The 59,069-nt window shown below is 34.6% G+C and overlaps 4 protein-coding genes across 5 annotated transcripts; 3 read left to right on the forward strand and 1 right to left on the reverse strand.

Moving 5' to 3' along the window:
• Positions 1–2,840: 2,840 nt before the first annotated feature.
• LOC132562683 (ADP-ribosylation factor 6) lies at positions 2,841–14,965 on the forward strand. Of its 2 annotated transcripts, none has more exons than XM_060227438.1 (5): positions 2,841–3,031; positions 4,381–4,475; positions 4,845–4,948; positions 7,651–7,849; positions 8,197–14,965. In XM_060227438.1, exons 2-5 carry the CDS (start codon positions 4,394–4,396, stop codon positions 8,337–8,339), a joined length of 528 nt encoding a protein of 175 aa, XP_060083421.1. In that variant the 5' UTR covers positions 2,841–3,031; positions 4,381–4,393; the 3' UTR covers positions 8,340–14,965. The 2 variants fall into 2 exon arrangements, with proteins under 2 accessions (XP_060083421.1, XP_060083422.1); XM_060227439.1 differs by lacking the exon at positions 4,845–4,948 and adding an exon at positions 5,170–5,273.
• A 7,319-nt stretch (positions 14,966–22,284) lies between these two features.
• Positions 22,285–28,326, forward strand: LOC132562707 (tRNA wybutosine-synthesizing protein 2 homolog). The gene is made up of 6 exons (XM_060227466.1): positions 22,285–22,370; positions 22,545–22,891; positions 23,962–24,118; positions 25,136–25,245; positions 25,936–26,093; positions 27,736–28,326. The coding sequence occupies exons 1-6, from the start codon at positions 22,285–22,287 to the stop codon at positions 28,324–28,326; spliced, it is 1,449 nt and encodes a 482-aa protein (XP_060083449.1).
• Positions 28,327–29,490: 1,164 nt separating this feature from the next.
• Positions 29,491–31,311, reverse strand: LOC132562708 (kelch-like protein 26; the record flags this gene model as incomplete). Its single annotated transcript, XM_060227467.1, has 1 exon — positions 29,491–31,311. A coding segment is annotated over one exon (1,821 nt), but the record flags the coding sequence as incomplete, so codon positions are not given.
• A 12,248-nt stretch (positions 31,312–43,559) lies between these two features.
• Positions 43,560–50,772, forward strand: LOC132562682 (uncharacterized). The gene is made up of 9 exons (XM_060227437.1): positions 43,560–43,611; positions 44,015–44,104; positions 45,482–45,581; positions 46,302–46,423; positions 46,750–46,908; positions 48,974–49,076; positions 49,451–49,575; positions 49,692–49,850; positions 50,132–50,772. Exons 1-9 carry the CDS (start codon positions 43,560–43,562, stop codon positions 50,770–50,772), a joined length of 1,551 nt encoding a protein of 516 aa, XP_060083420.1.
• The last annotated feature ends 8,297 nt before the right edge of the window (positions 50,773–59,069 follow it).

The following is a 59,069-nucleotide window of genomic DNA, read 5'->3' on the forward strand; positions in this document are numbered from 1 at the left end:
ATCAGTTACGTCTTTGACATGTTATGACATGACAAAAGATATCTCACATTTGTGGTCTTGCAAGTGCCTGAAAAAAGTAGTTTCAATATTTTTCATTCATCTGCGACCAGCCTTTTCACAACACCAATTTTAGATAATAGAAAAACAAAACTTAAAAAAGAGCGTAACTTTAGAATTGAAATTTAATAGTTAGATATTTTGAATAGTAGTTTCAATATTTTCACCCGTATGTTAAGTGTTAACAACTTTCAAATAATTTCCAAAATGTGGTCCGCCTTTTCAGTACTCCAAGCTGAAAGAAATCATAAAAAGGTAAAACTTTACAAGAGAGTAAAAAAATCTTCATAATTACAAAAACTGAGAAATTAGGCGGAAACAAGACTTAAGTACTATTTGAAGTTTAAACATAAGGTATTGTCATATTATATGTCAAAAGTATTGGCCAGTAAGTTTTACCTTTATTTAAATACAGGTATACCATTAAACAACAGCAATAATCATCTATTACAAACTAGAACACGATGTAATCATGTTTTGTATTTAATACAGCTTAACTAACAATAATTAATAGATAGTTTTCCGACTTGTATCACTGACATCTCACAACACACTGAAAATGCATGAAATGCCAAGAAAACCACTTTTATTAAATGTTCACATAAACTTACTATCTCAATAGCGTCAGCAGAATAATATTTTCGTCTTCTCTCTTCCACCTACCTATATGAGGACAGTATCTCCTAAGGTGAGGATGTTGCTTTGATGTACAAATTGGAAGTCGTTGAATAAGAAAAGAATGATCTAATTATCTAATTGATAGAAATTAGGTTGGCCGATATTGAAGTAGTCATTTTGCTGACCACTGTAGGGTTTTATTCAAATCATTTTGCATATATTTATACCATTGTTACTTCTAATTCCCCTATCAAGTTCCGTATCTTCCGTAAATGCTTGGGATTGGGATTTTGAAATTTCAGGTAATTTATTAGATAGTCTACAAACAAAATAGAACCGAACACACTTGCTTGGTATATGCTGCTTACTGCTAGATATATATGTGATTCCATAGCCTTCACGCTCCTTTCATTTTCAAAATATTGATGTTATATTCTCATATTCTATCCAGGACCTAGAGACGTGTGTCAGGGAGGACAGACCTTAGAAGACAGAAGTCCACAGTAGATAAGTAAATAAATCATGTCATTAGCTGGTAGTCATTTCTTTACCAGTTTGGCAATCATAGGTGAAAAGCCGTTTTTTGTATTTATCGAAATGTTGTAAATAATTTTTAAGTCCTACATGTCAATGGCGAAAAAAACAGGCATTTAACTTGTATAATCGCATATCAACGGCAAATTCACACGCACTTATCAAGTAAGTAAATTCAACAATACAAGTTCATGTATATAATGTATATAGCATCAATGACAAGAATAACAAAATGACATTTAAATCAAGATTAAAGCATGGTAGTGTTCATACAAAGATGATTGTGGTTTCATTTTCCGTGACCATCCGGGTATTGATTGCATCCGGTCAAGGGTTACCACGTAAGATGAATTATTATGACAGTTGACCAGATTACTCGGAGAAAGCCCAACGAGGTCGGGTAGGCGACCCCTGTGGCAATACAGTTCATATCTATTACATATAAAATGACGACATTTATATATAATAAATGTTAACTTGTACATTTGTCGTTAATATCTTAAATAATTCCATGTGACATTGACTTTACTCCTTAAATACATACATAACATTTGTGGTGGGAAAACAAACTTAAAGCTAATGGTCAACAAAAACCTGTGTGAATGTTCTTTTTCCTTATGTCTAACATGTTGTAAATGGTTGCGTCGCTTAATGGATCTCTCTATCTACTCTGTATTTCTCCATTGATAAGACATTTCTGTAAAGTTCTGTCCTTAGAATTAAATTCCTCCGCTTCCATACATCTACACATTTTATTGTTCGGCTAATATCTATTCATGATAGAGGTGACTTTGGAATTTCCATGATTTTGTTTTATACTGAGCTGTTTGGTCATAAGTGTGATAGTCCCATAAATTACAACGTCGACCTTGACTTTAACTAAATTGGAAATTCACCTAACACATTGTCATATTTACTTTTGTGTAAAGTCTCTGGAATGACGTTCTATAATTAATAACGGCGAATTGACATTAACTAGATTGGAAACTCACCTAACACATTGCTTACTGAGCATCTTCATGATGTTTTATTATGAGATATAAGAATCACCGTGAAATTCAGAACGATAAAACTTTGGCATTCACAAAGAACTTTTTCTAGGACTCAAAGAAACGAGGTCCATCGGAAATACCGGTAGTCGCTAATATGAAATAGTTTATGGGTCCAGCTAGCGATGAACAGTGGAAAAATGCCAGAAGGGAGATTTACTAGTCTGTTTCTAAATGCTCAAAGCCAAATTTGCTTCATTAAAAAGAACTTATTCAGTCATGACTTGCTATTGAAATAATTAAAGTGCGTTTTCTTTGTGTAAAGTTGGATCTGTGTGCATCGCCTCTAGGCTTTAACAAAATATTGCCTCGGGCTAAAAACATTCAAAATAGCCGCTGATTTGTCATCGAAATCTCGCGAGATTGTTATGCAGACCGGTTCAGAATCTGTGTATTCTTCCGCTGCATTTTAGACATCTTAACTTATAAGTAATTTGAATTAATATTCAATATATTGAAGTAATACCTCATTGCTATATCTTGCCTTTATATTTCAAAAGTTATTTAGGAAGTATCAATTCTAACTTGGTGTTCGGTTTATCTGCACTACTTTTGTCCGCCATTTTGCGGAATATCATTGAGGTCATTCACGCCATCGCTGCTAAAATGAGAGATGGACCCAAATAGATATGCACCTGCTGTATATTCATCACTTGTTGTTTAATAAGACGTGTAATAATTGCTCATGAATAATTAGGTCACTGTGTTACCCTATTCTCAAAGTTGAGCCGTCATTAGGCTCGTAGATATCCGCAACTTTACGTGTATACCAGGTAGGTGTGATCACAAAAATAACAAAACGTTCAAATCTCAGCTCGACTTATCTCGTAGCTTCCGCTTTTAGTTTGACTTCTGAAATTTGATATCTTGGTATATGTGAATCTGTATCAATGTCGCTTAAGATAAATATATACCGGTTACAAATGGTATCTATTTATTCTATGATATGCGAATTAGTCCTGTACACTTCTGTAAGTCGACAAATGACACTTCTGGCCTACACCCATTTTCTGTCAAATCAAATGGTCTAGTCAGATTTTCGTCTTCTGTCTAGGTTGAATTGTGTGCAACGTTACATGTTTAACAACATCCTGTCTTTTCTGTCAGACCTTTGCGATGTCGAATGTTACTCTAACTGATAAATTTCATTTGCCTTACCTTTACTAATTATGACATCATCACGCATACAAGGCCCATTTGTTTTGTGTCTTTAGTCTTGCCTTACAAAATATCTCAAGTCTGTCTACATGGTATTAATTCTAAATAATGATTTAAACTGTTATATCAGGTGATATTGGTTAATATATTGACTAATGCTACCACATCAGGTATATAATTAGTGGTTGTACAAATAATGGTCTTGAAGGGATGTACAATTCAAGTCCTCCAAATTTCATTTTCATGGTCTGGTAGTTGTGAAAATTTGCAGTAGAATTCTGGAATTTAAATTCAGGTTAAAGTATAAAGATGATATTGTTTCTTTTCAGCAGACAGTGTACTCATATTTTGACTTGTATACCTTGGGGTCCAGATTTTACATTCTAAATTTGCAAATAAGGATATAATATGAAGGTTTTGTTTCTTCAACTGACGTGAATATACCCAGAAGGCTGAAAATGCAGAGTAAAAGTTGACAGATCTTTGTTTGGAGATATATTTTAATGACGCACATATTTCACCAATATTTTGGGTTGCATGGCAATGAATATGCAAGTCATCTTTCTTCTTCAGAATAATTAACACAACAATGAGACTCATGGATAAACAGAGCTTGTTTAAGTTTGTCCATCATTTAGTCATTCCTGAATCCAACCAGACATTTTAAGACTTTTCCCAGTGTATTCACTGTGTGTGCTACTGACTGAAGCCATATTATCATAGTCTTCAATAGTGTTTCCAGTTTACAATCTATTATTATTTTCACTTTCTTTGAATGTTTAATGTCTTAAGGAATCAGACTATTTATGTATGCTTCAATTTTATGTCTGGTCACAGATGAATGTGGGTACTGCAAACAAGACAATAAAAATTGAATCAAAAGTAGATGGTCAGAACATTTTGTACTTATTTAATGCATGTTATTCAAAATGCATAAAAACGTTATTTTGATTTTTTTTTCCAGATAGAATTTCAAGATGGGAAAGTTAATGTCAAAGGTCTTTGGCAATAAAGAAATGAGGATACTGATGCTTGGTCTAGATGCAGCAGGGAAAACAAGTATCCTTCTAGACTTCCAACATTATGACGATAATATGTTGAACATCAGCTATCAGAATTTAGACTTTTTAGTTTTCTGTATTCCAAAAGGCTCATGTAGAGCCAAAATGTTTTTCTAGTTGTATGTTTGGGCTAAGCTCTTGAAATGTTATGAAAAGTTATTTATTCTATTTTCATTGAATTTGTCTTTTAATTTTGTTTAAAGTAAAACATGTGTGCGATACAGTCTGTTTGATATGAGCTGAAAATAATAATAAAAAACTTGTTACTCTGTCAAACATTTTTATAACAGCAAGAATTCCATAATTGATAACAGTTTTTCCATGTTCATCTGAGTGTGATGTATTGTCATCCTTAACCTGTTTTCAGCTGTTCTATATAAGATAAAATTAGGCCAGAATGTAACGACTATACCAACAGTGGGCTTTAACGTGGAGACAGTCGCCTATAAAAATGTCAAGTTTTCTGTATGGGTATGTGTTTTTGGTTTGCACTAGGGCTTCCATTAATGGATATGGTGTATTGACGGGAAAATAATGCAATACATTGACTAATGATAGATAATCTAGTAATAATGATGAAACATCACACTGTTAGTGTAAATTCCGTGATTGCTAAACTTGATGATTAATATTTTACCAGATCTGTTCATATATCTGAGCGTAATGTATTTCCATCCTTAACATCTTTCCAGCTGTCTTATATAAATTAAAATTAGATTCGAATGTAACAACTATACCAACAGTGGGCTTTAATGTGGAGACAGTAAGGTTTAATAATGTCAAATTCTGTGTATGGGTAAGTATTAATGGCTGTTTTAGGACTGTCAGTGTTTCATCGATAAATTCCTTGTTCATATTTTTAAAAAAAATTATGAAATACATAGAACAAGTATCAGTCATGAGGTTGAAAAACAAGATTAAGGCTGGTGTGATGTTTCATCATTTTACCAGTAAACTGATGTATATGTTGGCCACTTTTTGTGCCAATAGGGCAATTGTCCTCCATTTCTAACTGTGCAGCTCCCTTCACAATATCATCATAGCTTAATTATTACTTCCATTATAAAAAGTGTACAATGTTCAAAAAAAAAATTGAAATGAATGATACACATCACTGATCATGGAAGTGAAAAATTTAATAATGCTGTTCCAGATTAATTAAAGATGAGTCAGTGACAGCCCTAATTAGTAACTCTGAGACTATTATCCTTGAATGTTGTAAACTTGGTATAATACATATGTCTTCCCAAACCAAATTGGAACAACTTGCAGTTTTACTGTTTCCATATTTTTCTTTGTTTCTAAAATATAATTGTATTATTCAGTTATGAAACTTTATCGAAGATTTTATCAATGTTTTGTTTTGCATATTCTTTTATGCCACTTAAAAGTTGACAGTGATGTTCTCTGATGAATCAAAATCTATTTTACTGAAGGAAAAAACAGGACACTGATATTTAGTTACCAAAAATGGTAGATGGAGCTCAGTGTTTTGATTTTGAAAACATTTTGTAATACATGTACACAGTCCTGGTGCTGGAGACATCTTCAGATAAAGAGCTCATGTTTAAAGTCAAATTGAAAATTCCATAATTTGAAGGTCATTACAACTGATGAGGTTATCTCTATGAAATAAGAATTAGGGTTTAAGTTAAGGGTTGTATGTATTGTGTGTACATTATATATTAAGAGGTTGGTTAGATTTTCAAACGTATTGCTACCTGTCATATTGTGTTTTCACCTTTAGATTTTTTTCGTTGAACCAGGATTATTTTATGAAATTTATTTTGAGTACTCTACTATACATGTGTGTTGTGGTGTATACGCTTGTCAAAGTGCCTCTGTCAAAGGTTATTTCATCTTCTTAATCTCACAGTTAACTGACATATATGTTGTAACACAAAAAATTTACATTTTTTTTCTAATAAAACATGAAGTGTATAAAGATCATTTATAGGGAAAAAGTCAATGATACTAAATTGAAGTATTTTTGCAACGCAGACTGCTACAAGTAAGCTTGGTATTCAGTGATTGCTCTTGTTTTAATCTATAAAGATGCCATTTATGAAATACGAAGTGCTAACCTTGAGCTATGTATACATATTGCCTATAAAGCAGAACTGAAATGCTAATTTTGAAGAATCTGTAACTACAATTATCAATCACATAATGCAGATTGACAGGTGAAAATTTGTTCTTCTGCATTAACACTGATCTGAACAGCAACATGGATTATCATTGTATAATTTATCTGTTGTGGATATTTGTGTGAATGTCTGGCATTTAGCTGTTATTAATGGACTGATCTATCAATTGAAATAACTCTGGATACCAATAATGATACAAGCCAATTGAGTCTTAACACGAAATTTCAGGGAGTGACAGTGTCGAGATGTATTTCTATACACATACACAATGAATCAAGTACCGGTGTTTGTACATGATTCAGCTGTTTTAAGTGGTTGACAGTGCATGCTTTGTAAATTTTACAATCTTTTATTATGTGTTAGTCTACGTCATCCACTTAACGCCTCAGATTTGTATATTTTAATTAATCACAAAAAGAATGTCTTATTACATTCCTATTTCCAACATTTTAAACAAAAGCTGTTTTCAGGAAAGCTTATACTTCACAAAACTTCTGGGAGACAGAAGAGTGAAAATTGGTCCTAAGCATAGTCGAGAGAAATACTAATTCTGTCCTCCTTTAAATTGAAGTGTGAAATGCCATACATGAGAATACATGTTGTTACCACTTTTATGCTTAATAGCCAGGTATATAGCACACAATATTTTCCAACTCATTGAAGGTCAGTTGTCAAATACACGTGTATATTGTTGGTAGTCAAATGTTTCCAGGAATGGAAGACTATCAACTTGTGTATAACTTTATTGCATTATAACTGGTAATATTACATTTTCCCCAATCATGATTTTTCTTTAAATAAATGCCTGCTTCATGTTTAGTGTATATGTATATTGGTAACATGAAATAGACTCTGTGGTAGTAAGTGATTGGGCTTAATTAGGGATGCAATTGTTCAGTGCAGTCCTTGAAATTCAAAGGCCAGTCCTATAAAGAATTTATTTGCGAGACCTATATTGACATAAAGAAAACTATTCACTTATTTATAAAGTGTTTCGTAAATTATATTCTCTTATTTTCTTGATAGGATGTAGGTGGTCAGGACAAGATACGGCCATTATGGCGTCACTACTATGCCGGTACCCAGGGGCTCATATTTGTAGTTGACTGTGCTGACCGGGATAGAGTAGATGAGGCACGCCAGGAGCTGCACAAAATCATAAATGACCGGGAGATGAAGGAAGCCATTATATTAGTATTTGCTAATAAACAAGATTTACCTGATGGTTAGTATCATAGTTCAACGTCATGTACCTGTATTCTTCTCAGTTTTGGAGAATTGCTTTAAAAACTGTTTACTACTGTAATTTTCGTTAAGATTTTCTTTTTTTTAATTGTTCTAAAATTTGGTTTTCTGTTTTTATGAAATTGGCTATGATGTACTCTATTTTATTTTAAAGTTACATCTTGTGTAACTATTTCACACTATTTTATTCTATCATTAGACATAGCAGTAAATGATAATTAGAACCCCTCTTGTGAAGTATTTATATAGCAAAAGTTAATGTGACATAAAAAAGTTGTTAAGTTTCAAATGTTTATTGTAAAAATTATATATGGTTGAATTTGTTAGCGATGAAACCCCACGAAATACAAGAAAAGCTTGGACTGACAAGGATGCGAGACAGGAATTGGTATGTTCAACCTTCATGTGCCACCACCGGTGAAGGACTGTATGAAGGGCTTTTGTGGCTCAAATCCAACCACAAGTCGTGACCTAAGAGAACTGATCAGAAGGAGACATTTTTAATACAAAAATGTTTTTACTACGATATTCATGATGAGGAAATATAAGCTGTGTGGAGTCTGCTTTGCCAATAGAATCAGATCAAGTGGTGTATTGTCTTGGCAAGAAAGATTTGGAGATGTATGTATTGGACACATGATGTGACATGGAGGTGTTTAGACCACAAACAAAACTTTGTAAACACCAGAGGAAAAATATAGATACATACAATGCACATTGAGATCGGTGTTAAGAAGAGCTCAAGTTGACCAGAACAAGTAGAAGTTTCCACCATAAATACCTTCTAAAGAAAACTACTGTAACTGCATTGTACTTCATTATATGAACATGTATACATACAAGTCTAGTTTTTTTCCTCTTTTCTGTTTTGAAGAACTGGCACACTTTGATGAATGTGGCTGACTGTTACCTCTAGTAATGATGCTTGTGCATGAGAGAGCATGTGTATATGAGAAGAGAGAGATTGTGTTTTTTAATCAGAATTTTGTTAATGTGGGTATATTTTTATTGTTATTTTAGGAGAATTTCCATATGGGAATACATGTACAAGCTTTTGTTAAGAGAAATCTATATATTAATACCTTCCATCCGTGATACAAGGCAACCTTACAACAAGCAAATGAACACTGTAAGGTGAATATTCGGTCAGCCTCATCCATATCCTCTCATACTAAGTCTACCGGTCTAGTTCCCGTTGATAAGGCAACCGATGTAATGTAGGATTTCTCTATAAACCCATTCAGAGGAGTCTTACACAATGACATCTTCAGATGTTGGTTGCATCAAAAGGAGACCTTGCAAGTTTGTAATATAAGAAAATAAAAGTGGAATTAGATTAACAGGGAAGAAAAGACAAGGAAGGAATTTAGATATGCTTACTTTTACTCCTTTGGTGTGGAATTGTTAATTGCATTCTAGTGCTGATTAAGGAATATACCCCAATTCTTGTTTCCATTATGCCTGTTTGTTAAACATTTCTCCTGTGACATATAGGTTGCTCTTGGTATTAAGGGGATGATTGTGTTCCAGGCTTCGAGATTAAAAAAAATCTTGGTGCTTACTCTGATGTTGTATTTTAAACATTTAGTTATGTCATTTAAAGATCTTCACTCGCGTTGGGTGTAAGACCTCTCTGAAAATAATTGATTATATGATGTACATATATTAACTATTATGGAATATGTTTGGAGCATAAGGATTGTATTGTATGCTTGTAGTCTAAAAAACTTTAGGGAAAAAAGCACTTGTGTGGTGTAACTTTGATATAACATTTTTATAATGTTTAGGTTAGGTCATGTGTAGCATAACCCTTGTGTTTTTCACATAAAGTCTTTCATTTTCATTAACGCTTACTCCAAGACATGTCGGTCAGGCTTTGTGATTGTTAGTTTAATACAATGGTGTCTTCTAAGTTAAACATTTTGAATATGTGTTAGAAAACTAGACTTACCTAAAAATTTAATATGGTTTCATGATGTTGTTTTCTCATTTTGTAACTTTGAGATGAAAATTTTGTTAACTAAATGCTGCTGTTGCCACTTCAAAAAAAAATCATTAAATTTTTTATCTAGAGTAGCCAGGGAGACAAGTGATAAATCATTCATCTAACCTTGTTTTAATCATCAAACTTTGATGTGTTCAAAATCTGAATTACAGTTACTGGTTCACAAACATTACTCTGTGACGAGTATCCAGTAATGAAACAAACTTTATAGAAAAACTCTTAAGGATCTAATTGACGGAACGTAACATAGAAGCATTTTAAAATGAAACAGCTGGTTTTTTGGTTTCCTTTCATTCTTTGGCTAACCTAATGTAATAAAATTCACATACTGTCTGGTTTTATCTTAATATTTTAAAATCTTTCCTTATTTTTAGTCTAAGGGCAGAATTCTTTTTTTAGAAAAGTATTAACGCTTAAATATATATCATCAATGGTAGAGAAATGCTTGCTGCACTGTTAGTAATAATACTAAATCAATTATCATTTGTCTGTTTAAATGATGATGAGAGATGTCCAAAACTTAGAATTTCTTGTTCGATTGTAGTAATCATTAATATTGATTCAATACTAGAAGTACAGTAAAAATGAAATTAAAAAAAATTGGTACCTTGAAAAAAATTGTGCTGCACTTTAAGCTTGGCAATCTAAATACTATTAAGTTAACAATTTTTATAAGTCTGATTGCCTCATATTGACCTACCCCTGTATCTTGGTGTTTGTTTTTGTGTATTCATTTTCTGATGGATTCTAGTGCAATTTTCATTCTTATTGCAAATACTACATTGAATGTTTTCATTGGAAAATGATACTGTGGATTGCTGCCAGTAAACACTTCAGATCACTCTGTAAGCATTCTGGGTATCTTTTCTTCACATTATTTGTGTTATAATCTACCTGAGTAATATAAAACTCCGTTTTTCTGCCTATGTATTTAGGCCCCATCCTGAATTGTGCAAGATGTTTATTTTTCTTCCCAAAATCTTAAAATCCGATATTTTTATGTGTTGACACAAAATACAGCAGTATCTGTTCCCAGTTTTACTCCTACTTTTTGACACACAAACATTCCCAGTTTCCAACAGGTTGCAACTTCAAAAAATATCCAAGGAACATGCTGAATAAACAAATAAACAAGCAGAACATGAAAAAAAAATTCAATAATCATATTCCAGGTAATCAATAGATATTTTTTTATATTAAACACTTTTAGATTTAAACAAATTCTTACAGCTCTAATACACTAACAGTGTATATGATATATGAGATTGGTATGCAATACTGTTTTAAAAGCCGAAAGAAAATTCAAAAAGAAAATCCAAGGACATACATAGAAATAGAATCTCTCCAAGTGTTCCTGAAGTCTTTATGTTTTTGATGAATGAAAACAATTTGTCCTGGATAAGAAGTGTTTATGAGGAATTTCTATCACTTTATGCTACATTTGTCCTAAAGCAGAACATGTTGCAAAAGCAAGGGTAGTAGTTAAAGGTAAACATGATTCTGGATTCTATTTTACAAATAACCCATCTGTCAGATCATTCTTCAGGTACCTGGAAAGTGTAAGTGGAACAGTTCTTGTATTTGTTGTTTACCTCAGAAAATGTGACATTTCAAAGTAGGCAAATTTTTCATTGCTTCACAATTTTAAAGAAATATAAAATAATAAAAATAGCATTAGAGTTAAAGTTTAAATGATTATATCCTGGAATAGAACACTGGAGAAAGGTTTGGAGATGCCCTCTGCTTTGTGCAAATGTTTGCTGGTGTTTTACCATAATGAATGGCTTATTGAAATGGCAGCTTATGTTGATTAATAATTATGATTTAGGTAACTTTTTATATCAATGAAAACATTACGTGTTAATAAAAACTGAACCACTTTACCAGTAATCAAAAACAAAATCTGAAAACAAGTTTGTCTGAATGACAGGAAATCAAGGCAACACATTAACGTTGAAATTTGAGAAATTGAACTCCATTCATAGCACAGTAGTATGAAATATAATTAAAGATTTAGTTAGGTTTCATGAGGAAAATATGTTACTTTGTAATACCAACACTAACTTTAACTCCGATTTAGTAGGAAATTGATTTATATATAATTATAGAACAGCCTACAGTATAAATTTATGATTTTCTGATGGTTCATACAAAGTGCCTTCAGAGTGCAAGAAGGAAAACGAACAGGTTTTATTAATGAGATTTGAAAGGATTTTGTCAACTCAATTGTCAGAAAATCCTAGCTAGCTATAGGCATTTGGAATATTAAGAGTGCTCATGTAATATATTATTTTCTTTATTTAATTTATTTATGTGCATATAACACTGTTTTGGGGAGTTTTTGTGTGTGATTGGGGACTAGTGATCTAGTCATATTTCTGTCAGAGTAAAAGGGGAAGCCTGCAATGAATTTATTTTAGTGATGCACATGCATTACACATGCTTGGACAAGTCTTTAAATGTAAGTTTAAGGTCGTTGCTTTGACTTTCAGATTGTTGAAGGTCCTTGCTTTTCCGTCTTATCAACTGTTATATATGTTCTTATTTTCCATTGTTAATGTACATGAGCCAAGTATGATTTGAAATGCTTATCCTTAATGATATATGTGTATAGTAGTTGAATTTATATAAATCCTACAAAGTTACAATGTTACTTGTTAAAGACATTTAGCATATGTAGCTGTGTTAATATGTCATATGATTAATTTTCTGTATGTAAACATTTTGTAATTAGTTTAGGAGTTGAATGTAATTTCACCTTACAAAGATGCAGGTTTTTTTATGCTGCTTGAATCAATAATTTCAGAACATACAAGTCAAATAATTTTTTTAAAAATAATCGGGGGGAAAAATCACCTACTAAGTAATTTTCACTTCATTACTTTTATGCATGCTTTCAGTGAACATGAGTACAATGTATTTCCTGTGTACAACCCAATTCCTCACCAGTATTCTTATGTAATATCATATATGTTAATATGTTACTCTCTTGTATGAAGTCATAGTGTTGTCTCAAAGTATTCCCCAATTATTGTAATTGATTAATGAAAAATGTGTATAATTTTTCTCTGTTCTGGTGTTAGAAGAATCGTGATTTAAAATTGACCTTTACAGAATTAATAATGTTTTAGCATTGGAACTCTGTTAATCTCAACTTCATTTTTTTATGTGCCATTAACATATTATGAAATATACAGGTATTTAGAAATGTAATCCACAGTCTTAAGTTAATTTTTTTTTCTCCTTTGTTAGAAATATTATGTTGCAATGTATATATATGATATATAAAACTGAAAACATTGCGCCAGTATCAAGTCAATAGGTTACAATTAGCCGATAGAGTACATCACACGCATGAACTCTTTCCCAATTTATAAACATTACTTCATAGAAAAATTTTATTTGTATTTTCTTCACTCGGTTTTATTTTCTCCACCATTTAAGGTAGCAAGTTAATTGTTTGAAAAGCAGTGTTTTCTTTTGTTGTAAAAAATGATAACTGGTATACACTATATATTTAAAGTTTCTATCTATTACCACAGAAAACCATATATTTCTGCACATCACATGGCTATTTTTAGGCTTGTGATTGAATGCTTCAGTCTTCTTACCAGTTATTCCCCCTTTGCAAGGATGGGGTTAGTTTGTTTTTGTTCACAATAAGGCAGTTTTCTTGATTTAGATATCATAAAGTATGCCAAACTGGTTCAATGTATAACAGGGATGGAAAGTTTAATTATACCCTTAAACTTTGGAACATGCATTTCTGCAACGTCAAAATTGAAGTATTTTACGATACTAAACAAGTTTAGAGAAAAATAAATTGAAGAAAGTTAAGTCAATTGGATGGAAGTACCATAATAAATTTACAGTGGTGACAAGTCCCCTGAAAGCTGATTCCTACTGTCCCCTATTTAGTTTCAGAATTAATACAGAAATATTTGTCATGCAGTGCTCTTGTCTGGAGAATGTCACCTGAATTCTCCACATAAGTAATTTGTTCTCTGGTGATTATTCTGCAATATCATACATACAAGATAATGTATACCCTTGCTGGTTGCTAGTAGTTTTATCTCAAATTTGAACATTCATCTAAAATTGGAAACTTCCTTCCTAAGGGTGAATCAATTCAGATAATCTCTTGAATGTATTTAATTGAGGAAGTAGATCAGGTTTGTTTATCGTTGGCAAGAATCTACTGTAGGATACGCCTGTGAAGTTTTGAAATACCTGGCAGGAATGTATGATCCAATTTATTTTATAACATTCAAAGTGAGTATTCATGCTTAAAGGTCCAGATAGAAAATCATCATCAGATGTTAGTAATCTCCTGAAGACCCTGTCATATGTGCTTGGTGGAATAGAAATACATTTGTTTTGTTTGTTGATGTATGTTGATTTTTTTTTCTTTATGTTATTAAGCAAATGAAATGAAACTGTCACTCTATGGAGAACACTGCTAGAAACATAAACCCAATCATTTATACATATAACCATAAACAGAGTATTTTGGTGGAGATCATTATCAGAAATATATACATCTCATACTAGATGTTCATGGGGGATTTATGAATTTAAAAAAAAAGCAGCTTGGGTGAATGTCGATAGGTAATCCTCTTTATGTGGTATTAATGGACTTCACACCTGTATCAGATATCACTCTTTATTAATGAACTTTGTTGAAATGCTTTTCATGCTTCTTAAACCTTGGTATGACCTTTTGTAGTTTACTTTTATTTTTCATTACAAAACATTCCACATTGCTTTCTTCCTACCCTTTCAGGAGTTACTTCCCCCTCATTTGCATGTCAAACAGCCTCTTAACTTATGTTACATAAACAAATGAAAGTCCATTTGCATGGATGGGTGGTTTACTTGCATGCTGTAGGATGGTTTTCACTACAACTAGTGTGGAATTCTAATTAACTACTAAAGGTGAATCTGCCTACGTGGATCATAATGGTTAAGTGCACATGAGAAATGGTACTGTAAATAGCCTCACAATTATTATGCAAATACAGAATACTTGATACAGATAAAGGAAACATGTAAGAATATGTTCAATGAATAAAAACATACATTTTATTACAAAAAGAAATGTTTTCTGTTTTTCATAATTATGCAAATGGTGCATGGTGTATGGTTAGATATGTATCCTTGATGTAAAAAGGCAACCACATCTCATTCAATTACAGTGTTGGCCTACATATCCTTAGACAAGGATACTAGGTGAATAGTTTGATGTACCCTTCCTGTGTGGTAGTATTTGTTTTGAAGGTGCTTAGAAATGGACTATTTTGTGCTTTCAATGTCTTGACTTTAGTCGAGATGTTTTCCCCTTATTGCTGTGGATGACATGCGAAAGGCTCCTCTCATTTTGATTGAGGTACGTACCAGGTGCAATTGAGGATTTAAGTCAGAAGCAAAGGTATATACTGGATTACTGATTATTGGAATGCACCGTCATTCTGTCAGGATCGTATGCTATCAAGGATTCCATGATGGATAATCATAAAAATTCTATCACAGCTTAAGCAGTCTTGGGGAAAGCAGACTAAACTTCGAATGAATAATGTGCTTTAAGGGGAGAAGGGTATATTTTGGAACTTGTAGATGATTGCTACAATCAGCAAAATCAAAATTTTCATATTGTTTATTTAGCTCACATGTTATGAAGTGAGCTACGGTATAGTGACATATTCCTCTGTCTCTTGTCAACTTTACTATGAAGAACTTTCGTAGGTACCTGGGATATTGATGTGCTATGAGGTCTCATGTAAATATCTTTGGCTTTTGTTGAAGCTCACATGGGTCAAATATGTATAATGAATTTTTAAGAGTATCCTAAAGTGGGGGTATATGGTCAGCAGGAACATGAAATAGAGTACAATAAAGTTTAAGTAATTGACCATGACCCTTTGTTAAAGCAACCGGGGTCAAGCATATCAAAGAATTAAAGAATCTAAGAATCTTCTCTGCTTCTGGGCAGGGTCACCCCCTTCGGCTGTCAAGCATACTGCTATTCAATCAGATAGATTGAAATGAAGAGCAGTAACTCTGATAAGTCAGAATGCGGGGGCATTAAAATAGGCTTTCCTTTTTCAGGTTTGACCAGTTGGACCAGGGTTGTTTGTTGATGAAATAAGGGCGGACCTACTCTTACTGACCAGTATTGTCTTTTAGTGTATACCAATTGTGGCTGAACCAGTTTGTCCATTCATATATAGACAAGGCAATTTCCTCGGATAGGATAAAGTGTTAAAAATTTCTTTAATAAAAGACCATGACATTTAGGATAATTTCTTAATCTAAAACTACCACGGCCTTTTAATGTCACAGGAATTACTTCAAACTTACACCATTTTCTAAGAATCATTGTCATGATGAGCTTAATTTTGCCGATCAGTGCTTTCTATCCATATCAGTAATTCTGGCTCTCCTCTTTTTAGCGAAATAGCAAAACGCTGAGAAGACTTTTACCAAAAATTCTCACCTTCATTTTGTAACCTTTATGGATCATTCCATCCAGATGATAAAACCCCATTAGGTGGTCAGTAATTTGTCCAGCCAAGATTTTGAATGTCTCATTTCTGCCAGATTTGGGAAAAATCCTATAAAAAAAAATTAATTTGCCATGTAATTGCCATGTGTAGATCCTTATCCCTATTTTGTATTGAGAAGATTCTTAGGCCTCGTTTGGCAAAACTGTATGATTTAACCCTTTTTGGCATCAACTTGTTGTCCTATCTGTGTGGGATTATTCTCTTGTCAAGTACCCATTGGTTATTTCGATCTCAGCCTTGTGCAACATTATTTCAGCTGAAATACAATTACTTTGCAGCAGTTTACTGGTGGAGAAACTTAATATAGTTACTATAGTTACTTTAGAGAACACACAATCAAAAAAGGTCACCACGATTACTGCAATTAGTGATGACCAACCAGATGACTTCAGCATTAGCTTTTTCCAAGATTAAGCCCAATCCATGCTGCTTATTTCAGGATAATTATAGAAGTACATATTGTTAACATCTTAATGAGTGGGTGTGGCTGTACTATATATTGTAAACATCTAAATGAGTGAGTGTGGCTGTACTACATATTGTAAACATCTAAATGAGTGGGTGTGGCTGTACTACATATTGTAAACATCTAAATGAGTGGGTGTGGCTGTACTACCATTAATATAATTAAGCTCTCAAACAATAGAATACCCTGCTGATGTGACTGTCAAAAGAATTGCATCTAGCTTAAATCCCCTTAAGTAACAGGTGTTTTGGTTAACCAATGGAATACTAATTAGTACACAGATCATCCACTTGTGTGAGATCAGCTTCCACAGTGTACAAAAGTTCTCTTCCAAATTGGTAGACTTTATAGAAGACTGTAAGCTAGATCAGTTGCTAGGGCATTGGACTCCACAACCCAAGGTGAAAATCTGTGCACAGCAAACTGAGAACATGTTAAATCATAAGAGCTTGTTTTTATGTATCAGTAAACCGCAGTAATGCTGGACACAAATACTATTGCTAACTGATAGAAACAAGTTCCTCTGGATGACATGAACTTGTTTTCATGATTGCATCCAATTTATCTTTTGAAGGAGGTACTGTCCTACATTTTTCCATATCTAAAATAGACCTCAATCTTATATACTGGTATTCCCGGTTTTTCTTCAAGCTATAGCTTTATGACCATAGGGTAAAAAAACACCATAAAATTGTGTTAATCGAGTCTAACAATTTGATTCAACCATTTCAAAAGTTAATTTTATCAAGAGGTATCATTTTTCTTTGTCTACTGATCACGTTTGACTTTATGTTTTATCACCGAAACAGGAATTTTTCTTCTGTGGTATTCTGGTCTCAACAATTTCGGTTGAGTTATTGCCCTTTGTTCCTTCCAGCATTTTTTACTTGATCAGATAACCTCAATCACGTTTCGACCAATTTCATTTTAATTTGGTGAACTTAGGTAAAAATGCTTTCTTAGTGGCATCTTGACAAGACCTATTTTCTTATTAATTTTCACATTTGTATTCATTTCATTACAGTGTATCATTATTTTTCTTATTTGGCTGAGGATGAACAGATATTGTGTCAATCAGTGGTCTTGATGCCTATTTGACACTGTGACAAGTTCTGACATTTTGGTCTGACATTTCATATCTACCTATCTTTGATCCTTCAGATTTCAGGGAAAATGTGATTAGATTTCTAATATTGCCCCAGTATGTTGACAACTGAGAGATCTTTATTATTAACATGTTACAAGTGCGGACTTCATCATCATCATCATCACAATTTTGACCCTGACTTGCTTTCTGTGTGCATTACCAGGGCTGTTTCTGTTTATCAGTCAGAGTGGTTTGACCTGTTGGACCAGAGTTGTTTATGAAATAAGGACAGACTTTCTGGAAATACAAAAACTGTCATGTCCTGTATTAACATCTGCATATCCATCAGGATCTATCCTCAAAACCAAAATTCAGCTGAACTAGGTAGTTAGTGGACAAAGGAAGACAGGCTTTGAATATACATTCCAGAGCTGACTAGTGCAGTTTAACAAAATCATTTCAAAGACTAAATGAACAATAATCTTTTTTCCCGTTTTATTTTATTATTGTACTAAAACAAATACATTATCCACAGTAAAACATATAAGTTAAATATGATGCAGTATGCACAACAAAACATATGTACTTCAGCTTAGAAAGCAAATGAATGGACACTACACAAATACATCAGACAGAGGTATTTTGCTGTAAATTCTTCTCAATTTTGATGTTAAAATACTTTTCATTACATTCCATTTGCTATAAAAGGATAACATGAGACAGACATTACTTGAATACAGATCTGAACGGTGGTCATTAACCTAATTTCATTATCACTTGTTCTCTACTTTAATACAGTTTTGTCTTCTTTGGACCCATTCAATTTTGAAAAAAATAGCTGAAACAGGCACACACACATTATAAAAGGATGAAAACTACAAGGATAGAGTTTCATATGAATTGCATCCCTATTACCCCGAAACATTATTTTTAACTCCCAAATATAAGATTTAAATCCCATGATACAAGAGAGATGTCTATGATATTCGAAGAAAAATTTGATTCAACAAGTACTGTACAACTGTTGATTTATAGATTTGATAATATATTTTGGTTCCTTGTTTGGTTCCTGGATTTAATATAATGGATATGCCCTGTACATGTGCAACAGTGAATTTCCAGTTTAGAAAGACAGAAATTCTGTCTAAATTATCTCTCCTTAATCAAATGTTAGAGTTCGACAATTTAAAGCTTCACTCTGATTCAACGTTGTTGTAGAAATAAATGTCTAGTTGGTTCAGCAAAATGTGTCTCAGTGGTCATGGTTTGATACATATCATTGTAGATATGTCCATGAACACAGGAGGATACAGTAGCATTATACTTGTACATCTAATTTCAATGCAGCAGTTTCTTCAATTGTCAGCTTACCAGAATAAATAGAAAAGAAAATATATATGTTCTATAGATACAGAGATTTCTTCATAAAAACAGACATCAGTCAAAATTTGAATGAAAGTGAAATTTGAGTATCATACTATCATGTGTAAATGACAACAAAAAATGCTTTGTTTAATTTTAGCAGATCAATCTAAGGCATAAAGAACTAGTGAAAAAATCTCATTATGAAACACTTAGCAAGAGAGGGAGAATCTTAGCAAAACATGTTACAATGTATTTAATATGCAGATTATCATAAATCTAAAATACAAAGAAATACGAAATTTATAATTAGAATAAATGATTTAAAAAAGACATAAGAGTCTCATAGTAAAAGTGTTGCAAGACCATCTCAACTGACTCGCATACAGTCCAACATAAGACAGTTATTTGTAGTCAAATGGTAAAATGTTGTGAGATGAACAAAAGTCTTCTTTAAAAAAATGTTTTAACACAAATTGTTGCACGATGCCCAAATTTTCTTCAACAGCTGCAGATTGTTTCATTTCCTGGATTTTTAGAGGTCTGAACACTAATGGATGATCAGCAATACTGGTATATCTATAAAAATCAAAACAACATATAGTTAATTTCAAATCTAAAATTATTTATAACAAGTAACACAATATCACAGCATATTTTAACTTCATTAAAATAACCTTTTTTGAACAAACATAGAACATCTGTTACAATAGTTAAGTTATTGACATCAAGTTATTATATAAAGTATCAAATCATTTTAATACTTCTAACACTTCTGCAATCCATCCAAAATGACTTTTTATATTAATATATAAATGTTAAATTTCTGGATATCAAAATTCTACTGATGCTTTCAATACCTTTTTTATAGTTCCCAACTTCAAATTATAAATATATATCATATGTTGAAAATGTGTAAAGTAGGAAAGCTTGTAGCAATATCATAAACAAATGTATTTGTATTTATCCTGCAATGAATCAAGTATGTTTGAACTGGAATTTGAACTTTAGTGATTTGTTAATCATTAGAACAGTAATATAAATGGATAGGTTTATAACCATACCTGGGGTTACTACTAGATAAAGACACCTGTATGAAACAGCTTATCATTTTAAAATTAAGGTTGGCTGTCCTGGTGTACATGCACACATGCTAACATAATGTAAGGTAATGATGTTGGTAGATTTTGAAAGACAGTCAGAAACCTAGAATAGATTACGAACCCATATCTGGAACTGAAGTTAATGTTCCAACCCTACCTAAATCAGACTATGATGCAACTTTTCTGGTCTCTGAATGGATTCACAGACTGTATCACTCCGTTCACCAAGCCATCTTCAGGGGCATGTTGGTTAGTGTAGTTCATTATTCTGGAATAAAAAAACATAAAAATAATACCAATCGTGACCATCAGCTGACATTCTATTTGCTATATATATATATATATATATATTTACACTTGCAAAGTTTCATCACTATACCACATTACTAAATAAATGTTTACCATACTAACATGGAAACATTGTCCTTTGAACTTGTGCATGAAAATGTTACAGTAACTGCCAAGCACATGGATACATAATTACATTTTGTTTATTATATTAATCAGACAAGACACAGAATAAATTTGCAATCAGATAAAATATGATAATCTGTGAAAAGGTTTCTGTTTAATTTTTCTTTCATAGGGAAATTTGTATTGCTGCAGAGGAAAATTTTCTATTTGTTGTGAAGAGTCATCAATGGCTGTTCCACTCATTAAGCCCCCTTCCTTCTGTTTTTCTTTAATTTTGTATATAAGACTTCTATGTAAGCGATTCTTGCCACATAACAGCATAAAATGGTAGAATACAACATAAAGCAGCCTATGTCAAAGACCGCAGTAGTTTTGTTCAAATGTTTTTACCAAAGCTTTATCTTGTGTTTGGATTGTCTTGTTTTATTTTTTTTATTAATTTTCTTTTAATTAAAATATAAATTGTATTCATCTTTCATCTGTAGATTAAGGTTTTGTATATTTTCAAACTGGATATTCATGACAATACATTATTTAAACAGAAAGGAATTTTTCTAATAAATATTTTATGACACCAAAGACTTGCTCATATAGTTGGTTCTCAAAATCTGGTTGAGTTCAACAGCTGGAAAAGCAGTAGTGTAGTCTCAGATTTAAATATCCAAGTCCCAAAAATCACTATCTAGCTTTTGTGTTCTTTTTCGGAGTTTCATGTACAAGTGGAAATCAAGCAAAAAAAATATAGAAGTTTATACTTAGTTCCAATGTAATTCATTACAAAGCATGACATTTTCATAAGTGTGCCTCCTAATTAAACGGGGATAATTGTATAGAAAAGCAGGGCAATGATTATTTTCCATGTATTTTCAGATCGCTTGTAAGAAAATATATAACTTATATGACCACGCCCCTTCTATATATGCATGCCATGCAACTTGATCCGTTGAACAAAGACCGTATGAATCATAATGATATGAATGACATGTCTTCCCCAAAAGATGCCAACTTACAATCAAGACACCGTTTACGACTATAGATAAAGATTACTTTCATCGGATTTTAACTGTAGCATACAAAAGAGTGCCCCGATTCAAATACCAACCCTTTAATGATACTATATACAAGCATAATAATCAAATTAGAATCGATTACATATCGTTTCCTGATATTTTCGACCAAACGGTTTCACTTACTCTTCGATTGCTTGTGAAACTGGAATTCGTTGCACATTAGCCTCAAGACGAAGCTGTCCCAGTTGTTTTTGCAAGCTTTGGATCTGACTGGACATTTTGAGATGATCGAATATTTAGGGAATAGTGATCTTTTACGGTAGAAATATCTCGGACGCAAAACAAAATGTCTTCGGTTTCTTCTCGTTTAAATCCCAAATACAGCGAGAATACTCGAGATTCAAAATGGCCGCGGCCAGTGTGGAAGAGATCAAACCGGGGAGGAGTAATAATGTTCTCATATCGAATGCCAGTGATGCACAGAGAGTAAGGTGGGAAACAGAATAAGTCAACAACAGTTTATTTATTCTATTCTTATATGGACAGTCATGTAATCAAAATCCATCACAAAGCACATACATTTTTTCAAAATATTTATGTATTCTTTGATATTTAATATAGTACTATTAGCCAATACAAACATCATGTGAATATATTTATTTCAGAGAAATTTTAGAAGAGAACAAAATATTTGACAGCCGCCGAAGATTAAAGAAAATTTCAAAAGGAAGGATTGCGATACCATTTAAAGACTTGGGGAACTTTGAATCAGTTGCTGACGCTCTTTGTAAAACTGGTATTAACATTGAAAAGGGTTGTTTGGAGTTACCCTTGTCAAAATGTGCTCTTGCACAAATACCATATGATTGTATGGTTGCATCGATCCATGACTTATTGGGAAAAGATGATGTAAATTTCCAAAATTTGGTAAAGGATATACCAACCCATTGGGAAAGACATGGTGATCTGATAGTGTTTCCAGCAAACTCTTTCACACTTAATACATGGCAAGGTAAACTATGTAAACCATTTCTTTAAAAAGATGTAACTTTTCGCAGATTTTGCTTACTGAGATGTTAACTCTAATTTTTCATTCAGTTGATAATCCTGATAGGGAATGTTTGGCTGTTGGTTTTATTTAAACACTTTCAACAGGCTTTAATGTATTCCTCAGTAACACAGGATATGTGTTTGTCTCAGTTGTGAGCCATGTAGTTCCAGATGAATATGGTAACACAGCTTGAAGTAATAATTTTCTCTCACCTGAAGGGGATGTTATCTAACAATCACAGTATTTAACACAGTGTCTATAATGTCATAAATGAGTTAAAATTTCATGGTTGTAGGGTGAAGTTTACATTTACTGTTTTGTTGAAAATCCTTGTCAGCACTCTATTAGCTTCAGATTCATTCTTTGCGGATTAAGATAAAACTTCATGCAATCAACCATCTGTTATTGCACATGAGTCAGTTAGAATTGTGAAGGGATTGGTATTGTTTGTGATGTCTTGTTTGACATTTGCAACAAGAAGAAACACTCCTAAAAAGTTACCTCAGTTACATCAATATCCTCAGTCTCTCATGAATTTCAGCACTGTGTGTTGGATTTATTATACAGTCTTTACAACCCATATATATATACAGGTATAGAATTAAGACAAAATAATTATATTCTAGAAGACTTAAGTAACTTTCGAGGTTGGGAAACATATGATATATGTCTTTTAACATCTACATGATGCTGAGTCAGGTTTGACCACGATATACAGTGCCCTGGGTTTGACAGTGCTGTAGTCCTCTGCTCTACTTTTAGCTTAAAACACATTAAAGTAGAACTCAGTTATACATATAAGACATGCACCATTAATTACATAAATAAAAAAAAATCAATTCTTTCAGAAATGAATCAATGCCACTTGGTAGATAAACAATTTTCAAAATCCCTGATTTAGAAGTCTGAGATAAATATACAATATTGTAGACTTTGGACCATTTAGAGCTGGTGTATTTACGATATGCTACATGTACCTCTTAATTCTCACATGAAAACTGAAAAATGTTTTGATATTTACTTAATGAAAGATTTAGGACCTGGACTGTGGAAGGTTGTAGCTACAAGTCTTGGATGCTCCAGACTAGCAAAAAAGGGAACCATCAGTTCAAATGGATATCGGTCACCACAAGTTATGTTACTGCTTGGTGACAGTGGATGGGTGGAACATGTAGACAATGGTATCAGGTAATGCCACAATCTAGTAAAAATTTTAATGGGACATATTATGATATAGCTTATTTGTCTGGAGATTCCCTCCGACAGTTTTAAACTGGCGTTTTTCAAAATTGGTAGGCTTTATCTCCATGACATTACATTGTGTCTCCCTGAACAGCAATTTGTTGTACAGTCCTCTTGATAGTGTTTTCTATCTGTATTACAATCAATTATACAGAACGAGACTTTCGTTGGATGCATTTTTAAAATATTCTTTTTTGTTTATATACTGCTGATATTAAATCTATTTGTAAAACTTTGTAAAAGTTTTGATATACTGGTAACCATTCATTTAATCCATCAGTTGTACAACTTTTCATTTGTTCAGTATTCTGCTATCAAAATTTTCCCATAGTGTTTAGAAAATTGTGGTAGTATATCATGATTATAATGTCATAAATGAGTTTTACTAGTGACATATGCATAGGCAGTAAAAGTGGTGACAGTATAATCTTTATATATGACTACAAACTTAATCGATCTAAAGGGTTATCTCAGCTTTCAAGCAATAATGTAATAATTTTGTGCATGATTTCAGGGTTACCTTAGTAATTCCAGATATATGACACCAGTTACATTCAAAATTAATGAAAATTTCAGTGACTTTATGGGGTCATGTTGTTAGCACTCAGTATCATTTTATTGATGTTTTAAGGTAACTGACATAACCAAGTCATCTGGCCTAAATATGCAAATGTGATGGTTTATCTTAACTACACTGTCAAAAATAAATTTCATGAAGGAAATGAAGTATTACATCTTAAAAAGGTTGGTGTAATATAATGTTTCATGTAAACAATGATCGATAGATATTCCTGAAATTATATTTGAGTAATTTTAACTCATCAACCATACTTAGGAACAGCTTGAAATTATATTTTGTTTAATCACATACAACATGCAACAAGTACTTTTAAGTATAGTGTAATAATTTTAGAAATGGTTTATTTTCATTCATAATAGGTGTCTTTCAATTGCCCTTTACAGGTACACTTACGACCTGACCAAATGTATGTTCAGTGCAGGCAATATCACAGAGAAATTGAGAGTTGCAGCTTTTAACTGTGCTGGAGAAACAGTTGTTGATCTCTATGCAGGTATATGTTTCTATGAGAGTGGCGATAACAATTTTCAGTATAAATTTGACTCCTTTAAATTAGCTTGTTCTTGTAGGTTGTTTGGCTACCTTATGCTATCATCGCTTTTGGCTACTAATGATAATATGGATGATTTTCAAACTTCCAAACAAAAGTCAACAAAACTTGAATGTTTACAAGTTTCGTTTCTGTGCATTAAAGGTACACAATACAGAAAGTAGAATTATGAATTATTTGTTTGTGCTTTAAAAACACAACTCGTAAGTGTACATTGCCATGTTTTGTCGGAAAGTTATTTTGATAGAAATCAGGAGTGTTTGCAAAATGAAATTACAAGAAGAGGCAAGCAATGGAATAAGGATAAAGCCTCTGGTAAGATCAGAGATACTCATCAGACAGAGTACATAATGCCTTTTTCAATGCTAAGAGTTACGACATCTTCATGTATTATAAAAGTAGGAAACTGGGATGGAGAGCTGTCAAAATGTAGGAAGTGCAAGATTATATCCTGACAGCTTCTAGAGAAATCCAAGGTCATAGACATCTTATATCTTATAAACACAAGAAAGTTGTCAGTATTTTATTGGCTTAAAATCCTAAGATGTTTTAGGATTCATGTACTTGACAAGATCTTCAGAACTACTGTGTTTATGGAGTTTTTTTTAAACTGGACTTTTGTCAACTTCTCAGGCATTGGCTATTTCACATTGCCTTATTTGGTCCATGCCAAGGCTGCACATGTCCATGCCTGTGAGTGGAACCCAGATGCTATTGATGCCCTGAAGAATACTCTTGTTCTGAACAATGTATCTGATAGATGTACCATTTATCAAGGAGATAACAGAAAGGTCAGTCTTAATGTTTCACAGTTATCTAAAATCATTTGTTTGTAAGTTTTCATTTATTCTTTTCAGGTTCTGTTTGTGCAAATAACGTATCACTACAGATTTTTAGGTTGCCTGAGCCGAAGACTCATGGTGACCTATTGCCATCATGATTTGTCTTTCGTCGTGCGTCGTTAACTTTTCACATATTCGACTTCTTCTCAAGAACCACTGAATAGATTTTGACCAAACTTGGCAAATTTGCGAAGAAAAAGGGCATGGCCCCAATAGGGGCCCCAGGAGGGGGGAAAAGGGTGTAAAATTAGGTAAATCTTTAAAAAATCTTCTTGTCATGAACAAACGGTCAGATTAAGTTCATATTTGATATTTAGGGTCCTTATGGCATGGTCTACAAAGTTTGCGAATGAAAAAAAAAATTGGGTCAAAAACAGCTCCACGAGGGGGCACTAAAAAGGGTCAAAAATTCAACTTTGACCGATTTCAACCAAATTTGATAGAAAGCATCCCTTAGTGAAGGACATATGAATTTACGTTGAAAAAAGTGATTATGTCCTCTTTGGGGCCCATAAGGGGTGTAAAAGGGGCCATATGTAAAAACCTTCATTAAATGACTACTTCTCAAGAACCAGTAGATGGATTTTGACCAAACTTGGCACAAAGCATCCCAATGGGAAGCCGCTTCAAGTTTGCGAAGAAAAAGGGCGCGGCCCCAATAGGGGCCCCAGGAGGGGGGAAAAGGGGAAACTTGATATGAATGTTCTACACAAGGTCCTGGCAAGTGTTTTAACTTTTTAGGGCGATTCAAAATCCAAGATGGCCACCCTGGCCTCTGTTTGGCTAAGACATTATGGACTTCCTCTCAAGAACCATTGGGTGGGTCATGTTCAAACTTGGTACAGATGTTTTACACATGGTCCTGCACAAGTGTTGTTACATTTTTGCAACATTTTAAAATCCCCAGATTATTGACATATATTCCTCAGGTGACCGTTAAGGCCCCTTGGGCCTCTTGTTGTTGTCTTATGTTTATGGTTTATATGTACTGAAAAGAATACCATTTCCTGTTGTTATTTTGATATATATGATAGTCATTGCAAATTAACAAGAACATGGAACAGCGTTCTTGTGAAAAATTGATTTACATATCAACTTGTACACAACTTATGTTAGGTCACTGCAAGGAAACTTGGCAGGAATCCCCAACCCATGGTATTTATATATATATGCATCAAAGTGACAAGGGTTGGTATATATGGACCATTGGTTAAGAATTTGAGACAAAGTCCTTGTGGGTAGATGCAAAATTGAAATGAAATAACCTTTACCTTCTATCTACATGTATCTATAAATAACATTTAAAAAGTTTTGTGTCAGTTTTCTAAATATCTGATGATGTGCACTTCTTATAGCAGAGAAAATGGATTAGTAATATCTGTACAGGAATCCTTTCAAGTGGTTGTGTTATTTGGAGTTGACAGCTGGAAAACGTCATACTAGAACAGACACAAATTTACAGTAAACCAATATAATTTCTGATGCAAGACTAGTAACATTTGAATTGTCCTTTAGTTTTAAAAAGCTAACTTAAGATTACACATTCAGGACAAAACTCCAGAATTGATTATTGATTTTCTTTTCATGACAGACCTGTCCACAGGACATTGCTGACAGAGTTAACCTGGGATTGATACCTTCCTCTGAGGAGGGATGGCCTGTGGCCTGTAGGGCTCTAAAGTCTTCTGGAGGCTTTCTTCATATCCATAGTAATGTCACGTCCAAGCATGCCCATAATGCTGATTACAGTGTTAGTTTTGAAGATACCGGAGATAAATCTGAATCTTCAGTATGTATGAAAGGTGGAACTGCAGTTAATGTCAATTTGATAAACAATGGTTATGCTTCTGATGGTAGCAATCTGTTCAGTGAAAGAACTAGGAAAGACCAAGACACTTTAGGAGAATCTACTATGGTAGGTACTGATGAAAGTCATCCATCTGTGGAAAAAACATGCAAGAATAAATATGGACAACATTCTACCTCTGACGTTAGAAGGAAAGACTGGCTTAGCTGGGCTGAGAATGTAGCCAGTAAAATATCAGAGTTGTGCACTGTGATACACAAAAATCATATTTTATGGACAGCCAAAATTATTCACATTGAGCATGTCAAATCCTATGCTCCACACATTGACCATCTAGTGCTTGATCTAGATTGTCGACCATGTACAAATGATTAAAATAAAAATATTTTTACATTTTGTGTTAGCATATCTTTATTTCTGGTGTGAAGTTAAAAGGTTTTAATATCACATTCATAATTTCAGTGTTATTAAATATCTCCTATGGTACAATATATTCATTAATCTGACCTAATTTAATCTTTCACACTATTTAGCAACTGTGTTAGGCGATGTCTGATAGGTAAAACCATTTATATAAAATTAACTTTTCCCACTGTACAACTGTGTCACATTCTGTATAAACCTGACTTTGCCCTATTATCCAGCTAGTGTTTGAAGAGGCTTTAAACTCATTATGTATGACATTGTCACATTGGTTTAGGCAACATATGTACATCTATAATGATTTTAGCCAGTGTTGAAGACAATATATTAGCTCATTGAAGTGACTTTGTCCTACTGCATTTGTACTTGTATTTATTTTGGTGATGTAGAGAAATAGACAAAATTCCCCCCAAAATCTGTCTTTGTCAATGTTTCAGATGTCAGATCATCTGCCAAGTTCAAAATAAGATGTCTTTGCCATACCCTGATAAGTTAATTACATCTACATCAGATCTTTAATAAGTGTAAGATCCTAAACTCATGCATAGGAAGGTATTTATGTCAGATCCTAAATATATGTATGAATACATGTGTCATACCCTAACTTTTGGTAGTTTGTCAGATCCTTAATGTAAGGATCTATGTCAGATGCTGAATAGGGCAGGTGTTTTTTATGCAATCCTAAATGTAAGGATTTGGGGCAGTTGATCCTAACATGTGAATCTGTGTCGGATGCTAAATATGACAGGTGTTTTTGTCGGATCCTAGATGTGAGGATCTTTGTCATACTAAATAGGACAGTTGTTCTGGTCAGATCCTAAATCTGAAAGATCTTTCATATCCAAAATGTGGTAGGTATTTTTGTCAGATCCTAAATATGGGTGTCTATATCAGATCCTAAATATTGGTATCTATAGCAGATTCCAAATATGAGTACCATTATCATATCCGAAATATGGGTATTTGTGTCAGGTCCTAAATGTGGGTATCTGTATCAGGTCACAGTAATGAATGTCAGACAATACAAATCATTTCATACAAAGATACAAATGAAGTTGTGTTTGTGAAAATGTTATGTATGAACAATATCAGCATGTAAGACAGAACTTGATTGTGTCACCATAAGAAGTTGGACTGCCTGTTGTTGTCCATGATGTTTTTAGAGATGATGAGATTGTGACATCGACAAGCATGTGGAAGGAACAGGGCTTTATCTACTAAAGTGGATACTTCCTTGGTAGATAAGTCAAACTCTGCTATACCTTTAGTAAGAACAGATTCCAAGGAGTCAGAATCCCTAACCATCATACCTAACAAATACAGCGAGTTACTTCTGGACACAAAACCTGCTAGAGTTCCCTCCCTTTCAAAAGTGTGTATTTCCTCAAGATACTCTCCATTTTTTTCTCCACTCTCCCCAAAAAATCTCCATATTTTTCTTGCATTTGTGAGATATATGTTATCTCCAGAGCCATAAGCATGTAGCCAGTTAAAGCTCTGTCCTATTGGCAGGACACAGTCTATCACTGTACATTCATTTGTAGTTGTATCAAAACATTGTACAATATCATACACATTGTCTGGGTTTTCACAGCAGATACCACTAAAGAGGTAGATATTTGTGTGAGTGATTGCAGTAGCTGCCTTAGCAACAGGCTGACCCAGAGAACCACACTCAACCCAGGTCTCATTTTCACTGCAGGAGAAAGAGTACCTGATCACAGATTTCAATGTGACATTGCCACCTCCCCAAATATCAGCCTCTCGATATCCCCCAAGGACATACACGCTCTGACCTACTACAGCCATACTGTGGTGTTTTCTTGCCTCGTCCATATCAGGAAGTGCAGTCCAGTCATTCTTTGTGCCATCAAACTGTAGGAAATCGTTGCCCGCTGTCAGGAGTAGGCGTGTTTGTGTGTAGGTACAAGTCTGATAGCCCACTGTCAGCTGTCCAGGTGGAATCAGTAACTGCCATGTTTTGTCACCATAATGATAGCACCAAAATTCCATACTGTTAGAATAATTCTGAAAATAACCTAACACTACTAGTACTTTCTCACGGTCATAACATGGACGGAACTCGCATCGTTTGGAATCAAAGTCAGCTTGAAGGCCCAGATTTTCTGCAAACAATCTAGTTTCTTCCAATATACTTTGTAATGCTGGTTCCTTTAAGAATGGAAAACTTTCCTCAATGAACTGCATTCTCAACAAAGGAAAATGAACATGACAGAAAACTTCATATAAAAGTTCCTCTCTCTCTGTTATGTTGTGCTGAAACCAATTAGTCACAGCAATACAAACAAATTCTTCTGTGGTTGCTTGCAGCCTTTTGTTAGAAAGAAGAAATATCAAGTCTTGACATTTAAGTTCAAGAAAGTCGTGTGTTTTTGTAAATTTACAGAAGTTTTGTAGTATATAGTTGTGGCATGTGCTTTGTAAATCTGTAAGCTGAGGGAAATCCTCCACTGTGGTTTTCCATAAACTGCACACATTATCCAGATTGACTGCTTTGCTTAAAGTTTGTTCACAAATTTCTTGTAAAGATTCCATTTGGAAGTACACAGCCAATGGCAACAAATCAAATGTATCGCTCACACTCATCACTTTTCCATTGTAGACAAAATCAAGCATTTTTTTGATAAGGTTATCTTCAAAAATTTCCAAATTAATGTCATCTTGCACAGTTTCTTTCATTCCAATTGTGAACATTGATTTAAAGAATGAAGAAAATGCACTTAGAATGACTTTGTGGCATGGAAATCGGTGATGTTTGGTGACCAGTGTTACATCACAGAATTGGCCCTCTAAGAGGAAAGTCGACAATCCATTCCTAAGTGCAGAATGATGTTTATGACTAATTACCTCATTATCACTATCACAGATCTTGTCTTCCATAGTTGTTGATGGTTTCTGTAATGCTTCTTTGGTCAAAATTATCAAATTTTGTTACTTATAACCATTAAATTTTGTTATTCAATCTAAAATATATTAACTTGTTTGCTTTATTTTTTAAAAAATTGTGATTGGCATGCTGGATCCAATCAGACAGTTGCAAATATTCATAAATGGATTTTTTTTGTACACTGACAATACAGGCCCTCCAACACCATTTTATCATCTTTATAGGATTGCTATTCTGTCCTGTAGGCCCGATGTAGACTTTCATGCACCTGGAATAAAATAACATATTTTTCAAAGAAAACAGAAAATTTTTTAGTACTCCTTTTTCAGTTTATGTATCATTACCAACTTATGCTTTTGACACGTTGATCAATATATTTCAACTCTAGAAGTTTCCATCAACATTAAGCACGCCTTTCTCCATAGCATTATCGTGACTGTATAACATTATATTATAACTTTATTATAATTGTGAAAGATATACAAAGGCTGATAAACAGCGGTTTTATAAGGATTATAAGACACATCATGGAAAAAAAGGAATCTGTATGTACCGATTAGTAAACTACAACCCTGACAGAGTGCAGGATGTAGAACGCACCTCTGACAAGTCACTGTCTTGGAAATTCGCGTCTTGCGTGTACATCTGGAGGAATAAGGCATTGATGATATGGATTTATGGTGATCAAATCAGCTATCGTCACCCTTAAATATATCTTCTTTTGTAATGTATACAACCCTGTGAATCGAAAGACATGGCCTCAAATGCACAAATGAAAAGGACATGTGGCGTCCCTGGTGACGTACGCTAGCGCATGGGAAATAACTCTAATAAATTTGACACGGAAATAGGTAACACAACACCAACATAAAGATACAACGAGATGTCGCTCTAAATTACCACGTATGTTTCGATATATCTGTCTTGTTTGATTGTTGATAGGTCTGGAAAGGTCAAAAGAAGACATTTTTGGTGAATGTATCTCATACCGCGCAATATACACGGCAAGTCAAACTAGATTCGATACATGGATAGAATTTTTGAAATTTCCCTAGTATTGTCCGCTACACCCTTTGAGACTGATAAAAAACACAAAAGAGCCAAAAGGCTGTTGGAATTCGTATGGAGTCATACATTGATATTGCTGTTTATAGAGATTTTTTTTTTTTTTTTGGTTGGGTCTTTAAGTTTCATGCATTGATACTATCAATTAAACAGAAACTATTTGTTACAAAAGTTAGCGAGATCAATTTGAAAACTGAGATTTGTACTATGCTGTTTGTTTTGAAAAGATTTGTTTTTTTTGTTTTTTGTTTTTTTTTTTTTTAGAAAAATGGTATATAAAGACAGCTAATTAACAATAATTGATACAGTATTTCAATTCAAAATATTCCATAATACAATCATTGTACAGAAAATATAATTTTATACGTTATGATTGGCATTTTTCTTCACAATCATAATAATGAGAAACCCAAATAGATACAAAAATGCATTTTCTAGCATTTGAAACAACTAGGAAAAGTAGAAATACGTTTCTGGTTTTACCTGACATAGTTGACTTTCAAGACTTTGTTAAAAGAAAATTTAATTGTATTGGTGTATTAGTATCGCATTTAGTAGATTGTATATCATTATATTGGACATGCAAAAAAATCACGTCCTTGTTGCTTGAAAATTAAGAACATGATCGCTATTTATAAATATAAATCATAAATAAACTGTAGGAGTTCAATGAATTCGAGATTTGCTCTGTACTACGTATTTATATTGGATAGAAGCATTGCCACAGTAGAGAAATAAAATGTCTTTTAAAAATGCTGTATTTATCACTTTCTAATCATTGTCCTTCTTTCCTTAGTGTAATAGATTATTTAAGATATAGTTAACAGTAGATGTAGATTCCTTCCGATCCGAGTGCTTGATAAAGAGTTTTCAATTGTTAATCTTCAAATTGAAATTGCTACAGTAATAATCAATTGTTCTGTTCAAATGTATTTTCAAATTCTAGATTCGCAATTTTATGTGTTTTAAACCAAATCCAGGGGTGTCTTTAACATACGCCCCTGACCAAATTAGATGATTGCTTCGTATATTGACTGTAGTGATGTGCAATCATATAGGACATAGGGTCGATGAGAAATTAGTCCACTAAAGAGATGGCTATAGTTCACACCTGTCCAGGTAAACCACAGGGTTCTCAGTTGGGGTTTTACGGCGCGTCCTTTGAAATAAGTGACCATATGCATTCATATAATAAGATGTGAGGTTTTATTCAACAGATATTGTTGACCTGAATTGTAACACTCGGATTTTTATAATTATCATTGAACGTGGTTATATTTGTTTGTGATTTTGAGCATTAATATTTATGCTATCACGGATTCAAATTCGAAATAAGTCCGACATGTTATGGACCGCATTATTACGACGTATTAGATGTGTAACCTCTATATCTCAGATACCTATATAACCATGACTGCACGGGTCTCAGAGTCGAAATCTGATAAAATCACTAATCCATGACTGACCCCATTCTACCTGTGCGAGCACGTGCCTATAACGCGATAAGCGCTAAGGGGACGTAACCCATGGTATCCCGTAGAAATAAATACAGTTGAAAATGAACCAAATAGCTTCAAAATCTTACCATATTTCAGCTTTTTCGTGAAAATATTACCACGTAATTTATTATTTAAAACACGACTATCTCTTGACAGATTGGTTTTATTAAGTGCAATGGATTTTAAGTGAAACTGTGTACCATGTATGCAAATGAGTCTTTACCCATACAGACAGCTTTATGGACCCGATATAAGAAATATACAAAAGGGTGGATGGTGGGGCGTGTCCTAGGCTCCATTATCACCGGAACAACCCTACTAAACATACACAAAAATACAAGTGAATACTCGGTGTTAGTCGAGCCATATTCCTTTCCACAAGGGATTGGACTAAAGCAAATCCAAAGTGTTTGAAAGACACTGGACGCTTGGTCATTGTGTTCAACATTTCAGGATATATTTTATTAGCATCAATAATAAGTTTCAAAGAAACATTGGTATTTCAAGCTCTACAGTTAATAAATCGATAATCAATTAACATACTGGTAGCACAATGCCAAGATCACTACTCTTACCTCCAAAGTTCTCGGAGCAAATGCTCCTACCTTTTACTGAAAGGAGCCACGTGGTATTTTCTATTTTGTTTCGGAAGGAAAAAAATAATATGAAACAATGAAATCGTTGGTTGTTTGACATGTTAGATGAGTTTCAATATCAATGTAATAATTTTTACATCGTCTCCAATCACAAAAAACGCCAGTCTCTCTCTCTCTCATTCTCTCTCTCTCTCTCTCTCTCTCCCTGTCTCTCTCTCTGTCTCTCTCTGTCTCTCTTTGTCTGTCTCTCTCTCTCTCTCTCTCTCTCTCTCTCTCTCTCTCTCTCTCTCTCTCTCTCTCTCATTTTTCATGTTTCACGATCTATAAGATATCCTTAATGTTTTAAATCTTAAGAACTGCCAAAGATAATATCTATGTTCTTCATGTTCCATCGTTTATCCTTGGGTCATTAGAGGAAAATATTCTGAAGTGGCGACGACAAATTCAAGGATATTTTATTTATAGAATTATAGAAGGGATGCTACTATCAGACAGATACGGATGATGAGTGATATCTGGAGTAAATAGGGAAACAACAGAGATAAAAACGAGCGAAATGTATTTAAGAGAAGGCCAGTGAAGTCAAAAGTGAAAGTAATCTCTATGGAGAAACAAAGGATTAAAGGGAAGAATCACGCTAAAATTGTTGTACCGATATGTCATTAAAATCCTAATCCAAACTAAAATTCATTTAAACTAGGGCAAAATGTTATTCACATGAAGACTCAAGAACCGGTACAAGGAGTAAAGACCAGGCCCCACTTGTATAAAACATCTCAACGGGAGATTTCCTCAAGTCGAGATTTTCCTCAGCTGATATCTCCTTGAAAATATCTTGTATGAAAATTCCTCAAGGAATTTCAGGACATCCTAGCCGATGCCTTCCTCCTGTTCCTTGAGAAAATTTTATACAAGCCGTTTTTTAGGAGATATCAGCTGAGGAAAATCTCGACTTGAGGAAATCTCAAGTTGAGATGTTTTATACAAATGGGGCCAGGTATTCTGGTTCACTGACGACACTTGCCATGTAAATCTTTGGTGAATTCGAATAAGACATGTCACATTTCTAAATGAGAACACGCAGTAAACAACAACAAAAGCGCAGTCAAATCTAACTGTGCAAATAAGACATCATTAATGAATTCCAAAAAATTGCTAATCTTTAAAATCGCCATAGCATAAAACATCGTTAGTAGATGCAAATAAACATTGGGTGTGTGAAGAACTGTTAGCAATAGTGGAGAGAAGGCAACTTTGCTGCAGAGGTTGTGATGAAATCACAGATCAGAAGAAGCATTTGAAGTCATATCGTTTCCTGGAGTTAAGCTTACTGACTTCTATCTGAGAGTAGTGAACCACCAGAATGCTTAGTGTGGAGAATCCCATCAAGTCTGTAAAATTTTCCGAATAAGCACAAGCGAAGAAAACGTTATCAAATTTGATATGTATATGTGAGAGATGCGATCCCAATCTGACATATTTAGGCCAAATCATTGAGTCAACTGTACTTAGAGAATTTTTGACAGGTCCCAGGTCAGAGATCAGTAATCAAACAAGGGCTCTCATGGGTCTGTCGAATGTCAGATGTCCACGGCTACCCGCTTTCATTTTCAATGTTGAAAACGAACCCTTTTTCATTTCGCACTGGCGTCCATTTTCCGCTTGTCTAAACTAAATATAACAATGATATCTTTTAGAGACATTGTAAAATTTTGTTGACCTTAAAGTTGGAATAAATAATGTATAGATATCTTCTTGGCTCGCAATAATATAACGACAACAGAAGACTTAGCTCGGATATGCTATTTTTAACTAATTACTAATGAGTTTAGCGTGATACTCGGATGTTAATGAAATAAGACGCTTCGTCTACCACATACTAGTCAATATGATATACAGGTATTCACTTTCACGATAGAACACTGTTTCCATAGTGATGTCATCACGTTGCTGTATTGAAACGAACTCCCTTGGCGTTGATGGCAGAAAATCGATATTTGTTACAGTAGAAATATTCACCTGTGCCTTACTGTCTCCGTTCCACCTGGCTGTTTACCTGTATCACGTACATTGTAAGTCAGGAAACAAACAACATGTGAGGACGGTGTTTTAGACAAGAGAAATGTTGGAACCAATTCGAGTTTTCAATACTGTCGATAACACATAAGGTAAGAAAACATAGATATGATGAATCATTGGCAATTATTATATTGTCAAACATTACTTCATGACAAACTAGTTCGATAATGACGAGGTTAATGTATTGTAGTATGTTTAAACATTATCAAGCAGGTTCTGAGTTTAGAAGGATTATATTTTCATGAATTGAGTAAATTTTCGAAAATAAATGTATTGAAAAGAAAATGTTTGTTTCATGGCTCTCTTGAAAAACAATTCAAGATTTTGATGAATCCGAGAAAATTTGATGGAAATTACATATTTATTTTATCATCGAACACCTGAACACCTGATAATTATCCTGATACATCTATAGACGCTATCAGACTACTTCCTCATGGCCGAGTCATTTTAACGCACAATAATCATTTTCAATGTGGCTTGACAAATACTGTCTGATGTTTTAAAATCAGCTGATATTGTCAGCGAACTGATTAATGAAAATGTAGTCATACAATTTGTGTGTGACTTAATTGATTGACATAAACCTATGTAAAACTAAAAAAGGTCTATTCTAGTCTATTTTAGTACTAAATGCTTGATGTTTCGCATGTTAAGCGTGAATTATCTTCTAATTTTTTCATAATCTGAAATCTGTAGTCCAAATTAACGGCCAGTCTGACCTTCTGCAACTTGACTCCCAGCAATCGCTTGTTCTAACTTTTCTACAAATTAGTTCGTGATCTTCATCAGATTTCATTTCTGAACATTCGACATTTATCACGGATATTTTGATTGCGAAAAATTAAAAAAAAAGCTGATGACGTAAGCAGGTATTTATCAAGTTTACGAAAGAATCTTTTACATCTTACAATTGTCTGGAACGGCTTTCCGCAAGCTCTATGATAAACCTGGTGATTTCCTTGTCGAGAATTTTCTATTTAGGATAAATATAGCATATACAGGTGATTTGATAATGAAGAGCTTGTTCCCAACACTAATTCCGTGATTTCGACATCCGGCAGAAATCTTACAACACCGGGTTTCAAGGAATACGTGTTGATGAAGACTATAGAGATAAGTTTAACTGTCAGCACCATGATATCACTGGAAAGTATTCTATTTGTTGTGCAATATTGAGGTAGACATGTTCGACGCGCGGTTTCGTTGCGGTAAACCTTTTTCGTTTGAGAATAGTGGCACGGTTCAGGTTCAAATCATTTATATAGTATTCTTACGAAAATACCAGACATATAAAAATTACAAAGTTTATAGCATTGTCGGACTAGTTCACCTCCCCATCTACATTTACATCTATACATCTATATTTGGATTTTCCTAAGTCGACTCAAAGCTTTTTTAATTTAGGCTCTTAGCATCACTGATGAGTCTAAGAAGGACGAAAAGATGTATGCTGAAGTTTAATTCATTGTCGGCTTGGCTGTATCTAATTCTAAGTTTGTACTGAAAGGAGCTACAAACTTGTGTGTCTTTAGTTAAATCGTCTAGTGGCAGTTACTGCTGGTGGACCAGGTTTGCCGTAACTAGCATGTCATGTTTTAATTCATTCTAAAAGTGGTACAGTTCAGATTAAACACTTGTACTTGAGTTCTTATAAGATTATTAGATATATTAAAATTACAAACTTAATTGAATTGTGGGGTTAGTGCACCTCACGAGCACTTTGGATATCCCTCTGTCACCTTCTAGGTTTCAAACTTTATTGCCTAAAAATCACTATGGAGTCCGAGTAGAACGAATCAACTGCGTGATGCCGGTAAGGTCATTTGTATAGAAAGGTGCTAGTAATTAACATGTCTTTTGTAAAACTTTGAGGATGCTACATTACTTAATTGGATTGACCCAAATCAATCTGGCTTGTTTCATCAATGAAACAGAAGACGTTTACCTTTCAATAACATATCTGGTTTTTTCGTTCGTTTTGTTCCCGTGATTCATTGATTTCGGATGTGAATCGATATCCTGTTGGTTAGTCGATATCCTGTTGGTTAGTAGATATCCTGTTGGTTAGTCGATATCCTGTTGGTTAGTCGATATCCTGTTGGTTAGTAGATATCCTGTTGGTTAGTCGATATCCTGTTGGTAAGTCGATATCCTGTTGGTAAGTCGATATCTTGTTGGTTAGTCGATATTCTGTTGGTTAGTCGATATCCTGTTGGTTAGTCGATGTTCTGTTGGTTAGTCGATATCCTGTTGATTAGTCGATATTTTCTAGTTGTTTTTACACAAAAAAGACATTTTGAATGTTAAGCTGATCATTAGGCTAGTGGTAAGTGGTGGTGGCGTTGTAGAAGAGTGTTTAATGTTACTAATTTACATGTTCGACCGACATATACATCCATGTAGTCATTAAAATGTTTGCGGTACAAGGGCATCATTGATAGATTTCTATCTAATTAAGAAATTCAACGACTTGATACTTCGCTGTTTGGTAAAAGAGCCTCCTATGGAAACAATATTAAGTCTGGCAAGAGAGTGTCACAATTCTCATGGGTACACCAAAAGTCAACTGAAAAGCAAGAACAGGTTCATACTACGATGTCAACCAGTAAATCTCATGTTTAAGCACTTTTCATGGTATACCGAACATAGAGATAATTGGAGCGGACACGGACGTAGGTAATTCATAGCTAGTTTAGAAATCAACCAAATGATGTGTTTTTTTTCATCGATTATATTCATGTACATTCTCTCCAATCGGAATGTGTTTACAAAGGTAACGGGAGTTTCAACTGTGAAGGACGATGAATAGTTAACATTTTTGTAAAAACATTGCTGAACATCGACATGGATGAACAAAAGGACGGATTTCCCGACGAGGACAAGTTTAATGTCAATGTCAAAGAAAGAAGGGATATGGGATATATAATTGGAACGAAGGTCTATAGAACTACAACTTGAAATGAAAGGAGAAATGAGATATTTACTTGGAATGAAAGGTAATGATCGGATGAACGATGGGGGATGAGTTATTTTCTAGGAACGGGAGAATCTGGATTTTCTACTGTAAACCCGGTTATCTATATAGAATAGGTGATGGACGTTTGTACTGCAAACAAAGAATCAGGAGATATTAAATATAAAGGTGTGGCTGAAATTGTCTACAAAGTACAAGTGTTAGAGGATATAAGTAATAGGCACGGAAATGGCTAGTTTATCTAGTGAAAGCAAAGATCACTGAATCATCTCCTGAGAACAACGGTGACGACACGGTCTACTTGGAGCGACGAAGGTAGATTTATACTTATCTGTTGAAAACAAGTTTATTTGCTGGGAACGAGGGTGACTTGATTAAACTGCTTGGAAGACGGATGATTTTTTTTCTAGCTTATTCACTGGAAAAGTATTCAACTTGACTAAATAAATATGAAGTAGCACCATCTACATCTTCTTGGAAAATATATAGATGGGTTATTTGGAAAGACAGAGGAAATTGCTTGATATTCGAAATCAACTGGCCTATTGCCCTGTAAGTGACGAGAACCATTATCACGTACATCTTAACCCTAAGCACGGAAATCAATACCAAGGTCGCTACGCATGGGATAACATCACTACACGTATTATCAATTATTGGCACTATTGTCACATTAGAATAAGAATTTTCAGGAATAGTCTCACTAACCCGATTTTCGACAAAATTTAATTTCCTTATTGTAATTGTAATCTGATATCTCAAACAATGTTTCCGTTCGTCTAATATTGCCACGTTGAAGAAGTGGTTGCGTTTGATGTCACATAATTTATGACGGTGGAATCGTGCCTGGATGAAGCTTTTAAGCCTTTAAACTGAACTGTACTGTGTAACCCCACCAAAACATCCGAGGCTTTTTCATTCCTTGTGTTATTGCTGTTAGAATTGTTATGAAACTGTACCTGATAGCAAGTCTATATTATCATTGTTACAACACTTATGTAATGTAAAATAATTTATTGACACTTGAGATAAATTCGTTTAGGACTCGATTCCTTCGATTAAATAAGACTAATAGGAAAAAGCTTCACTTTTGGATCCGTCGAAATATAGAAATTATTGAATACAACGTATTATTTTTCCTATATCAAAATACGTCAACTAGTTTCTACAGAACGTGGTTCTATGTATGATTAGTGCATTGATTTTGTACTTTGTTGATTTGCGCGATAAATAGCTGGAAGTTTTTGATGCTCGTTAGAGTGCCTGGTGTTTCCGGTCATCATTACCTTACTCTCGTTTGGAGAGTGTGATATTGTTTACTTGGAATGTCCGTGGCGGGTGTCGTCGATGAAGCAGAAGACGTTTACCCTTCCGTACCACCTTGTCGTATTCTGCTTTATCAAGAGACTCCGTGTAAATCTTTCTTTTATATTGCCATAGTTTCATCGAATCTGTGCTTTTGAATGTCGGTATTTCCTTACTTATCTAATTTTATTTGGTTGGGAGTTACTTTTGTTTTATCAGAGAAAAATATTATCAAATGAATTATCTTTTCTCAACAAGTAACTTGGACCTGGATTCAACAGCTCGATATATTGTATTATTCAATAAATTCATGTTTTCAGGAGATGCAGGCTGTTGAAGAATTTGGGAAGATTTTACGGTCACATTAGAGTATATACCATTGTGCGTTCTACCGCATTCGATATGCTAAATGTCGCTAGCATATGTTTGATGGTTTTATTACTATTTTCATTGTTCTCATTTAATAACCAAATTTTCCTTTGATTAAAATATAAGATAGAAAGTTAACTTTCTGAGATATGTAATCTTATTTTTTTGTTTCTTTTTAATGATGTATTGCGCACTCCTTTATCGACATTGGGTTTCTAATTTGTTGACAGGTCTACATGTATCTTTTCTGTCAATTTGACAAGGTTTTATCTTTAATGAAGAGAATGATGACATTGTTCAATTCTTCGAATCACTCGTCGTTCTGACTTGTGTCACCACACTAGAACACTAGGATCATTTCTCAACTTTCATTCACGGACTAATTTTTGAAAAAAAAAAAAAAAAACAGTGGAAAGAAAAGTGTGAAGATGGAAAGAATACACCTGTAAAGACATACCATATAAAATAGTCCAAAACATCTTTCATTGTGTTTAAAAAGATATACTACCATAGTTTTACGAACAACACTACTATGAACTAGCTATTAGGTTATAATGGATACTTCAAAATGACATTAACCAAATCACAAACCATGGAAGAGCAGGGCTCATTTGAAACACAAAAAATGGCTTCACCGCGGATCATATGCTCATAAACAACATGTATATCGATGTTCTTTCACTGCTTTTTCACGTGTCATTGCTACGTCTGTTTTTATAAATCGGTATGATAATAAATCTTTCTATGGTAAAATTTCTGAAACAATTTATTGCCAGTTTATCTGGAAATTGAATTTCATACCAAATGTTCATTTGGATACATACAGATGATTTGTGGGCAAATCATTTTTAAATCAACTGAAATAATAAACGGCTTATACGTCAGCGAGTGCTATTGAATTTTTCTCGTATCACGTTTATGAATTATGCAGTCACAAGTAATTTGAACAATATTACAATGTGATGTTGTGTTTTGTGAAGGTGTTTTTTTAATTAATTTTTTTTATAATTACCGTGTGTGAAACCCATATAAAAACGTTATTAAGATTAATTGGTGTTGTAATGAATACAATAGGTTGCTTACAATTATGTGTTTAGAATTAAAATCGATATTGAACAGGGACCATGGTACTTTGCAATATGGTTTAAGGTTGAAAGCCTTTTACGTACTTTTGCCCAGACTTATTGAATAAATACATATTCTACTTAGGAAAAGATAACAGATATCAATGACCACTGTCCGGAGGCAACCGTTATGTTTTGAATACTCATAAAAAGGTATACATTTGACCTTTCAACACTGCGCGAAAATTAGTGAATGTTAGTATTTTCCTTTCATAACAGCAAAACAGCTGTAATTTTTGGGATTACATATAAGAAATTATCTGAGATACCTATGAAACATAAATTATATTGACTGGTTTGTGGTACCTTCGCAATATGCCAAAAACATTTTTAGAAAAGTCAATATACATTTCCAGAACGGTATGAATAAATAATGAAACAGTATGTAATCAATCATGCATATCGCCAGTCGATATTCAGACTGATGACAGGTATCTGATGTTGCACAGAAGATGTGTCATTTACCATCCAACCAAACAATCCTGAAACGCAGTCATCACAAAGAAGGCACAAAAATCTAGTGATATTGTTAATTCACTGTTATGAGAATACTATACACTATTTAAGGTATTTCATCAAAATCTTATCTATTATCTACCAATCCAAGATAAAAAAAAAAGGGCAAACTACATGAAATACTTTCGATGCTAAACATAAGCCACGTTGTCGTGATCATTATTGATAAGGGATCATTTGCTGACATTATTGTAGAAATATTTATGAAATAATAAGCAACATTTAAAGAATTTGAATTCTTATTTGATAATAGGTGACTAGATTTTCGCAAGTTGGTCCAAACCATTGATTGTTCATATGGACTTTTCGATGTAAACCCTTATTTGTGTTCTACGTTCACCGTTTTGTTTAAGTGGAGAGTAAGACCTTGTTGATACATTTACATGTGTTTTGGCACAGATCATTTTGATTTGTGTCAACAGAGGAACATGATTTAGTCAGACCAACTGTATATAAACTTGAACGTTGTTCCACACATACTGCTGGCACAAGATGAAAGTTTGCTTGTCAGTTTTACAAATATTTCCTCCATGTTACTTGTATTAACTCACTATTCATGTCTTCTTGAAAATTACTTTTTGAGTTCTTGTGAAAACGCTGATGAATTTCTTTCAATAAAGTAGGAAATTAAATTCGATTTTAAAAATACAGACACAATGAAACAATATTTTTGTGGGTTGGAACAATTTGGTCTTTATTCAATATTTACTCATTTTTTCATTTAAATAGGAGTGAACTGACGACAGCATGAACTGGGTCATACTTGCTTACACACTGTTTGGATGTCTCGTCTGCGCAGGTTAGCTTTTTCATTTACCTCATTTTGTATACTAAAACACATAGCAGAAAATAGACAACTCACTAGTCATTTCATTTTAAGTGCTTTCAAGCTTTCTTAATTCAGCACATGTCGCTGCACGGAACAAATGCACAAAAGGAGCACATTTATGGGGATATTGAAAATATATCATATTTTCACCCATATATCATATGCTGGTGAGTAGGGCAGTAATTAGCTACCCAATGGATACTCTGGCTCAAAATGACCATTGCTGTTGATGATAAAGCAAGCAATCAGTGGTATTTATGTGAAATTATCTTTTCTTATGATTTTATACAGTAAGCAATAATTCACACTCTGTTGCGTAATCAATGACAACATTTGTACTTAATTATGTACACTATTTTTCCTAACTATGCAGATATGTTATTGGACAGCTGCGGTCAAGAGTGTTTAGATTTCATCAAATCCATAAGCAAGGAAGCAGATACTATCATTCGAACGCGAACAGGTAACATGGAGAATTAAGTTACGTAATAATCTTCAAAGCCTAGTCACGTATATTCTGAATATTCACTTGGGATTTGCTTTCATTTTTTTTTTTTTTTTTTTAATTTTCTTTTTTTTATTCAGGATTTTCAGCAATATATGGTGTTGATTACATTCATAACATATATTCACTCAAGCATCACACTGCTCACATGTATGCTAACTTGCATCAGTTGATAAAAAGAGATACACATATATTGCCTTATTAAGAGAAACAGGAAGAGAAGAAAAGTGGAGGAGAAAAGCAGAGAAAGAAAAAAGAAAGAGAGCAAAAAAAAATCTTGGGTTTTGCTTTCATATAGGAACACCTTACTTTCTCTACGATCCATAGTTCAATTTCTACTGTTTAAACTATTCTGTATCGGTAAAAACTACAGTACAGTGAGCCAGGAATGTAAGGGCTGCTTTCTTATAGCTGAGTGCCATATGGATTCGACATGAATTCGCATAATTTATACTTAATCAGACGAATATTCGTATAGGAATTTCTACCGATTGACATCCCTAGTTAAAACGAATGATTACGCAGCTAGATTGATTCACATGATATAAGAATTACTACTTATCAAATCGTCAGGTAGCAGCACGGTCAAACCAACAAGTTTATTTAAATACTTTGTTCATTTTTATCTAGAATTAAGAAAACATTTCTTCGAACGAAGCAAATTTCACACCATATTTTAAGCTTTAGTTTGATGTTAGTATTTGCTGGATATCACAATTACGTCGCACACCTTTCCAATTTTGTTGTAGATAGTTTAGGTTTTTTAAATTAAAATATCCTTTGTTTTTAATGCTTAATGCTTAGCTTCTACAAGGATGTGTCATATATTTTGTGAAGAGACAGGTATTATCAAGTTACTTTCGTCGTTGATGTTGCTTTTGATGTCACCTAAAACGACAAAGATTAAGTCGTCAACGTTCACTCTTTCACGACTGTAACCTGAACATGTCCTAATGACCAGCTATTTGAATCTACGGAAGTGAGATTAAATTGCATAATACTCATTCATGCCAATTTATAATAATAAATGCACATCAAACTATATCTTCATTTTCTTGTTCTGATTTTTAATATCCTTCGGACTATATTTAATACGGAGGAAGTGTAATCAGGCTAAATTTCAACCCAATATGTTTTTATCTTCTATAATACGTAACTCATTCCAATTCCTGGTAGTATATTTGTTCGTTCATATAGCGATATGCATTGTCAAATCACTTACGAAAGACTATACTGTGTCAGTCATTTGTTTAGTATCCATCATCCTATCCAGGCAGGGGTATGACATAATTAGTATGTTATCAAGCTAATATTTCATATTTCAAATCACTGCAGCCGGAATGTGGCGTCTGAATATTACCATGAAACCTCGGACAGCGTATACTAGTAGATGGAAATCTCTTCGTTTTCCCAGCAAAGGGTCGGAGTATATCAGGTATGTTTATACAACACTATCAATTAAGCCCGTCATTCGCCCTGTTGATACTTAAGGTACGTTCAATATATCTACATAATATTGGTAATATTGGTAATTTGAGGTTAATTGATAGACCGACTGCAACGCCTGATAATATTATGAGCCTTGTTTAGAAATAACTTCCTTGATAAATTTGGATTATATTCCTTGTATAAGCGTACGGCTTTGATAACAATCATTCTATCGTCTTTGGCGATGGATCAGATAAAACCTTCGTGTGTTTAAATGCAGGTAGTGATGTGCATGTTACTGTGTATTTAATTTCTCATTGACCTCTCAAATATTCAATGCTGGAAATTTTAATCACTGTAATGAAATAAAATTGGAATTTATTCGTGTCTATATACATTTTATTCTATGATACTGTAGCAAGAAGAATTAACCCTTTTGTCGCATACATAAAAACATCGAGAAATGAGACTAGATTCACATCGCCAGATAATCGACTTCAGTCGATTAGATAACACTTAGCAACGGGAAGTGTCATGGAGATGGTTAACCATCATCATCATCAGAATGGGAGAAGGCTTAAATACACAATACCTGATGCCCCTACCTTTTGTGCAATAGAATTTGCTGAAATTGAAAACTTTAAATTTAAATTGAAAGCATTATCATTATTAACATAATGAGACGACTAGGATCATGATAATAAATGTTAATTTAACTTCATTCCAGCAACTTAGAGATTCGTTGGCCGATCAATGCTTACCCGGGTAGAATAATCATGTTTGAAGTGAGTTATATGAAGCTACAGGATAGTCCAGGATGTCAGGCCGACAGTGTTCAACTCTACAATGGTACGTTGAGGCTACTTGGGCAAATTAATTCATGTATTATATATTAATGTAATTATTTTACCCTCTTCATTTACACTGTATAAAAGAAGTATCGCAACACTATGGACATTCTGAACAATAGTCAGACCCTGATCTGAAGTTACTAGAAACTTTCTGGATTTAGATCTGTAATTTAAAAATTCGTTAATTATCTATCCGAATCTCTATGCAGGAATCTCTAATGATACAAGTCATAGGCATTTGATAGAGAGTATGTTAACTATGACTACGTGAACTCGCACAAGAAAGCTTAAAAGGGAAGATAATAACCCATTTTTCTGTCTTAGGTAACAGTTATAGTGACCGTATGGATATCTTTTGTGGAACATCTATTGGATTGGGTTACTACAACTCGACTGAAACTTCTACATCTGTCAGGTTCTTCTCGAACGGTGACGCTTTTGTAGGGGAAGGCTTTAAGATCAGATATCGAGCTGTCGCACTTCGTAAGTACTCAGTTACGTTCACATAATTGAAATTATCAACATTATGGACAATTCTAGTGTTTAGCGTACTAAATCTTTTATTTCTCAGTTAAATCACCTGGTTAATGTATCTTCGGCATTCATTCAATAGATTTATAAAAACGTAGTATTTTTAATGTTAGGTTATGTAATACCATCTTTATAACGGTATAAACATAAAAGATATATGATTTATAACATATATATGGATATTGCAGCAGTAACCACCACCACGACCCCCACCACCACGACCCCCACCACCACCACTACTACCACGACCCCCACCACCACAACAACAAAACCAGCAACAACATCAACAACAACTCTGACAACAACAACGACATTATCAACAACAACTTCTCAAATGACAACAACATTACCGACAACAATTATAACAACAAAACAGACACCAGCACCAACGACAACGACTTTGACAACGACAAGCGTTATAGCTACCACAACGACTGACAAGTCGACGGTACCCACTGACTTAACAACAATAGGTGGAGTTACGTCGCCAGCTTCAAACCCAGGGATGGAAGCCGGAGATCAATCTCATCTTTGTATGTCAGAGCACCTCGTTCAGTAGTAGTCCCTTTTAAATACAGCTTCCAGTAAAACATGTCTGTTTTCATATAGAGTGTTGTTCTTATCCTTATATTGTGTCTCCACTTTTAATTGCTATATCCATCCAATGTAACTACCCATCCTTTATCAGAGTGATATGGTACTTAACATAACACATTTTCTTATTAATAACATACATGTAATCACGAATAGATGTTTGCATAGCACAACTAGTCAGAGCATTTAGAGAGTTCTGCTAAGTACACAGTCAGACTTGATTTGTCTTTCCAATATACATTACCAATGTTTCGAGTTACATCTAATTCATTTGTCCTATACAAAAGAGCCGTCATATAAATTTGAATTTTAGAATATTATTTCGTTCACTGATGACATTATTTTGCAGAAAAAGTTGTCCATCAAACCTATTATGTCTGTAGATGGTTTTGTTACGGGTTTTGCTACATGTTTAGATAACGGATGGTCGCTTCTGTATATAATGCTTTAGGTGTTTCTGAGCAACGCTATACTAAGTTCAGGATTTCTATTTTTATACTTATTCAGCTTTATTCATGCTTGTTTAACCTTACCTTAGGTCAGCCTATTTCTTCCTCTGTTTACTATTAGATATATTATAAATAGTCTTGATGCTTTACACTGTCTCTTGATTCACGTTTGTCTTGTTAAACCAGTTGAAATCCTTGTCACTATGGCTACCATCGATATCACTAATTAAAACAAAGAGCACGAAACGACGTATAATAGCGTCATAGTCAACGCGAATGTTTTGTAATAAATTTGATAAAAATGGAATTTTAAAAATCGCCTTCAAAGTCAAATGGTACTGTACTTTGGGTCAAAGCAATTGAAAGTATCTAAATGAAACGTCAACAATATGCATTATATGACTGACATTTCATCATTTATGTTTGTATCAATGTCTGTTTATAAATGTTACCGTTTGAATGTGGTAGACGATAATGAATATGGTAATGTTAATTGGAGTGTGTGTTACTTACATAATTCGCTTTGGTTAAAAGGAGACTGCTTGTGGTAGTTTATGTACAATGTCTATTTTCTAAATGCTATAACATCGTGACCTATTATGGATGATAATTCCGTTGAACACATTGTTAATTGTTTAGTGTTATGCAAGTTCGTAAACGATTCACATTCTTAAATTAAAAAACGACTTCGAACCAAATGAAATTACTCATTTATTTTCAGGCATTATGTCTGCTGTGGTATCACATGATGAATTTGCATGGTTTTAATTATTCAAAATATTTATAATAAACTGTTGATTTTTTAAAACCCATGTTTCCGTATTTCATGTTTTCATTTCATTGGATATTCCCAAAATAAGCAAAATATTTTATATCATTATTCAACTAAATGCAAATTTTCTTACATAAAGTTTATGTGTAAAGGCGTGATATTTAAAGAACAATTTGATATAAAACATGTTTTTAACTTACAGCTATCCCGTTTTGCTTTCATCACTACACAAACCAGCATATTTTGACTGCCACAACGGAAGCCCAGGTGTTTAAATCACGTGGTTACCCATTGTCATATCCAAGGTTAGTATGGTAGAAGCGCAGTCGTATGATAAGAACAACATTATGGGCGACTCCGTCATGTCCTATACAGAAAAAGAGACAGTTAATGAGGTCCAAAGTGTTGTTACTACATAACCAATGTATGTACTATTTAATATCTGTATTCGAAGTCATTGCGGACTAAATTCATTTAATTCCTGGTACGATTATAATATTAAAACGTTTAACCTTCGATTTGGATTGACATTGCATATCTATTTAGGATATTATAAGCTGAGGCCTAACATTTGGAGCTATGACCATCATACGTAATGTTCCATTGCTATGACCATCATACATAATGTTCCATTTCTTAAACTTGTTACATAATGTTCCATTTCTTAAACTTGTTACAGCAACCTTAGGGAGGAATGGCTGATCGTTAAACCGGAAGCGAACGACTCCTTAACCATTCTTGTTGTAGACGCCGACACTGAGTACAGTGGCAACTGTGGCTATGATAGGGTGGCCATATATGATCGTACGTACAAACACGAAGCTTGAATTTTTTTTGTATTACTTCTAAAAGCTATACAAACCAATATCTCTGTGTTTATTCAATTTTGTGCTTCTATGGTATTGTCTCTCGTTTTCTAGGTAGCTGTCCAAATACTGCTGCGAAAAAGGTTTTTTGTGGAACAGCAACACCAACTGTGACGCTCAAGGGAGATAAGTTTGCCCTTGTTCGGTTTTATGCCGACACTACAAACAATGGACGAGGGATCATGGTTAAATACTACCTGGAACAGAAAACAGGTCAGCTGTATCCATTTACTTATATACTTGCATTGATCTGTACTGTAAGAAAGATCTAATACGTTCATAAAAAGCACTTTTGAAAGCATTATCAATAATATAAATAAATTCGCTAATCAAGTATTTCCAACATCATTGAAGAGTAAAAGGCTTCCTTCCTCCAAAAGCAATTCAGGAAAACTCCTCAGTGCATTTAAAAATAGAGATGGTTCACTGAACTTAACTCCGTAGTCAATGTAATTATTTAGTTTAGTTCTCTATTTTACCGTTTTCTTCAGCAGACTTAACAGCAGATAACAGCGGGTTAGATGACGGAAGCATAAAATCCATCATCGTGGGTGTCATTGTTGCAGTTGGTGGTTTTTGCTTATCACTTGGAATAATTCGATGGGTGATGCGATGTCAAGAGAGGCAAAAACGTAAAACTGAAAACGTCAGACGACCTGGCAGGGAAGTAAACGAAAACGAGGATTCGCTGACAAGCGCATCAAGGCGTCACGTGCACCGACGTTCGAGGGATGACACCACGATTACTGTTGTAGCTATATCCCATTCAGGTCGAACACACAGGAATGGTCGAAGCGGCAGAAATTCCTTGACGAATTTTACAGGCACTGTTGTCCAGCCTCCGTCTTACAACACACTGTTTGATAGCAGTCAGTCACAGTCCGAAATAATTCTTAAACCTCCAGCATACGAGGCAAAGTCGTACGAACCCCCACCTTACCCCGGCTTCCCCGTACCTCCGCCTGCAATAGAAACACCAAGATCAGCAAACCGATTGTTGCCTTCCGTACATGGGACAAGGGGAGGTAACCGTCGAAATCAGAGAAGAACTCAACATACAACACGGATCGTGGTGAAACCGCAGGACGCTGACAGGGAGGAAATACGTTCTCCTCCACCGAGATATGAGGAATGACGATGAGCTTTTCAAAAACACCACATCAAAATTGCTGATCTAATTAAGAGGGTTTTATAAATCGTTGTATTGGAGCTTATATTTTTAGAAATATTTTCTCTGGTGTAACAATTGAAATCGAGTTTTGATGTCATTACTATTTTTGACACCGAACGTTTCCTTTTCATGACCAGTACGTTTTGACAAGTGGAGGTTAATATCACTGAGATGCTGAAATGACTTCCTAATTGCATGGGAATGGTGTTTGTTGCAAATATGAATCACTTGCTCAACCTTTTCTTGAAATTTTGGAATCGATGATATAGGAAAAGTGCAATTGGATTTTTTATATGTATTTTTTATCGTGTTTTAATGTTATTCTTTTACGAGTATACAGACCATAATTTAGCTGTTCGAAGACTAAACAAGTCGTATTCGAAACGCGTGTTATCCGTCCAGCAGTAATAACCAATGAGAGAGTAATTTTCATTGAGAAATGTCGTTTTTATCTATACAAGTTTTATTATTGGGGTCTTTTTAACTATAATTCAAGCTTAATTAGTGGAGGTCTCGGTGAGGACAGTACTTAGTAGTGGAGGTCTCGGTGAGGACAGTACTTAGTAGTGGAGGTCTCGGTGAGGACAGTACTTAGTAGTGGAGGTCTCGGTGAGGACAGTACTTAGTAGTGGAGGTCTCGGTGAGGACAGTACTTAGTAGTGGAGGTCTCGGTGAGGACAGTACTTAGTAGTGGAGGTCTCGGTGAGGACAGTACTTAGTAGTGGAGGTCTCGGTGAGGACAGTACTTAGTTGTGGAGGTCTCGGTGAGGACAGTACTTAGTAGTGGAGGTCTCGGTGAGGACAGTACTTAGTAGTGGAGGTCTCGGTGAGGACAGTACTTAGTAGTGGAGGTCTCGGTGAGGACAGTACTTAGTAGTGGAGGTCTCGGTGAGGACATAACTTAGTAGTGGAGGTCTCGGTGAGGACAGTACTTAGTAGTGGAGGTCTCGGTGAGGACAGTACTTAGTAGTGGAGGTCTCGGTGAGGACAGTACTTAGTAGTGGAGGTCTCGGTGAGGACAGTACTTAGTAGTGGAGGTCTCGGTGAGGACAGTACTTAGTAGTGGAGGTCTCGGTGAGGACAGTACTTAGTAGTGGAGGTCTCGGTGAGGACAGTACTTAGTAGTGGAGGTCTCGGTGAGGACAGTACTTAGTAGTGGAGGTCTCGGTGAGGACAGTACTTAGTAGTAGTGGAGGTCTCGGTGAGGACATTACTTGGAGGTCTCGGTGAGGACAGTAGTAGTGGAGGTCTCGGTGAGGACAGTACTTAGTAGTGGAGGTCTCGGTGAGGACATTACTTAGTAGTGGAGGTCTCGGTGAGGACAGTACTTAGTAGTAGAGGTCTCGGTGAGGACATTACTTAGTAGTGGAGGTCTCGGTGAGGACAGTACTTAGTAGTGGAGGTCTCGGTGAGGACAGTACTTAGTAGTGGAGGTCTCGGTGAGGACAGTACTTAGTAGTGGAGGTCTCGGTGAGGACAGTACTTAGTAGTGGAGGTCTCGGTGAGGACAGTACTTAGTAGTGGAGGTCTCGGTGAGGACAGTACTTAGTAGTGGAGGTCTCGGTGAGGACATTACTTAGTAGTGGAGGTCTCGGTGAGGACAGTACTTAGTAGTGGAGGTCTCGGTGAGGACAGTACTTAGTAGTGGAGGTCTCGGTGAGGACAGTACTTAGTAGTGGAGGTCTCGGTGAGGACAGTACTTAGTAGTGGAGGTCTCGGTGAGGACAGTACTTAGTAGTGGAGGTCTCGGTGAGGACAGTACTTAGTAGTGGAGGTCTCGGTGAGGACAGTACTTAGTAGTGGAGGTCTCGGTGAGGACAGTACTTAGTAGTGGAGGTCTCGGTGAGGACAGTACTTAGTAGTGGAGGTCTCGGTGAGGACAGTACTTAGTAGTGGAGGTCTCGGTGAGGACAGTACTTAGTAGTGGAGGTCTCGGTGAGGACAGTACTTAGTAGTGGAGGTCTCGGTGAGGACATTACTAGTAGTAGTAGTGGAGGTCTCGGTGAGGACAGTACTTAGTAGTGGAGGTCTCGGTGAGGACAGTACTTAGTAGTGGAGGTCTCGGTGAGGACAGTACTTAGTAGTGGAGGTCTCGGTGAGGACAGTACTTAGTAGTGGAGGTCTCGGTGAGGACAGTACTTAGTAGTGGAGGTCTCGGTGAGGACAGTACTTAGTAGTGGAGGTCTCGGTGAGGACAGTACTTAGTAGTGGAGGTCTCGGTGAGGACAGTGAGGACGGTGAGGACAGTACTTAGTAGTGGAGGTCTCGGTGAGGACAGTACTTAGTAGTGGAGGTCTCGGTGAGGACAGTACTTAGTAGTGGAGGTCTCGGTGAGGACAGTACTTAGTAGTGGAGGTCTCGGTGAGGACAGTACTTAGTAGTGGAGGTCTCGGTGAGGACAGTACTTAGTAGTGGAGGTCTCGGTGAGGACAGTACTTAGTAGTGGAGGTCTCGGTGAGGACAGTACTTAGTTGTAGTGGAGGTCTCGGTGAGGACAGTACTTAGTAGTGGAGGTCTCGGTGAGGACAGTACTTAGTAGTGGAGGTCTCGGTGAGGACAGTACTTAGTTGTGGAGGTCTCGGTGAGGACAGTACTTAGTAGTGGAGGTCTCGGTATTGACAGTACTTAGTATTGGAGGTCTCGGTGAGGACAGTATCTAGTAGTGGAGGTCTCGGTGAGGACAGTACTTAGTAGTGGAGGTCTCGGTGAGGACAGTACTTAGTAGTGGAGGTCTCGGTGAGGACAGTACTTAGTAGTGGAGGTCTCGGTGAGGACAGTACTTAGTAGTGGAGGTCTCGGTGAGGACAGTACTTAGTAGTGGAGGTCTCGGTGAGGACAGTACTTAGTAGTGGAGGTCTCGGTGAGGACAGTACTTAGTAGTGGAGGTCTCGGTGAGGACAGTACTTAGTAGTGGAGGTCTCGGTGAGGACAGTACTTAGTAGTGGAGGTCTCGGTGAGGACAGTACTTAGTAGTGGAGGTCTCGGTGAGGACAGTACTTAGTAGTGGAGGTCTCGGTGAGGACAGTACTTAGTAGTGGAGGTCTCGGTGAGGACAGTACTTAGTAGTGGAGGTCTCGGTGAGGACAGTACTTAGTAGTGGAGGTCTCGGTGAGGACAGTACTTAGTAGTGGAGGTCTCGGTGAGGACAGTACTTAGTAGTGGAGGTCGGTGAGGACGGTGAGGACAGTACTTAGTAGTGGAGGTCTCGGTGAGGACAGTACTTAGTAGTGGAGGTCTCGGTGAGGACAGTACTTAGTAGTGGAGGTCTCGGTGAGGACAGTACTTAGTAGTGGAGGTCTCGGTGAGGACAGTACTTAGTAGTGGAGGTCTCGGTGAGGACAGTACTTAGTAGTGGAGGTCTCGGTGAGGACAGTACTTAGTAGTGGAGGTCTCGGTGAGGACAGTACTTAGTAGTGGAGGTCTCGGTGAGGACAGTACTTAGTAGTGGAGGTCTCGGTGAGGACATTACTTAGTAGTGGAGGTCTCGGTGAGGGCATTACTTAATACTAGAAGTCTCGGTGAGGGCATTTTTAGAGTTGGAGGTCTCGGTGAGGACATTTTTTGAAGTGGAGGAAGGTCTCAAGGAAGAAAGCACTTTTGGGAATCGTTTGGTATAGGGCTGTTATACAGATATCTTGCTTTGTAATATACTAATAAATAACAGTTTTTATGTCCGCCATAGACACATGACTTGGGTACCATTTTTTGTTGTGTCAATGTTTGTCGTAGCATAAGTATGTGCCTTTGTTAATTAAGAATTACGAACATTTTTTATTTGTTTGGTATTCTCTTTATTGATGTTTATTTTGTGTCTTGGTCTGCATTGTCTAAATTTATGATACTTTTTAAATCATTGAATTAATAAGTAAGTGTATTTACGCCATTTCGGCACAATCTACGAAATCGCACGACAATATAGCGTAAATAGTTTCTTGTTCAAAGAAATGATGACCAACTTTGTTATATATATAATTATATTGTATTCTAAATGTTCTCTCTAAATGTTGACCGGACAACTGTCTCGGTATCATTGTATTTATCTGTCATACAATGATATTATTTCAACTCGTGTGGACAGTAAATATCTGAAAGATAATTTCAAGAATGCATAATGTACTTGCTTAAACTGTTTTCTATTTGTTATTTCAAGTCAATATTTCTTCGTTTATCATCTATCTTGTCTATGCTTAAATGTCGCGAAATTGTTATATTACAATAGTCCGAATCCTACAACATGAAAAACATCAGCTTTCTTGTCTTACAGGATGTTATGTTGGTTATGGAGGTCTTCATTTGGGTTTTTCTGACAGATCTTTTTCGTAGTAAACGTTAATGCAATTATTCTTGCTTGGTCATTCTAAACTGTAGGGATAATATACATCTACTCATACACATTCAATGTTTGTTTTTTACTGCTTTCTTTCCTCTCTTTTTCAAAAAATATTTTTTAAAATGAGTTCTTGAAAACCTTTTCTGTCCAATCTCAGTGATATTGTATACATATTTATATTAATCATACTATTACAGTATTGACACCATAAACATTTGCTAAAGATTAACTTTTATTACTCGTAACATCATATGAAGCTGTAGAATTCAACAAATGTTTCCTGTTTGGTATAGCTAGGAACATTGTCAGTTTGGTCAATTTATATACCCAAGAAAAGTATTTTGATTTTCTAGATAAGTTTAACAAGGTATTGACTAAACCAGATATCTATTCCGTTACGTCATAATAGATAATGAAAATTCCATTACGTCATAATAGATAATGAAAATTGCAGGTTGATAATTTGCGAAATTATCGGCACTTTTCTATTTGTTGTTACATTGTAGTTTCATTATCGTTATAGTACACGCATAATATTATATCAAATTGTTTGTACATATAAAACTTGTTGGTGTTATATTGTTAAACGTCTGTGATGTTGTTGAGACTGTCTCCTTTTGAGAGAGAAGACGAAAAGCTTATCCGCGTAGACTGGAATATTTAAACTGTCCCTTTAGTGATAACCTTGTTACACATGTTACATTTATACAATGGATATGTTTGTGCTATATTGATATCGTCTTACAGCATAGTTGTTGAATTGAACAGTATTTTTTATAATATACTACGTTCTGTTGGATGATTACTAATCTTTCTATAGACTAATATTCACTTTGTTAGAACTGGCTAGTTTCAAACTAATTATGTTAATTTCATGATTTTCGACATAGATTTACATAGGATCTCGATAAACTAGGCCTTCTGTCAACCATCTAAAGTGATTGAGTGGATTCTGGTACTATGTCAATAGAAAGATATTAGGACCGTCAAATCGGTGTTATTGACAATATTTGTTGCTATATATATATATACACACACAGCAACAAGTATATAATATAGTTTTAAAAAATGCAGAAATGGCAACAATTTTTTTTTTCGAAAATAAATCGTAAATGTTGATGTTATCTAACAAAATATTTCTTCTTGTATAAAAGTTAAGGAAATGTAATTTTAACACCATAAAGCATTCAGCATCGTTGTCATTCATTAAACCGGTATGTTACGTACGTTGTAATATAACAAACCAGACGAAATTTGTCTTGGCGTCGTTACACTTGGTACAAATCTAATCATTATATATCTACTGTGTTACCTATGGATGAACTAGTCATACACAATTGTGATCTCCGAGTACAGTGGGTTTTAATTAATAACATCGCTTGAAGTCTTACTGTAGCGTTAAGGGTCTCGTCTAAATTCTATATTCCGTTTTCAGTCAGTTTTCGGAATGACTGGATCCAATTAAAAATCAAACTGCTAAAGATCAGTCTTCGATTGTTTCGTGTCATGTCTGACAAAAAGAGAGTGGATATATTATTGTGAAAGAAAAAACTCGGATTTTAAAGGTGAAAAACTTACTCTCGCCAAGGTAAAGATCGTTGCAGAAATGAACTGGTTTTGTTACATGTATCAATATATTCACATTATGTTTTGATCATAATTATAATTCAAAGAGTTTATCAGGATTTTTTGTATTTTTTTCATTTGGAAAATAAAAACACTTTTCATACTTTGTATCGTTACGCTCATCGGAGTTCCCTCCCCTTGTCTCATTCAACGGTTCCTATAACAAAGGTAAATACAGATACAACCACTTAACCTCTTTAAATATTTTATCAACGAATGTCAGGTGACCCAGAGGTAGGTATTTCTCGATCAGAAATCCTGAACAGCAATTTCAATGGTGAGAAATTTTGCGTAATTAATTAGTGAAAAGATGTAGGTCACTAACTAACTAGTTCGTTAGCTAAGCTGATGAAAACTTTAACCCATTCATTTATTCATATCTTTATTCCTTTAAATTTGAAGCTATAAACGACAACGAGAAAACAAAGTTGACTTACCATGATAGGAAGAGACATAAAGGACAAAGATAATTGTTAATTAAGAGTTTAAATATAGGGAATTAAGTATGAAACATAATGTACGGGAAGCTAGTCAGTGACATACAAAGAAATACTACAGACCATGAAGCCAGAATGTCAAGAAATTAAATCAAATTGTCAGGATAATAGTATGTATATGTGGCTTACATGTCTACAAAGTTATCTCCTTAAATAAATGTAAGAACGGAGGCTTTTTCGGCGAAAATCATTTGAAAGTAAGACAAAAAGATAAACTTCGTTTTTAAACATGCATTTCGTGACATCAGGAGGACTGCCGAGTGACAATTTCACTCACTTTACTCAAGTTAACAAGGAGAACATACACCTGGACAGGATAATCGTTGACTACTGCGGTAAAACACTGTTGTAGAGTACTAACATAGTACCAGAACAGTCTACATCACAATGAGCATGTGCACCCTTTACCAGCATGTTGTACTGAGCAAATTCTAGTTCACAATTAGGTGAAAGACTCCATAGCTTTACAACATTTTTACAAGTGACCCCAGATATTTATTTGACGAGGTAATGGCGTTTTCTGCTTTCGAATAACAAAGTACAAATCTGCGTCTTAGAGCACGTGTTGTACCTACCCTATCAGACACGCCCACATCTGTTCCGATAACGTGCGCTAACGCAAACATGTATATACACGTGATGTTTAAGATACACTACACTTAATTCTTAAACAATTGTCAATTATCTGCTTTAGCTTCGGCAACTTCTAGTTTCGCTTTGGCATTATAATTCCATCGATTTCTATCACAACAAATAATAGGAAATATATACCTGATTCCGACGAACACATTGGATAAATTTTCCAGGATCAAGTTTCTGGAAAAGCTAACCCAAAAACCATTTGAATAAGTAATGAAATCTCCTTTTAGTTATCGGGTCCTCCTGTTTGTAGCATCATGCCATAAGTGTAAAATTGACAATCCATTCTTAAATATACCAAAATTGACGTTCACCTTGATGTTGAATTCGACATTTTTGATATTCTCTGAGATCTAATATTCTGAAATAGCAGTCGAATTTAATACACTTGTAATAACGTTTACAAAACATAAGTGAAAATGGAAACTTCATACTTTAGTGTAAAATCCATAAAGGTGAAGAAACCTTTTCATAATTTCATTTACATAATTATCCTACAATGTAACCTTCCTTTAAATTGAGAATGAAGTCAAATAAATCACTTTTATTCCAATACTGACCCCCAGCTGTACTAGTAGATATATCTGCGAGAATCCAGTTTTCTTTGACTCTTGTCGTTATGATACTGATGTCGTCTTTCAGAGATTAAACGATTTAAGTTTACAAGTATCTTGTGATTTACATACGGTTTTATTGTGTGATCAATATCTGTTGACACTAATTCTTACGTTTTTTGCGTTTTAAAAATTTCATCAAGTCCACCAACAGATTTTGAAAAAAAACATATTTTTTACGTGTTTTCAAAATTACATTAAGTCCATCAACAGATTTTGAACAAAATATTCGGAGTCGTTTCAGTATGAAAATCTGATGTAATCTTTTTTTTATGTTTTTTTATTATTATTATTTTTGAAAGATTTGGACATAAGTGTACAAAAACAAGACATCTTCACCCATCCATTCGTACTCAACGGTAAAAAGTAGTAATAGAATAGTACACGACGATGTGTTAAAATTAAAAAACAAGAATTAAGATTTGAAATTGAGGATAGACCAACAAGTTTCATCTATTTCGTCTTCAATCATTATTAAGTTTTTAAAGATAATCTTCTCCTTTACCGTAAGTGTAATGTATTTCTGGACTATAGTACTCCTTAATCTAGTTAGCT

The sequence above is a fragment of the Ylistrum balloti genome, unplaced genomic scaffold (genome assembly GCF_031769215.1).
Source record: "Ylistrum balloti isolate Yb309-2 unplaced genomic scaffold, AGI_CSIRO_Ybal_v1 Utg371490, whole genome shotgun sequence".
Lineage (NCBI taxonomy): Eukaryota > Metazoa > Mollusca > Bivalvia > Pectinida > Pectinidae > Ylistrum > Ylistrum balloti.

Bases quoted from the DNA above. Each gene is read 5' to 3' on its own strand.
- LOC132562683 (XM_060227438.1), top strand. From the start codon at position 4,394: ATGGGAAAGTTAATGTCAAAGGTCTTTGGCAATAAAGAAATGAGGATA. The intron at 4,949-7,650 runs GTATGTGTTTTT...TTTTCTTGATAG, and splicing joins ATGTCAAGTTTTCTGTATGG to GATGTAGGTGGTCAGGACAA. The intron at 7,850-8,196 runs GTTAGTATCATA...TGAATTTGTTAG, and splicing joins TAAACAAGATTTACCTGATG to CGATGAAACCCCACGAAATA.
- LOC132562682 (XM_060227437.1), top strand. From the start codon at position 43,560: ATGAACTGGGTCATACTTGCTTACACACTGTTTGGATGTCTCGTCTGC. The intron at 43,612-44,014 runs GTTAGCTTTTTC...CTAACTATGCAG, and splicing joins TGGATGTCTCGTCTGCGCAG to ATATGTTATTGGACAGCTGC. The intron at 49,077-49,450 runs GTTAGTATGGTA...AACTTGTTACAG, and splicing joins TACCCATTGTCATATCCAAG to CAACCTTAGGGAGGAATGGC.
- LOC132562707 (XM_060227466.1), top strand. From the start codon at position 22,285: ATGGCCGCGGCCAGTGTGGAAGAGATCAAACCGGGGAGGAGTAATAAT. The intron at 22,371-22,544 runs GTGGGAAACAGA...TATTTATTTCAG, and splicing joins AGTGATGCACAGAGAGTAAG to AGAAATTTTAGAAGAGAACA. The intron at 25,246-25,935 runs GTATATGTTTCT...TCAACTTCTCAG, and splicing joins AGTTGTTGATCTCTATGCAG to GCATTGGCTATTTCACATTG.